This window comes from Lolium rigidum, unplaced genomic scaffold, assembly GCF_022539505.1.
Source record: "Lolium rigidum isolate FL_2022 unplaced genomic scaffold, APGP_CSIRO_Lrig_0.1 contig_19763_1, whole genome shotgun sequence".
Lineage (NCBI taxonomy): Eukaryota > Viridiplantae > Streptophyta > Magnoliopsida > Poales > Poaceae > Lolium > Lolium rigidum.
The window spans coordinates 40851-112939 of NW_025899946.1; positions in this window are offsets into that span (position 1 = coordinate 40851).

Below are 72089 nucleotides of genomic sequence, written 5' to 3' on the forward strand. Positions count from 1 at the left end.
AAGTGGAGTAATGGGTTTGAAACCATACACCACCTCAAAAGGACACAGCTCCGTGGTAGAATGTACCGCCCTGTTGTAAGCAAACTCCACATGCGGCAAACAGTCTTCCCACTCCTTCAGGTTCTTCTTGATCATGGATCTCAACAGTTGTGACAATGTTCTATTCACCACTTCAGTTTGACCATCAGTTTGGGGATGACAAGTAGTACTGAACAGCAGCTTCGTCCCCAGCTTTCTCCAAAGCGTCTTCCGTAAGTAGCTCATAAACTTCACGTCACGATCGTAAACAATAGTCTTCGGGACTCCATGTAAACATACAATCTCCCTGAAAAACAGGTTAGCAATATGCGACGCATCGTCGCTCTTGTGGCAGGCAATAAAGTGGGACATCTTAGAGAATCTATCCACTACCACAAATATAGAATCATGGCCTCTCTTAGTGCGCGGCAAACCCAACACAAAATCCATACTAATATCCTCCCATGGTGTAGTAGGTGCCGGTAAAGGAGTATACAAACCGTGAGGCTTCAGCTTGGACTTGGACTTGTTGCAAGTAATGCATCTTCTCACATATCTATCCACGCCCCGCCTCATCTTTGGCCAATAAAAGTGGTCAGCTAGCATGAGTAGCGTCTTCTCACGCCCAAAGTGACCCATCAAACCTCCAAGCATGTGATTCCTGCAATAAGAGCAAACGCACAGACGATTCTCGGAACACATAGTTTGTTAGCCCTAAACAAGAACCCATCATGTATGTGATATTTTGCCCATGCTTTACCAAGAGCACATAAGCGATATGGTTCAGCAAAATCATGATCGATAGCATACAAATCACATAGTATCTCTAATCCAGGAATTTTAACATCAAGTTGAGTTAATAGCATATTCTTCCTAGATAGAGCATCAGCAACAATATTATCTTTTCCCTTCTTATGCTTAATAATATATGGAAAAGACTCAATGAACTCAACCCACTTAGCTAGACGCTTATGCAAAGTAGATTGGGCTTTCGGTATTTTAAAGCTTCATGATCGAATGTATGATAAATTCTTTTGGCCACATATAATGTTGCCAAACCTCAAGAACTCTAATTAAAGCATACAATTCTTTATCATATATAGGATAGTTCAACTTAGCACCGTAAAGTTTCTCGAAAAATATGCAATTGGGCGACCCTCTTGCATCAACACACCACCAATTCCAATACCACTAGCATCACATTCAATCTCAAATTGCTTATTGAAATCAGGAAGTGCAAGCAACGGTGCAGAAGTTAACAATCTCTTAAGTTCATCAAAAGCATGATCTTGGGCTGCGCCCCACTCAAAAACAACACCTTTTTTAGTCAAATCATTCAAAGGTGCAGCAATAGTACTAAAGTTGGACACAAATCTGCGATAAAACCTAGCTAGACCATGGAAACTTCTTACTTGACTCACATTCATGGGAGTAGGCCAATTTTGAATAGCTTCAATTTTAGACACATCTACTTCTACCCCATGCTTGGAGACAACATAACCCAGAAATATGACCTTATCTTTGCAAAATGTGCACTTCTCAAGATTACCATAGAGTTGATTATCACGCAACACTTGCAAAACATGTCTAATATGTATAGTATGATCAGATTCATTGCGGCTGTAGATTAATATGTCATCAAAGTACACAACCACAAATTTGCCAATAAATTCACGCAAGACATGGTTCATCAGTCTCATGAAAGTGCTAGGTGCATTAGTTAACCCAAAAGGCATTACTAACCACTCATATAAACCAAATTTTGTTTTAAAGGTTGTTTTCCACTCATCCCCTTCTTTCATCTTAATTTGATGATAACCACTACGCAAATCAATTTTAGAGAACACAGCAGCACCACTCAATTCATCTAGCATATCCTCTAAACGGGGAATAGGATGACGATATCGAATAGTAATATTGTTTATAGCTCTACAATCTACGCACATAAGCCAAGTACCATCTTTCTTAGGAACTAGAATAACAGGAACAGCACAAGGACTAAGGCTTATGCGGATATAACCTTTGTCGAGTAGCGCTTGTACTTGCTTCTGTATCTCCTTCGTCTCTTCGGGATTAGTGCGATATGGCGCCCTATTGGGCAGCGATGCTCCGGGAATCAAGTCAATTTGATGCTCAATACCTCGCAATGGTGGTAGTCCTGTGGGTACCTCCTCCAGAAACACGTCGCCAAATTCCTGCAAAAGATTAGAAACACCAAGAGGAAGAGGGGTCATGTCGTTAGAAACCAAAACCGTACCCCTGTACAAAAGCACAAGAGGCATGGCCGTAGGATCCTCACTAAATTCTCTCACGTCTTCTTTGGTGGCTAATGAGACTAAGGAATTCACTCTCTCACTTTTCGATATATCACTCACGACATTACAATTCTCTCGCCTATCTAGAGGTGCATCCTCCAAATTCACTTCAATCTTCTGACGAGACTCATTGACAATTTGTTGTGGTGACATAGGCTGTAAGTTAATTTTCTTGCCTTTGTACTCCAAGTGATATGTATTGGCTCGGCCATTGTGTTGCACAGAACGGTCATAGAGCCAAGGCCGACCCAATAGTAGGTGACAAACCGTCATAGGAACCACATCAAAGTCAATGCAATCCTTATACGGTCCAATCTCAAACTCAACACGCACCATGTGGTTTACCTTCATCTCACCATTGTCACTCAACCACTGAATATAATATGGATGCGGGTGCGGTAGGTACTTCAACTTGGTACATAACTCCTTGCTTGCTAAATTGCGGTAACTCCCGCCATCAATAATGACCTTGCAAGCCTTGTCAGGACCAACTAAAGCTTTGGTTTGGAACAAATTGCAGCGCTGAGTAGATGCACTAGGCAACACATTAAGAGCACGCTGCGACACAACAATGGTGCGAGCATCAGAAGGATATGCATCTTCACCATCAGTGTCATAGTCATCATCATCTGGAGCATTTGGATCAACATCATCTCCAGTCTCATACTCATTGTCCTCATTGATAAACATGACTTTGCGGTTAGGACAATCTCTCTTGAAGTGACCCTTGCCACCACATGTATGGCAAAGCATATCGCGATTGCGCGCTGTAGACATGCTAGAACCACTCGTACTTGCAGCAACTTCGGACTTCTTTGCATTAGATACATTGGAGACCGGTTTGCTAGGCGGAGTAGAGTAAGGTGCAGAGCGCGTTGAGGGCGCCGCGGGTGGGGGCGCGCGAGGCGTGAAGCGCCCAGCTCCCGTAGCACGTCCCTTAACCTTTGCTTCTTCAGCCAACTGTGATTCAGCTTCTCTTGCATGATGTAACAATTGATTCATATTCGTGTATGTGTAATGACGAACAATGCCTTTAACATCATACTTCAATCCATTGAGAAAACGCTGCATTGTCATCTCTAGAGACTCACGGACACGACCACGCTGCATAAGCATCTCCATCTCCATGTAGTACTCATCAACAGTCTTCACACCTTGCCTCAATAGTGTTAGCTTATCAAATATATTCCGCATGTAATTTGTAGGCACAAAACGAGAAGTCATTGCTTCCTTCATAGCACGCCATGTGCGGATAGGTTGTGCACCATCTTCGTCGAGGTTACGAACCAAAGAATCCCACCAACGCAATGCATAACCATCGAATTCAGAAGAAGCAAGCTTGATCTTCCTATCTTCAGAGTAGTGTGGATGTAAGCTCCATAACTTCTCAATCTTGAGCTCCCAAGTGAGGTATTCTTCAACATCAGCTCCTCCTTCAAACTTAGGTATGGAAAACTTAGGCTTACCCAATCCATCTTCTTCATCTTGTCCACGACCATTGCGGCCAAGTGGAACCCAGCCACGAGGACGATGACCACGAGGCGCACCACGAGCATGGTGTGCATCATCTTCAAGCTCAGGATCTTCATCATCGTCTTGTTGTTGTTGTAGTTGTTGTGCCGTCAAATTCTCAATAGCGAGGCGCATATCTGCAATATTGCGCTGTATGTCCGTCATTTGATCAGCCAATCCAGTGATGGTGACATTAGTAGCATCCAGTGTTTGTTTGATTTTGTCAACTGTACCCTTAAGCTCATCATCCTTAGTGCGGAATTCACGTCGCATCTCATTATGAAGAGCTTCATACTCCCTCCATGTGATGATATCTGCCGAATTCTTGTTTTCCTCGTTAACAATCTTATTATCACTAGCAGACATGATTAGTAGGTTAGTGCACTAAATCAAAAATATATGGTGGTACTCTCACAACTCACTCAAGACTGATAAGAAAAGGTAATCTTACCGTTCCAAAGTAAATTAGTGTTGCTTACCACTTGTAGTAACAACTAGTGCACGGATGTAGCGAAGCGAATATCAAGGGTATAAGAACAATCACACGACAAAGCAGGGTATATGTGGGGCTGTAGGTAGGCTACCTATTTGCACCAATAACAAGCTCTAGCGCTGACCGTAGACAACCAAAGATACTCACACAAGGCGATATCATGGGGCAATGCAACTATATGGAGGAAAGGTTGCAATGCACTAGAGAGACGCTAGCAAAGCTCAACGAGAGAGGCACAAGATTGCTAAACTACGGGTGCAGTAAAGAAAACTTAGGCCTTTCACTTGATTCAACTAGCACGACACGTTTCTTTTTGTATTTTTCTTTTTGTAACACACGCAGCTATGTAGCTCTTTTTGCTTCTTTTCTATTTTTTTTTTTTTTGATTTTATGACTCAACTCCTTGATAACACGGCCAACAAGATATGCAAAGCACCAAAACCCTAATGAGCAGCCTGTCGAGCGGTAAAACTAGTCTCTTCTGGGGAAGTTCCTAGTCACGTATATCAAAAGGCTGTGTCTATGGTTGGGAACAAGCACACTGTACGCTATGTGGACTCGGAGAAACAAAAACTGACACTAGACGACAAAGTAACACAAGATGATAGAGTAAACGCAAACCCTAAAATACTAGATGAAAGATAAAGTTGCGCAAAAACAACTACGAAAAGCAACTAAAACTCGAAATTAGTGCAATCTATGGCTATGGCAAACCCTAACCCTAATTTTTTTTTGGCTTTTTCTGTATAGGAAAACACTCACAACTCAACTATGGGGTGGATTGTGGATGGCTTACCGAGGAAAACTGGAAATCTGATACCAAGATGATAAGGGGTGGCCCGATCTTCTCAGTAAGCAACGGTGGTGATGATGATCACGGGGTGATGGCAGCGGAGAAACACGATGATGTAGTGGATGATAACTTGTATGACGCAACGAGATCTCTCGATTGGTCCCTGTCGCTAATGCAACAGCTCTCAACCCTGCAAGATATTAGCAACTCCACACACTTGCGCACGTAGCCGCCGACCACGAAGCGGTAAGTTGCAACCTTCTAATTCCCAATGGAACAGCAGATCACACAAGACTTAAACAGGATCTACACAATATCCAAGCAATATGGTGTAGGGAATTCAATAGTTTTGCAGAGCAAACAACTAAGAACTAGGGTTTATCTTAAACGTGGTCTAAAGCAGCTAGGGGGTCGTCCAAGGCACTTATATAGGCGTTCGGGACGAGTTCTGGTCGAAAGATACAAGTAAAACCGACCCAGAATAGATCTGGTCGAGACAGACTCGGACTGGTCCGGTCTGGAATCCGGTCGACCGGGCTGTGGACCGGCCGGTCCGGTCTGTGGTCCGGTCAACCGGGCGGCAACCGGAAATTTGCGAAGTTTCCGGTTTCTGCCCGGTACGATGCGCTCCCTCCGGTTGGCGGCCGGTTGGCGGCCGGTCGACCGAGCCAGGGACCGGGCGGCCCGGCGTGGGGGCCGGTCTGACCGGGCGCTGGACCGGCCTAGACTTCTTCTTCTCCTCTCGCGCATTCCTCCCGCTCCTCCCTCGCGCGTCCATGAGATATCTTCATGTCCAGCTCCTTGTCCAGCTTCACGTCCATCTTCACGTCCAGCTGCTCCTCTCCTCCTCGTGCGATGCTTGTCTCCTCTTCATACCTGATGATACATAAATAATAGGACTTAGGTAGTATAAAGTTCTCATCAATCAAGGTATCGTTTAGGAACAAGTTCACCTGTTGTTTAAGTAGCTTCGCACGAGCTCGTGTCATTGGTCCAATCCTGACTTCATTGGACTTGAGCTTCACAGCAGGTTCATCTTCAGTTGGTAATGACGGAGGTAGTAGTGAGGTAGGGATGTCCTCATCAAGCAGTTGTCGCTTGGCTGCCCTCCCACACCTTTGAGCAGCTCGTCGTCGTTGCTCCGTCGCCCTCCCGTACCTCCGCGGTCGTAGCCCTGGTTGCTCCGCCGCCCTCCAGCACATGCGCGCTCGTCGACGGCGTTGCTCCGCCGCCCTCCCGTCCTTCGCGTTCGTATCCTAGGTTGCTCCGCTGCCCTCCTGCACCTCCGCGCTCGTCGACGGCGTTACTCTGCCGCCCTCCCGCACCTCGGCGCTCGCGCTGCTACAATCAGTTGCGCGGTGTCAATCTGTCAGTAGTGTGGTTGCCATGGGAGCAGCAGTACAGGGCTTCTAAAGTCCATGCCACCGTCCCACCCCCTGCTCGAGCTCCCGTGTCGCCGCCCCGGTCGTTGGTCGCCGGTCAACACCTACCGGTTTGCTCTACTTTCTGACCAATTGTTGAAATTGTTGCTCCGTATTGTTGTAAATATCCAGCATTCTTGGTGTTGATTATGTTGTAAATATCCAGTATATTTTGTTGGATTTTGTTGTAATCCATTTTTGTAAATACCCATTAGTTCTGGTCTTGATTATTGTTGTAAATATCAGGAATTTTTTGTTGGACTTCGTTGCTGATTGTTGTAAATAGACAATAGTTTGTTGGATTTGTTACTGACTATTTGTTGTAAAAATCCAAAAAAAAAGTTGTTGTTTTTGTTGCTGATTATTGTTGTAAACAGCCATTTTTTGTTGTTTGTGTTTATTGATTATTGTTGTTAATAACTACAACAAAATTTGGTTTTCTTTTGGTCTTTTTTTTTGTTGTGAACGGTTTTTTCTACAAAGAATAGAATGATTTTGCTAAAAAAAAAGCTGAGGAAAAGAGGTGAGAAAGGATGCTTTTGGCTAGGTCCATTCATGCCGACAGTCCCTGGCGTGAAAGCAAAGGCGCGTGCGTAAGATTTGTTGGTCCCAACTGCATGCGAAAGCGACGTTTTGATAGCGACGTTTCATGGTCAGCTCACATCCAACGGAGATGCGTTTCCATCCAACGGTTCGCGTGCGACCGATTTTGCTATCCAGAATCGAGCGACCGACGCCTAGCACTAGAAGGGGCGGGCTGGGCACTAGGTCCATGTAACTACCTCCGATAACATACATGATCCATTAAAAGGCTTGAAGATCTCTTAAACAAAACTTAGAAGAACATTCGATAATAGTTTACATTCCGGATTTATTTCATGTACCAGCAAAATAAACTAACCAAATGCAAACTGTATTTGGCACCCGTTGAAATGGTTGGGATTTCCATAAAATATTGTCAAAGTTCATTGAATGTAGCCTGAATAGTGAGTTTCCTCTCTGCATATTTTTATTTATTTTTGAAATAGAGAAAATTTGAACTGTTTTCACACCACAAAATCACGAAGACTCACAAATGGTGCTTATGAAATGGGGCGCGGTTGATATCATAACGTTGTTATTAGTCGTGTTCCACGAGATTCGGTCCAACATGACCGAACCTGAAAAAGAAATCTACATCTGTCATGTGTGTAAAAGCAATAGTTCTTTTGGCAATACTACATGTACCATAGGAATAAATTGACAAGAACTTTATAAATCCAGCAGTACTTTTTGCAGGACTACATGAACATGGCATATGGGCTACATGCACAAATAATAGAGGACTCTATAGATACAGTTCACGAAATCTATTTTTAAAAGTTAAATATTAGATTCATTTCGAAGAGTTCGTCGCGAGGAAGCCAAATATGCAAACAAAATCTCATTTGCATTTATTATGTGAAACTTATACTCATTTTAAAGTTAGTAGTGTATTTTAAGAAGAAAATCTTTTAAAATGAATGGGCAAGCTGACGGACCCCACAGATAAGTATCCCTATGCATGTGAACAGCAGGGATTTACACCGCGTCCTATTTCATAAGCACTGTTGCATTTTCGGAAGACTCAAATGAGGACAACTCCCTAACCCCGACGCCGAAACAAGCAGCCCAACAACAACCTCGCGTACCCCCCAAATCCAAGCTCCCCCACGACAGGGAAATAGGAGGCTGACTTCAAAGATCTAGCGGCGAGCTCTCCACTGGCCAGACCATGATCAACCAAACCCTCAGAAATGAGAGCGAAAATACTGAGAAAATCAGAGCAAAAAAGGAACAGAGGGAAGAAGAACATAGGAGTACCCAGTTTTATCAAAACACCATTCTCCCACAGTCCCACGAATTCAATGAAAACTGTCCGTAATGATAGAACTTTTTAAGCATCCCCGAAGGCGTCCATGCTCGCGAGCCACCGCTCTCTCCATCACCGGTGTCCGTGCAGACCTCTCCGGGGAAGTCTCTGCCTTTTCCCCCTCCTCTCCTGAGCCGGAGCGAAAATCAGAGCGAAATGAAAATTCAAAAAAGAAATGGAAAGATCTTGATGTTACGTTGGCTTGGCATAGTGCGAGCACAGAGAACGAGAATGACATACTGAAAGTACACAGAGCGTGCGATGAATTTATACGACGGAAAGGACATCATACGGTCAGAAAAGAAAAAAAATGCACCAATTTAAGACAACTAGCTGTTATTAAGAAAAAGTGTTTATGAATATTCACTTTATCTGGTTGTGATTTGTGATCTAAAGTTCTAAACATGAAAAACGGGCAGCCATTTTATTTCTTGCACCTAAGCTCAAGCAACACTCAACGAATCACATCCAAAATGCTTGGGCATCAAAATACCGATTGTATCTGGACACTTTGTAAGTACTCGCGGGCCGGCGAGATGTGACCACGGGCTCGCCATCCTTGCCGCGCTCGACAAGGAAATAGGTCAGCCGGAGCATGCACTTGTCGCCGTCCCCCAGCCACTCCTCCTCGTCAACCCCATCAGGTCGCAGGCGCTCCATAAGGCAGTAGTCGCTACCACCATTGCCAGCTTCCATGGGCACGAGCTTTGCATCGACGTGCCTCCAGCCAGCGGCGATGTCCTCACCAAAATGGAAAAACTTCTCCCTGCCAACCTTCCACTCCGACGGAGCGGATGCAACGTGGCCGGCGCAGAGGTGTCCATCCGTGCAAAGTCCACGACGAGATTCGCGCCAGCGCGTTTCTGTGTCGCCGTTGATAGAGTGGATCCCGAGCCATGCGTCGAGCTTGTTGTCGTAGTGGGTGTGGCCGACGACCGGCAGCAGCCACTCGCCGCGTCGCGTCCACTTACCGCTCGCCGTGCTAAAAGAGAATGTAAAGCCATGGTGCGTGCCGGTGGTGCTTGCAGAAACGTAAATGTCATGGTGCGCCGCCCCCGGCGGCGCGTGCACCGCCAACGCCGAGATGTAACCGGGCCAGGTCTGGCGGAACGGGAGCGTCAGACCACGGTTTATGTTTCTCCAGTACCACCGTGAGCAAGGAGACAATAGCTTCCAATCACGAGACTCGCGGCCGCCGGGATCCATGGTCAGACAGTGCAAATCCCCATCATAGAAGGGGTCGTCGTCCTCTCCGCCGCCCCCAGGACAAGGGCTCGATCCGTACTCGAGCATGTACAGCCTGTTCCCGGCGGCCATGGCTGCTGTGTAGCCATGCCGGAGGCCCTCTGGGAGCTGAGACGAGAAGGAGGTCACCGCCGTCTTGGTATCGTAGATGAGTATGCTCCTGGTGTCGGAGTGGACGCTCGAGCGCAAGTGTTTACCTATGCCGACGATACTGCTCCCCACGGCAGCGAACTGCGCGCCCTCAACAACTGTTGGAAGCGCCACGCGAAGGACCGGAGGCCTTGGGAGGCGCCGCGCGGCGCCGTCCTTGTGGTCATCGTCGTCCTCGCCGACGTCCAGCTTGTGCACGCCGAACCCGTCCTTGTGGTCGTCGAGCACAACGTATAGATGCCGCTTCTCCGCCGCCACCGCCGCAGTCGCCCGATGCTGCCGGTTAATCTCTGTGTGGGGATCGATATTGGAGTCAGAAGCGAATCCACGCGAGCCGATCAGGTTGTTGCTGCTGCCAAGGACGGTCGTAAGCTGGCTGGCATGGAGGCGGCTCGGCCGGAGACGGGAGATGATGGGTTGAGGGCGACCGAGAATCGATCGCCACGCCGACATTGTGTGCGCGGGCCGGCGGCTGGCCTCCGAGGCTACGACTACGATCTACGACGAGGATTGGCAACTGATGGCTCGATTGAGTCCTGTCCTTGTAAATCTTTCGAGCCGTGTCCATCCTTCTAAAGATCCAGACGGATATTAAGTCCTTGATCTGATGACCTCAATTCGCAGATCAATCAGGGATCCAAAATTCCCATATTCGCACATCAATCATGATCCCAAACCGGTGGTTAACTACAATTTACTAACATCTGTTTGCAGATGCAATATGCACTTTCGTCGTGACAACACGAAATGAACATCGATTTGTAAGTCGAGATGGAAGTTAATTAATAATTTGAAGTCTAAGCTAGAATAGAGAATAAACATGTGTTTGTTGGACGGGGCTTGCCTGCGGCGCTTCCGTGCGACCATCTGTGCGACCCGACCATATTTGAAAATCGAACGGTGGTCACCTTCAGTGCCCCTTGGTTGCCGTTTTTCCTGCCAAAAAATATATTGGGAAATACAGCCATACGAATCCGGTGAGTACTCGCAGCCGTACACTTCTCCCTCGATACTGGGCAGAGCTAGGAGGATGGAGTGGATAGCGAAGCGAGTCGCCGGCGTGCCCTCCGGCCGCGGCCTCATATTTAGCAAGGTTTCTAAATCGCGGGCATGTCTCCAGTGCCCTTTCTCTCTCCCCGATGCGCGGACCAGACGACAGTCGACAATAATGCAGAGATGTGGTCTGGCGGAGGGTGGAGAGGTTGCACAGTGCACACGCTACGGCTGAGGGTGGAGGCTGCACAGTGCACAGTACACACGCGACGGCGGCGCGACGGTGGCGCAACTGGATCGGGATCGAGGTCGACGGGCCGTAGGCTGCAGACCCGACCACTTTCTTTGTCGCTGATGTGCATACCTGGTGCCCTGGTGGGCGGCTGGGCGCCGGTTTGCTATAGTGCAGTTCGTCATGATCGACTTCCATGAGACTCAAGACACTACGAATTGCTCGATGGCGCTATCCTTCTGACTTACGAATTGCTTGTTGCCCGCAAGCGTGATCTATGCTTGTCGATTGGTGACTCTGCTCCTGCCTGGTTGAGTGGTGCAAGCCGAACAAGAGCTTCTCCGCCAAGGAAGCGCGGATGATGGCTGGGTAGGCTGGCCCGCCGTGGCGCCGTCATTATGTGGTCGACGACGTCCAAGGTGCCGCACTAGGCGTACGCAGCACGGACGGCAGCGTTGGCCCTGTTAAACACAATACATTGAGTATGTCACGTGTTAGGAGATATGGTGATATGGTAGTTAGTTGTTTCAGTCTTGATGTACACGGCATGATCTGAACTATAAAGGTCATGCCGATCTTATCTATCTATCTCCTCGTAATGTAATTCTTCCTCTGTACGAAACCTGCTTTGGCAGCCTATATAAACACGAAGCCGATGGGAGCTCCAACCATCGTTCCCACAATATACCTTGAGCGATCATATGGTATCAGAGCCGACTTCCTAAAACCCATCTATGTGCCTCGCTCCCATCTCCCTCACCACCATGACCAATCCCCTAGCCGGCATCACCGTGAGCGAGAAATTGACGAGAGCTAACCACCTCCTATGGCAGTCCCAGGTCCTGCCTCCCATCCGTGGCGCCCGCCTGTTGAGTTTCCTCGACAAGGAGACGGTGCTGCCGCCAGAAACCCTGGTAGTGGAAAAAGATGGCAAAACCACCAAAGAGCCGAACCCCGCCTATGACGCGTGGGTGGCTACAGATCAGCAGGTTCTCACCTTCCTGCTTGGATCGCTGACGCCGGACATCCTTGTCGCTGTGATCGGGATGGACACGGCTGCTGAAGTCTGGGGGGCCATCAAGGCAATGTTTGCCTCCCGAGTCAAGGACGCGGGTTTCAAACCTGCGCGTAGCCCTCGCCAAGACGAGGAAGGACAACATGACGACGGCGGCCTTCTTCACCAAGATGAAAGGCTTCGCCGACGAGCTCGCCTCCGCGGGCCGGCCCATTGATGAGGAGGAGCTGGTGGAGTACCTCCTCGCCGGCCTCGACGACACCTACAACCCGCTGTTCGCCGCCATCGGTGTCAACGGCGGCGAAGATCTCACCGTGAGCGATCTGTACGCTCAGGTGACTGCGTACGACAACCGCATGGAGCTGATGACCGACGGCGCTTATGGCAGCTCCTCCTCTGTCAACTCCGCTCAGCGTGGGCGCGGAGGCGGAGGATACCGTGGACGGAACGGACGCCGTGGAGGCCGCGGTGGCAACCGTGGCCATGGACGTGGCCAGCGCGGCGGCGGTGGCCGTCGTGGACGTGGAGGCAGAGCCGGCGGCAAGGACCGCGATCTTGTCACCTGTCAGATCTGCGGAAAAGCAGGTCATGAAGCCTGGAAGTGTTGGCACCGCTACTCCGACGATGATGAAGAAGAGGAGGAAGAAAAGGGTGCCAATGCCGTGTCCAACTCCTATGGCGTGGACACCAATTGGTATGGCGACACCGGCGCCACCGACCACATCACCGGTGAGCTCAACAAGCTCACCATGAAGGAAAAGTACCAGGGACGTGATCAAATCCATGCGGCCAATGGGTAAGGTATGAGCATTAGTCATGTTGGTCATGCAATCGTCAATACCCCCTCTAAAAACTTGCATCTCAACAAAGTTCTTCATGTTCCACATGCCTCCAAAAGCCTTGTTTCCATTCATCGTTTTACTCTTGACAACAATGTTTTTCTTGAGTTTCACCCATGGTTCTTTTATGTGAAAGATCAGGCCACGAAGAGGGTTCTTCTTAAAGGACGATGCATCCAAGGTCTCTACCCCTTCATATCTTCATCACCAATCAAGAATAAGCAAGTGTTTAGTGTCACCAAGCCTTCAGCTTCACGGTGGCACAGTCGTTTAGGTCATGCTTCTTTTCGAATTGTTCAACAAATCCTTAGTAGACATGAGCTTCCATGCTCCAATAAAATTAGTGTTGAGTCTGTTTGTGATTCATGCCAAAGAGCAAAAAGTCATCAATTACCATATGAGAGATCCCATAGTGTTTCCACTGCTCCACTTCAACTTGTGTTCTCAGATGTCTGGGGACCTGCACCTAGTTCAGTAGGGCGTTACACATACTATGTAAGCTTCATTGATGACTTTAGCAAATTTGTATGGATCTATCTCCTTAAGAAAAAGTCTGATGTTTTCCAAATATTCCACAACTTTCAGCACCTTGTTGAACGCCAATTCGATAGAAAAATACTTGCTGTACAATCTGATTGGGGTGGCGAGTATGAAAAACTCAACTCCTTTTTTCAGCAAATTGGTATTGAACACCATGTATCATGTCCTCACGCCCATCAACAGAATGGGTCAGCTGAGCGCAAGCATCGCCACATTGTCGAAGTAGGACTCTCTCTCCTTGCAAATGCTTCCATGCCATTAAAATTTTGGGATGAAGCTTTCATGACTGCCACATATCTCATTAATATGTTACCCTCCAAAGTCATCAATAATCAAACACCCATGGATCGACTTCTTAACAAGACACCTGATTATCTATCCCTTAGAACTTTTGGTTGTGCTTGTTGGCCTAACCTTAGACCATATAATAAACGAAAACTCGCCTTTCGGTCAAAACAATGTGTCTTTCTTGGTTATAGTCCAATGCACAAAGGTGTCAAGTGTCTAGATGTCACATCTGGTAGAGTCTATATCTCCCGAGACGTTGTCTTTGATGAAACAGTGTTCCCTTTTGCAAACTTACACCCTAATGCTGGTTCACTTCTTCGCCGGGAAATCCTTCTTCTACCCGAGTTTCTCCAAAATCTGGTGTCATCTCATGAGGGGGGTAAACGTTGCATTGAGCTAACACCTAATGCCGCTAATATGCCTGGTCTTGTGAGTCCTTGTGTGCAGGAAACTGGAGAAGAAAATTCCATGCAAAACGGTGCAAAAACGAGCTCAAATGAAGCTAGCATGGCTGGCGCTGAGCACGAGGAGAATCAGCATCGGATCACGCGCGAACATTCCCCTGGCAGCGCATCTGCGCCGGGATCTGCGCGTGCGCCAGGTGATCAGGCAGAGAATCAGCCTCGGTCGCCGGCTCACCATTCCAGCCCTGCCACGTCGCGTGGCCCCGCCACTACCAGCCGCTCCCCGACCGTGTCGCCATCCACCAGCACATGTAGTGAATCAACGAGCGACACGCGGCACTCGCCGGTTGGCTCCTCGGGGGAAAGCGCGTCTTCCACTGCTCCGACAGGATCTCTGTCACCTGTGCGCCAGGAGGGATCTGCTGTGCCGCCTCGATCTGCAGCACCACCTGTGGTCGTTCACAGGACAAGGTCAAAAACTGGTAATTTAAAACCAAAGCGTTACACAGATGGTACTTTGCGTTATGGATTATCCTGCATTACTAGTGAACCTGACAATTTGCAAGTAGCTTTAGCTGATAAAAATTGGAAGCAAGCTATGGATGATGAGTACAAAGCTTTGATAGATAACAAAACCTGGCATTTAGTACCGTATAAAAATGGTATAAATTTAATAGATTGCAAATGGGTCTATAGAATTAAAAGAAAATCTGATGGCACTATTGATAGATATAAGGCTAGACTAGTGGCTAAAGGGTTTAAACAAAGGTATGGAATAGATTATGAAGATACTTTTAGCCCTGTTGTAAAAGCTGCTACTATTAGACTTGTGCTAGCCATTTCAGTGTCAAAGGGATGGAGTTTGAGGCAACTAGATGTAAAGAATGCGTTTCTTCATGGCGTTCTGGAAGAAGAGGTCTATATGAAGCAACCACCTGGGTATGAAAAATCAAATGCTCCTCATCATGTGTGTAGACTTGACAAGTCTCTATATGGGCTCAAGCAAGCACCTAGAGCATGGTTTGCTAAGCTGAGCTCCAAACTGCAAGAGCTGGGCTTTCTGGCATCCAAGGCAGATACATCTCTTTTCATATTCAACAAGTCAGGTATTATTATTTTTGTGCTAGTCTATGTAGATGACATCATTGTTACTAGCTCCTCCGACAAAGCAATTGCATCACTTCTTCAAGATCTCAGCTCGTCATTTGCATTGAAAGATCTTGGTGACTTGGACTTCTTCTTGGGCATTGAGGTTAAAAAGTTCAGTCAAGGTATTGAATTAACTCAGGAAAAATATGCTTTAGATTTGATTAACAGGGTTGGCTTAAAGAACTGCAAGTCATTGCCAACACCGCTGTCAACATCAGAAAAGCTTTCGCTCACAGAAGGAGAGCTCCTATGTGGTGACCCGGCATACCACTGCATGGTGTAGTATGCAAGTCTGTTATAACACCAATGAAACACCGTTCCACTAGTATTATATCGCTCAGAGTGGTACAACAGAAACATATGCGGGTCCAAGGCATGTCTATAGAATTACACACATACTCGTTACATAAGATCATCACAGCCTCCTACTTTACAATGAGGTAAAACCGCAAATAAACTCCAGAAGAACGACTCGTAGTCTAATCCTATCACGAACTCTACTTGTAGAGTATTTAACTAGCTATAGAGGCTATGAATAGATTCTAGCTAAATAGGAGCTAAGTTTAGGAAGCTAGTTTCCTTCTATTACTAATCTAGGTTTTCTCCTTGTTGGATGTGGTGTTTGACTCCTCTGACAAGGTCCTGTCCCGTGAAGTAGTTGTTGACTCCTCGGCCTTCGAGTTGTACTGTAGATCCTCCTTCGATGCCTCCATATCTAAGCAGGGGATTTAAGAGTGGGATGAGTACGAGCGTACTCAACAAGTTCATTATAGGAAAGAGGTGTTTAATGCACTAGCTACAGCCATAGACCGAGAAAGTCATAGGCAATGCAAGTTTTTGTAAACATTTCTTCAAAAGGTTGCTTTTATTCTGAAGAGCTATGTCCGTCAGCCTTCACCGGTTGACTAGAACTTCATGGAGTTCCTTTCCGGCCGCGTTCGCAGTTCCATATCCCGGAACAGGGAGTGACTGGTCACAGTTCGTTACACTCGCGAGAGGTGTGTTGCTTTACCCATAAGAGATCTTAACCTTGGTGCCAACCGAGCTATAGTTCTCGTCCACACTTCCTTTGGTGTGAGGCCCGGTATAAGGTCCTAGTCAATCATGTTCCTCCGCTACCTCGAACACCCACCCTTTGTTGCATGCCCCGACCCTGGGTCCACGCCGGTTCACTTACGCCAATTAAGGCTGGGCCCCGACCACGACAACGAGTGCTGGGCTCTACCATACACTCCTACGCCGGTAGCTGCAACCCATCATAGACCGCATTACCGTGGGGAATTAGAATGGGATCCCCACCCTCCGGTTGTTCCGCAAGACACAACTGCTACGGTAAGCATTGCATTACCGTGGGGAATTAGAATGGGATCCCCACCCTCCGGTTGTTCCGCCGGATACAACCGCTACGGTAAGCGCATCCGTTGATGAACGAGAGGTGGAAACACTTTTGACTACTCCGTCCCACTCCGGATCTTATGGTTAACACGGGTATTACGGCACAAGAATCACTCGGACGACATTTGTTGTTTAATCCTAGATGGATATAAACCCTTGCAATGGAACCTCCACCATATCAACACAATCCATGGTTCCATTGCCCACCACATAGTCATATTCATAGTTATGAAAATAGTGGTTTTGCTTTTTATGCAATAGTGATAAACATAGTACTTTGCAAGTAATTTGGTAAAAATACTCAAATGACATGAGCAAGCGATGAACTTGCCTTTATTGACTGCAAGATTATGCAGGCAAGGGTCTTCGATACGCATTAACTCCAAATTCTGAAATAGCATCATCGTCCGGTAAGGACGATGTTTAAAAGATTGGCAAGGATGCAATAATGCATAAGTATGAGATGCAATCGTTCTAAGCGTGGCCTAACTTCGATGATTTAGGATTAGTGAGTGGTAATGATTAGTTTAGGGTGTGTTGCACTTTTAGAGTGATTCACAAACAAGGTTCTTATTCAGGTTTGTGTTGGTTTAGAATCATAAGCAAGTGGTAAAATGCATAGTAACAATCATACCCATCAAGGAATAGTGGTTGTATAATAAGTAAAGAGCAGTTGTCAATTTTAAGTCCTATAGTGCATGGTTGATGTTTATTTATTATATAATTCAAAAGAATAACTTTTGAAGAACATGTTCTTTAATAAAGAACAAGTATGATAATTAGGTTTGTGGGGTTCTATGGTTATCTATGGTTCTAATTGGTTTCGGAGGAAGTAGTAGATGGATCCCAACATAGTTGGATTCATCAAAAGCTAGAACTTGTAATTGTTGAGCTAAGCCTAAGCATTTTGAGCAATTTATTATAAATAGTTGCTATCAAGGTTGGTATACCTTGTTGGTGATAGCTGGCTAGGGTTTATAGGTTCTATTAGGTAGGATTGATGAGCACTCTCTATTTATTTCAAAAGAATAACTTTTGAAGAACATACTTCTTAAGTAAGAAGAAGTATTACAATTAAGGTTGAGGTTGTCTAGGATTAGCTATTAGATCTCTAAGTAGAGAATGGTTGGTTCCTAAATGGGATGGTTCATAAGTATCCAACACTAGTAGGGTTTAGTGGAGTACGGGTATGTAATGCAGATTATTTGATATAGTTGCTATTAGGGTTCATCACAAGGTGTGATGCTAAATAATGATAACTAAAGTTGTTGTTTCTAAGGATAGAAGCTAGGGTTTATACTTGGTTGAATCTACTTGATCATTTAGGTTTGATTAAGATGAACACATGGAATACTAAATTCTTAGTGATAGGGCTCGTACATTTTATGTGGGTATGAACAACCATTGAGTTGCTCAATATAAACCTATAAATGAAAAGAAAGTGTTATGATCATATACTATAACCTAGGGTTTAGGTTAGTGGGAAATTAGTGTTCAAATGGATTAGTGGAGCTAGGGTTCCTAATGAATTAGGGTTTTAGAACTCCACATGAAATGATGAGGTTATCACTTTATTTATAATGGAACTAGAGTTTCCTAATTATCCTATAATTATTGGATTAATAACTTCATTAAGGAAATTGAAGTTATTAATAACTTTGAAATAAAAATAATGTTGGATTTGACATTTTATTATTTTTAATGAATTAATAATTAAGGTAATTATTAATTAGGGTTAAATTTCCACTAATAAAGATTTAGCAAAATAACAATTAAAGAAAATCAGCTCAAATGTTTTCTTTATTTTCTTACTAGTTTTTATTTATTTTAGAAGATTTTCCTAATTATTGAATTGTAATTCAATAAAGAATCAAAGAAAAGGCTTAATTATTAAGTATTAAATAATTAAAATTTTTATTAAAAATAAAAAATCTCATATTATATTTTTATTGGATAGAGCTTTCTTTTCTAAGAATTTTAATATCTTATTTACATTTTTCTGACTTAAATTGAATTTTCTAAATTTATTTGAAGTTGCAGGTATTATTGCATTTTTGAAATAAAACGAAAAGATCCGCTAAACGCACCCGGACTCATCGCTACACGGGGTCACCGGCAGGTGGGCCTAAGCCACGTTGGCTGCCACATGGTGCCGATGTGGCAACCATGGGCTCGCCGGCGGCCAGTGATCGACGGCGCCGGTGATTCCTGGTTCCCGCGGGGGCATGTGCGTGTGCGTTGGAACGAGGACGCCGAGGCGAGCCTCATAGTGGTGGCGCCGCTCCGGTAAGGTCGCCGGAGCGTGCCCGACGGCGAGGAAGAGCGGCAGTGATCACGGCTAACCGACGCGGTGGAGCTACGGCGGTGAATCGTGCAAAGCGAGAGCGCCATGAGCATCAGCGACTCACCAGGAGTACGCAGGGCTTGACGGCGTGACCTATGGTGGTCTGAATCGACGGCGGCGATGATGGCCGGCACCGGGAAGACGAGGTCGTCGACGGCGATTTAGGTCACGGCGGCTCGATTCCTTGCGCACGGTGGGCTTGTCGAGCACGACGGTTTCAACGGTGGTCATGGCGAGGCTAGGGGTGGCCTCCATCGACGGCGGTGGTCGAGGTCCGGGCAGGCTAGGGTTTCCATTTGGGCGGAAATTGGGCAGAGAGGGGAGGAACTCGGTTCAGTGTTCGTCGATGGGCTTTATACGGCGTTGGAGAGCGCCTTGTCACGCCTTCGGACGAGGAGGTGCCGCCAGCGACGAGGAGAATCTGGCCACGGCGTCGTGGTGTCCTCCATGCACGAAGAAGGGATGAGGACGAGCTCCTCCAGATCTTTTTAAGCGAGGGGTAGGTGGGCTGGGCCAGGCTGCTGCTGGGCTGCGTTGTTGGGCTCGACTACTTGGTCTGCTACTGGGCTGCGTCGGCTGGTAAGGTCCAGGTAAGCCTCCTTTCCTTTATCTCTTTTATTTATTTTCTGTTTTATTTCAGTTTTGAATTCAAATTTGAATTCCTTTGTATTTTGCAGGTCTTGCTTAGTTTAATCATACAAGGATTAGTCCAGGGCACTACAAATTCTTGAGTTGTGTATTTGCAAATTTAATATGATATTATAACATCTGTTTATTAATTAGTATTGGTATGTGGTTTAAATTTCCATATAGACATGAATTTGAATAATAACTTTGAAAATATTCAAATTGTTTTCTACATGATATTTTAATGTCACCTTGAAATACTTAGAGTTAATAATACTCTTATCATGGTTTAGTTTGGATATATGGAAATAAGTGGTTGATAGCCACCCATATAGTTTCAATTATAAGATTTAGCTCTAGGTTCATCTTATGTTCCATAGTTAAACATAGGATTTAATTAGAGTGCACTTATAGGTTTATATTGCTATTTATCTAATGATTCATGGATTGGAACTTTATTGTAACTTAGGTTTTAGTTGTGATCACCCAAAGGATGCACCAACTAAGATTTAGATATAACTCTAGGTAGTATAAATGAGATGGCACCTTAGAGTATTTGCTAGGGTTTAATCTCCCCTTAACCCCGATAAGATGGTTACTTGCTTCATAACTTATGTGCTTTTCTAATTACTAAGGATTTGAGAATTTGTTTTATCTTCTACCAATTAACTTCTATTGTTATCCTCAGTTAATCATTAAAGTAACTATAGTGGTTATAGTTCTTTTTTATAGTTAACTTTGGTCATATGGATGGATGGTTTCTCACCATACAAAGTATAGAGTTTGACTCTAAGGTTTTTCTTAGGTTCTTTAATTGAGGAATAAATGGAATATAGATGTGGTAGGATTCTACTTATGATCATCAAGTGATTCACAAGTTGGAATTGAGAAATAAGTCTAGGGTTACTTACTAGTGATCTCCCTATGATTTCATGTGGTGAATGATATCTACTTATACTATTAGGTTTAAATTATCCTCACATACCTTAAGAGCATGATCATGGATTAGGCATGATCAACTGGTTCTTAATAACTCTACCTCAAATTCTTAGGGTTTATGATTACTACACAATTTATAATGATCAAGGTTTGGCTTCCTAAGTTATCTCTCAAGAATTAGGTTTCTCACTACTAAAGTATTGTCTTGATCAGCTAGGGTATAATACCTCTCTTATAGTTTCTTGGGTGGACATGGCTATGGTTGTCTCAATAATTTATATCTCAGGAGAATGCCTGAGATATTACTTAGGGTTCTTTCCAGGGAATGATGATATAATTTTCTGGTATATGGATAGTTCTCTCCCTCACATTCAAGTGTTGCCTCAACTACTTGAGTGTAACACCATATATTGGGCTCTCTTATAAAGGAATGGTTATTCTAAGGTTTATGGTGTACTCACAATATCTCAATAGGTATTAAGTCTAAAACTCCACTTGGCTATCTTGATTGAGTTAATCTCCTCTTTACTTTATCATTTCATGGATAGGGTATTATTCCATGTGATATTAAGTTATCTCAACACTCCAAGGAAAATGGTTCACATCCTAATACTTTAGTTCAAAGGTTGTCCTTTGTTCATTAATAGGTAAAGCTAGGTTTGGAATAAATGGTCTCTCTGATTTGGGAAGGCTTGAATAATACTCTAGGGTTCCTCTTGAAGATAATGTTGTGATCATATGGATATTTATATCCAAGGTTTTCCTCATGGGTTGTTATGCTTCTCTAACAATTATAATAGAACTCTCACTTCTCTATGTTTGATACATATTAGGTTTGGAATAGAGAGTAATCTATATTTCTAGAGTTGATATCCTTGTCATGAATCCAAGAGTGAAGTGGAATGGTTACCATGATATTCATGGTAGGGTCATGGATTGGTTTAAGACATGGAAAAGATAAGTCAAGGATGGTTTCTTAATTTGTAGTTGAGTAGATGTTCATATGTTATGGTAAGGATTATCATGTTGTGATCTTTAATAAGATCAAGTAGTTGATCTTTGATTAATAAGTTCTTGTGTTGATTTTAATTCCATTTGATCTAACCTCTTAGATCAAATTATCTCTACCCAAAACAAGGTTTTAGCAAAGTCACATTGAGGTTTATAGCGCTTGACTTGATGAGCTACTTCAATTCCACCAAGGTTAAGTGAAACTTCGCTATCTATGTAACTGTTTTACTTTAAAGCGCGAAAATTCCCCAGATTTTCTATGCATGAATGCAATGCACACAACTGTTTCCTCTATATTTGTAACCCCAATACCTGGGATATTATAGTCTCTACCCCTTAAACTAAACTTCGTCCTCGAAGTTTGAACTTTCTCACGTTTCCGGAGTGTGGATCTGTCTTGTGCAGACTACGACTTTTCTCGAACTCCGTATGGATCTCGTTGGATATATTTGAATATATCCCTTATCCAGATTCTTCCTGGAATCCATTAGTGTCTGTCTCTGAACCATGGTTCTTACTTTGATTCTTTGATTTCTTCCAACTCTATAAGCTTGTTTCATTTCTCATTGAAGATTCAATGGTTGAGACTTCTTCTGGTGCTGCTGGTCTTATTTGAAGGATAATTTGATAATAAACTCCTAATTGCTAAATAGGTCTTTGTTTTCCCTTACTACCAAAAGTGCAATAATGGTACTTAGTAAGGTACTTACCATGGAATGGTCGTGATGGTTTGTTTTCCTAAGAATGTATTAGACTCATTTAGTCCATCCAATCATGGTTTATAGTTGATACCTATAACTATTTTGGGTTCTTTAGGTTCCATGAAAGGAATCATTCTATTAGTCTTTGATATTGGTATGTTCAATCTTCTTCATTCATTGACCATCTTGGGATTTATTGGTCTACGATATTTCTTTCGTCCAACTTCATTAAACTTAGCTGACTTGAGCTATCGTACTTCTGAGTAAATATTACTCACTTTCTCAAGTTATTGCCCATTTCTTACTTCCTCAAGGTATAAACCTCGGCTTCTGGTCTGACATCCTTCTGAAAGTAGTGTTCAACAACCTTATGAAAATAAGATTGAACTTCCTCTCAGTTCAGACCTTCTTCTTTTATTTTGCTCAAAGTATTGAGTTATTGTGCATCCAACTCAATCTTTACTCTACCCCTTAGAGTTTTCTTATAGTCTTGAACTCCTTTTTCTTCCAATTACTGAAGTTATGGTTAGAATATTGGTCTAGGTCTAGCTTATGGGTTGTAGTCTTCTAAGGTCTTGCGAAGAATATCTGTGGTGTATCCACTCAACTGTGGACATCCAATATGAATCCTTCGACTAAGTGATGATAGGTCATCGTTATTTGGCTGACAAAACTTTATTTGTTCCTAACTTCTTGGTACGAATAATCCAATTATGGACTATTTGGTACCAATTATGGCTATTTGTTATCTGAAAATGGATTCTATTATAGGTTTTGACCAATTGGTCGGGACATCTTCTACTCTATTCTCCAGTATTGATCATGTACCAACTAGGATCTTCTGATATCAACTATGGTCTTCTGATATCTGCTATGATTTCATCTATCATCTTCCTTTCTTCAGGGTTTATTTTGCAAGAGAACCACTAGCTGACACTATGAATATAGTATCTTAAGTGATTTCCCATGCATTTTCTCCTCTATAATGATTATGGTTCTACTTCTACTTCTCCATAATCACCATATTTCTCACCTTCATGCTTCTTATGTACTAAAGTACTCCTCTGTTGAGGTAAAGCATGAGTTTTGGATTGGTACTTCCTTCATAGTATTGTGGTTACTTCCCACAACTTTTCTTCCTTTTCCCAATGAACCTTCATCTTGTCTTCAGAATCTTCAGAATTCGTCACTTCCTCACACGAATACCATTACCCTCTAGATATATAACATCAAGTAAGAACTTGATATAGCAACATGCATTTGCATATCAAAGTCAAACTTCATGCATGGATCTAGTCAAACAATGAAAATCCAATAAAATCCAAGAAGATTCAGCTTTGTGCATATAATACACATCATCATAAGCCTGAATATAATAGTTGAGTTAGACATCTCTAAACATCAGGCTCTGATGTGTAGTACATAACACCACATAATATAGGTTTATATCGTGATACTTAGCACAAATAGGTGGATTCCTACTATTTGTCTCAACATTTATCTTAATTGCACAATTGCAATGAGATAAACTTGAAACAAATTGGTCTAGGATAGTTGAGGTTAACCTAGTTTTATTTGGAAGTACTAACTAAATAGTATATATCATATATACGTGCTATTGGGGACTACTTCCTATGATACATTTAGTTCTAACATGGCTACTCTGAATACATATTTATTAGGATATATCTCCTATACTTCCAAGTGCTTCTATCATAAGACTATGGTCATGATGTGCTTGGCACACTTCCCATGGTTTGAAGGTATGAATTCATATACTAATGTTTAACACCTAACTTCTTGTTGTACTACTACGTACTAAATATTTATGATGTTCAACTTAATCACATAATGATTCTCAAGTGAATCGTATGTCATTACTATCTCTACCATGTAAGTAAGCATATTTTATTCCTATCTCTCTTTCTTACCTCCCATGATTGGCTCATCATGGTCTATACTACCTCATATCACTTGTTTGTATCACTTACTATCAGTTGTTTCACAAGTTTAGATAAATTTTACTTACCCTATTACTCGTCTTGGTATACACATTCTAGTAGGATATCTTCCTAATATATTTATTTTTATCACATGATATCACTCCTATTACAGGTCTGGATAACTCTTACTTAACTATAACAAGTGTTGGTACACATCTTCCAATAGGATATCTTCCTTATGGTTGTATCCTCTCTTTGGACTACCATGTATTGTATACCAATTGTGGTCTACTCATCTATTGTTTAAAGAACTTAATGGTGTTCTATATACTTGGGATTAGCTAACTTCACTTGAGAAAGATGGGTAAGAAAGGTTGACTCAAGTGGGTCAGGATTATTCTCAAGTGAATATCCATCTCAAGTCATAAGAAGTATTTGGTTCACCTAGGACAACTTCCTATAGACACTACCAATCCTATAGGTCTCCTTCAAAGGGTTTTAATCCTAGGGTCAAAGCATTTGCTCTGATACCAACTGTGGTGACCCGGCATACCACTGCATGGTGTAGTATGCAAGTCTGATATAACACCAATGAAACACCGTTCCACTAGTATTATATCGCTCGCAGTGGTACAACGAAACATATGCGGGTCCAAGGCATGTCTATAGAATTACACACATACTCTGTTACATAAGATCATCACAGACCTCCTACTTTACAATGAGGTAAAACTGCAAATAAACTCCAGAAGAACGACTCGTAGTCTAATCCTATCACGAACTCTACTTGTAGAGTATTTAACTAGCTATAGAGGCTATGAATAGATTCTAGCTAAATAGGAGCTAAGTTTAGGAAGCTAGTTTCCTTCTATTACTAATCTAGGTTTTCTCCTTGTTGGATGTGGTGTTTGACTCCTCTGACAAGGTCCTGTCCCGTGAAGTAGTTGTTGACTCCTCGGCCTTCGAGTTGTACTGTAGATCCTCCTTCGATGCCTCCATATCTAAGCAGGGGATTTAAGAGTGGGATGAGTACGAGCGTACTCAACAAGTTCATTATAGGAAAGAGGTGTTTAATGCACTAGCTACAGCCATAGACCAGAAAGTCATAGGCAATGCAGGTTTTTGTAAACATTTCTTCAAAAGGTTGCTTTTATTCTGAAGAGCTATGTCCGTCAGCCTTCACCGGTTGACTAGAACTTCATGGAGTTCCTTTCCGGCCGCGTTCGCAGTTCCATATCCCGGAACAGGGAGTGACTGGTCACAATTCGTTACACTCTGCAGAGGTGTGTTGCTTTACCCATAAGAGATCTTAACCTTGGTGCCAACCGAGCTATAGTTCTCGTCCACACTTCCTTTGGTGTGAGGCCCGGTATAAGGTCCTAGTCAATCATGTTCCTCCGCTACCTCGAACACCCACCCTTTGTTGCATGCCCCGACCCTGGGTCCACGCCGGTTCACTTACGCCAATTAAGGCTGGGCCCCGACCACGACAACAGTGCTTGGGCTCTACCATACACTCCTACGCCGGTAGCTGCAACCCATCATAGACCGCATTACCGTGGGGAATTAGAATGGGATCCCCACCCTCCGGTTGTTCCGCAAGACACAACTGCTACGGTAAGCATTGCATTACCGTGGGGAATTAGAATGGGATCCCCACCCTCCGGTTGTTCCGCCAGATACAACTGCTACGGTAAGCGCATCCGTTGATGAACGAGAGGTGGAAACACTTTTGACTACTCCGTCCCACTCCGGATCTTATGGTTAACACGGGTATTACGGCACAAGAATCACTGGACGACATTTGTTGTTTAATCCTAGATGGATATAAACCCTTGCAATGGAACCTCCACCATATCAACACAATCCATGGTTCCATTGCCCACCACATAGTCATATTCATAGTTATGAAAATAGTGGTTTTGCTTTTTATGCAATAGTGATAAACATAGTACTTTGCAAGTAATTTGGTAAAAATACTCAAATGACATGAGCAAGCGATGAACTTGCCTTTCTTGACTGCAAGATTATGCAGGCAAGGGTCTTCGATACGCATTAACTCCAAATTCTGAAATAGCATCATCGTCCGGTAAGGACGATGTTTAAAAGATTGGCAAGGATGCAATAATGCATAAGTATGAGATGCAATCGTTCTAAGCGTGGCCTAACTTCGATGATTTAGGATTAGTGAGTGGTAATGATTAGTTTAGGGTGTGTTGCACTTTTAGAGTGATTCACAAACAAGGTTCTTATTCAGGTTTGTGTTGGTTTAGAATCATAAGCAAGTGGTAAAATGCATAGTAACAATCATACCCATCAAGGAATAGTGGTTGTATAATAAGTAAAGAGCAGTTGTCAATTTTAAGTCCTATAGTGCATGGTTGATGTTTATTTATTATATAATTCAAAAGAATAACTTTTGAAGAACATGTTCTTTAATAAAGAACAAGTATGATAATTAGGTTTGTGGGGTTCTATGGTTATCTATGGTTCTAATTGGTTTCTGGAGGAAGTAGTAGATGGATCCCAACATAGTTGGATTCATCAAAAGCTAGAACTTGTAATTGTTGAGCTAAGCCTAAGCATTTTGAGCAATTTATTATAAATAGTTGCTATCAAGGTTGGTATACCTTGTTGGTGATAGCTGGCTAGGGTTTATAGGTTCTATTAGGTAGGATTGATGAGCACTCTCTATTTATTTCAAAAGAATAACTTTTGAAGAACATACTTCTTAAGTAAGAAGAAGTATTACAATTAAGGTTGAGGTTGTCTAGGATTAGCTATTAGATCTCTAAGTAGAGAATGGTTGGTTCCTAAATGGGATGGTTCATAAGTATCCAACACTAGTAGGGTTTAGTGGAGTACGGGTATGTAATGCAGATTATTTGATATAGTTGCTATTAGGGTTCATCACAAGGTGTGATGCTAAATAATGATAACTAAAGTTGTTGTTTCTAAGGATAGAAGCTAGGGTTTATACTTGGTTGAATCTACTTGATCATTTAGGTTTGATTAAGATGAACACATGGAATACTAAATTCTTAGTGATAGGGCTCGTACATTTTATGTGGGTATGAACAACCATTGAGTTGCTCAATATAAACCTATAAATGAAAAGAAAGTGTTATGATCATATACTATAACCTAGGGTTTAGGTTAGTGGGAAATTAGTGTTCAAATGGATTAGTGGAGCTAGGGTTCCTAATGAATTAGGGTTTTAGAACTCCACATGAAATGATGAGGTTATCACTTTATTTATAATGGAACTAGAGTTTCCTAATTATCCTATAATTATTGGATTAATAACTTCATTAAGGAAATTGAAGTTATTAATAACTTTGAAATAAAAATAATGTTGGATTTGACATTTTATTATTTTTAATGAATTAATAATTAAGGTAATTATTAATTAGGGTTAAATTTCCACTAATAAAGATTTAGCAAAATAACAATTAAAGAAAATCAGCTCAAATGTTTTCTTTATTTTCTTACTGGTTTTTATTTATTTTAGAAGATTTTCCTAATTATTGAATTGTAATTCAATAAAGAATCAAAGAAAAGGCTTAATTATTAAGTATTAAATAATTAAAATTTTTATTAAAAATAAAAAATCTCATATTATATTTTTATTGGATAGAGCTTTCTTTTCTAAGAATTTTAATATCTTATTTACATTTTTCTGACTTAAATTGAATTTTCTAAATTTATTTGAAGTTGCAGGTATTATTGCATTTTTGAAATAAAACGAAAAGATCCGCTAAACGCACCCAGACTACTGCTACACAGGGTCACTGGCAGGTGGGCCTAAGCCACGTTGGCTGCCACATGGTGCCGATGTGGCAACCATGGGCTCTGCCGGCGGCCAGTGATCGACGGCGCCGGTGATTCCTGGTTCCCGCGGGGGCATGTGCGTGTGCGTTGGAACGAGGACGCCGAGGCGAGCCTCATAGTGGTGGCGCCGCTCCGGTAAGGTCGCCGGAGCGTGCCCGACGGCGAGGAAGAGCGGCAGTGATCACGGCTAACCGACGCGGTGGAGCTACGGCGGTGAATCGTGCAAAGCGAGAGCGCCATGAGCATCGGGCGACTCACCAGGAGTACGCAGGGCTTGACGGCGTGACCTATGGTGGTCTGAATCGACGGCGGCGATGATGGCCGGCACCGGGGAAGACGAGGTCGTCGACGGCGATTTAGGTCACGGCGGCTCGATTCCTTGCGCACGGTGGGCTTGTCGAGCACGACGGTTTCAACGGTGGTCATGGCGAGGCTAGGGGTGGCCTCCATCGACGGCGGTGGTCGAGGTCCGGGCAGGCTAGGGTTTCCATTTGGGCGGAAATTGGGCAGAGAGGGGAGGAACTCGGTTCAGTGTTCGTCGATGGGCTTTATACGGCGTTGGAGAGCGCCTTGTCACGCCTTCGGACGAGGAGGTGCCGCCAGCGACGAGGAGAAGCTGGCCACGGCGTCGTGGTGTCCTCCATGCACGAAGAAGGGATGAGGACGAGCTCCTCCAGATCTTTTTAAGCGAGGGGTAGGTGGGCTGGGCCAGGCTGCTGCTGGGCTGCGTTGTTGGGCTCGACTACTTGGCTGCTACTGGGCTGCGTCGGCTGGTAAGGTCCAGGTAAGCCTCCTTTCCTTTATCTCTTTTATTTATTTTCTGTTTTATTTCAGTTTTGAATTCAAATTTGAATTCCTTTGTATTTTGCAGGTCTTGCTTAGTTTAATCATACAAGGATTAGTCCAGGGCACTACAAATTCTTGAGTTGTGTATTTGCAAATTTAATATGATATTATAACATCTGTTTATTAATTAGTATTGGTATGTGGTTTAAATTTCCATATAGACATGAATTTGAATAATAACTTTGAAAATATTCAAATTGTTTTCTACATGATATTTTAATGTCACCTTGAAATACTTAGAGTTAATAATACTCTTATCATGGTTTAGTTTGGATATATGGAAATAAGTGGTTGATAGCCACCCATATAGTTTCAATTATAAGATTTAGCTCTAGGTTCATCTTATGTTCCATAGTTAAACATAGGATTTAATTAGAGTGCACTTATAGGTTTATATTGCTATTTATCTAATGATTCATGGATTGGAACTTTATTGTAACTTAGGTTTTAGTTGTGATCACCCAAAGGATGCACCAACTAAGATTTAGATATAACTCTAGGTAGTATAAATGAGATGGCACCTTAGAGTATTTGCTAGGGTTTAATCTCCCCTTAACCCCGATAAGATGGTTACTTGCTTCATAACTTATGTGCTTTTCTAATTACTAAGGATTTGAGAATTTGTTTTATCTTCTACCAATTAACTTCTATTGTTATCCTCAGTTAATCATTAAAGTAACTATAGTGGTTATAGTTCTTTTTTATAGTTAACTTTGGTCATATGGATGGATGGTTTCTCACCATACAAAGTATAGAGTTTGACTCTAAGGTTTTTCTTAGGTTCTTTAATTGAGGAATAAATGGAATATAGATGTGGTAGGATTCTACTTATGATCATCAAGTGATTCACAAGTTGGAATTGAGAAATAAGTCTAGGGTTACTTACTAGTGATCTCCCTATGATTTCATGTGGTGAATGATATCTACTTATACTATTAGGTTTAAATTATCCTCACATACCTTAAGAGCATGATCATGGATTAGGCATGATCAACTGGTTCTTAATAACTCTACCTCAAATTCTTAGGGTTTATGATTACTACACAATTTATAATGATCAAGGTTTGGCTTCCTAAGTTATCTCTCAAGAATTAGGTTTCTCACTACTAAAGTATTGTCTTGATCAGCTAGGGTATAATACCTCTCTTATAGTTTCTTGGGTGGACATGGCTATGGTTGTCTCAATAATTTATATCTCAGGAGAATGCCTGAGATATTACTTAGGGTTCTTTCCAGGGAATGATGATATAATTTTCTGGTATATGGATAGTTCTCTCCCTCACATTCAAGTGTTGCCTCAACTACTTGAGTGTAACACCATATATTGGGCTCTCTTATAAAGGAATGGTTATTTTAAGGTTTATGGTGTACTCACAATATCTCAATAGGTATTAAGTCTAAAACTCCACTTGGCTATCTTGATTGAGTTAATCTCCTCTTTACTTTATCATTTCATGGATAGGGTATTATTCCATGTGATATTAAGTTATCTCAACACTCCAAGGAAAATGGTTCACATCCTAATACTTTAGTTCAAAGGTTGTCCTTTGTTCATTAATAGGTAAAGCTAGGTTTGGAATAAATGGTCTCTCTCATTTGGGAAGGCTTGAATAATACTCTAGGGTTCCTCTTGAAGATAATGTTGTGATCATATGGATATTTATATCCAAGGTTTTCCTCATGGGTTGTTATGCTTCTCTAACAATTATAATAGAACTCTCACTTCTCTATGTTTGATACATATTAGGTTTGGAATAGAGAGTAATCTATATTTCTAGAGTTGATATCCTTGTCATGAATCCAAGAGTGAAGTGGAATGGTTACCATGATATTCATGGTAGGGTCATGGATTGGTTTAAGACATGGAAAAGATAAGTCAAGGATGGTTTCTTAATTTGTAGTTGAGTAGATGTTCATATGTTATGGTAAGGATTATCATGTTGTGATCTTTAATAAGATCAAGTAGTTGATCTTTGATTAATAAGTTCTTGTGTTGATTTTAATTCCATTTGATCTAACCTCTTAGATCAAATTATCTCTACCCAAAACAAGGTTTTAGCAAAGTCACATTGAGGTTTATAGCGCTTGACTTGATGAGATACTTCAATTCCACCAAGGTTAAGTGAAACTTCAGTTACTGTGACTGTTTTACTTTAAAGCGCGAAAATTCCCCAGATTTTCTATGCATGAATGCAATGCACACAACTGTTTCCTCTATATTTGTAACCCCAATACCTGGGATATTACATCCTAGGACCAGAAGATGGTACAAGGTACAGGAGCATTGTTGGAGCATTACAATACTTGACACTTACCAGGCCAGACATTGCCTTCTCTGTCAACAAGGTATGCCAGTTTCTGCATGCACCAACTACTGTACATTGGTCAGCTGTGAAAAGAATTCTGAGATATATCAGTGGTACAGTGAGTCTTGGTCTTTAGAAGATCATCATCAACATTAGTAAGTGCCTTCTCAGATGCTGATTGGGCGGGTTGTGTTGATGATAGAAGATCTACAGGAGGTTTTGCTGTATTTTTTGGACCTAACTTGATTTCTTGGAGTGCTAGAAAGCAGGCAACTGTGTCTAGATCAAGTACAGAAGCTGAATATAAGTCTCTTGCTAATGCTACTGCTGAAGTTATATGGATTGAATCTCTTCTGAAAGAACTTGGAATTCAGAGGAAACAGACATCATGTCTATGGTGTGATAATATGGGAGCAACCTATCTTTCTGCTAATCCTATATTTCATGCTAGAATGAAACATATTGAAATTGATTTCCATTTTGTACGAGAAAGAGTAGCAAGAAAACAGCTAGAGATCAGATTTATTTCAACCAAGGATCAAGTGGCAGATGGATTCACTAAGGCATTACCAGCTCGACAGTTTGAAGAGTTTAAGCACAATCTCAACCTCAAGGAAGGTTGAAATTGAGGAGGGGTGTTAAACACAATACATTGAGTATGTCACGTGTTAGGAGATATGGTGATATGGTAGTTAGTTGTTTCAGTCTTGATGTACACGGCATGATCTGAACTATAAAGGTCATGCCGATCTTATCTATCTATCTCCTCGTGATGTAATTCTTCCTCTGTACGAAACCTGCTTTGGCAGCCTATATAAACACGAAGCCGATGGGAGCTCCAACCATCGTTCCCACAATATACCTTGAGCGATCATAGGCCCTGCTGCCCGCAAACAAAATGACGAGGATGGAGATGGGCTGTGCTAGGAGTCACGGCGGAGGTCAGCGGCTGGAGCTGTGCGTCTGCCGGAAGGAGATTAGTTTGAACGACGTGCGTGTATGACGGGATGGATGAGTATTAGACTATTAGTGCTCGGTATTTCTGATATTTTCCTTGGGACAAAAAATGACAAGCTAGACGGCCTTGAGGCGGCAGCCGTTCGATGCGTCCGGGCGCATAGATGGTCGCACGGACGCGCCGCAGGCAAGCCCCGTCTGTGTTTGGGTGGTTAAAGTGTCTCTAGCAGATACCCCATCCAGCATAGCAATATCGTAAAATGGAATAAATTTTTTACGGTTTAGGGATGATGTATTTGTTATGCTGAATCGTCCCTGAGCTGCAAAAAAGAGTTTTGTTGTCTTATATATCAGGCACTCTTGGTAGTTAGCGAAGATACCCATTAGCTCAGTTATGCAGAGCCTGCAGTGTGCTGCTTCCTGGCCTGGGTGCTCCGGACATGGCATGCCGCCAAGCAACTCCTAGATCATTGGCATGGGGTCAATATGCCTTCAGGCAGATAGGCCATCTCATCTCCCATGAGCATCAGATCGTTGTCGCTGGAGAAGGTCCCCAATGGCACATCGACAAGGCTGTCGTCCATTATACTGGTGAAGAACTCGGCCGGATCCCCAATGGGATCGTTGACCGGTATGACCGGCTCAGTCACCGGCATGACCGGATTGTCAACGAGCATGACCGGATGGTCGACCGGCATGAGGGGATGATGGTCATTGACGAGCATGGTCAGATCGTTGACAGGGAAAGCATGTTTTTTCTGTATGAGATGGTTGTAAACAACATCATTAACTCCTCTCTTGACGATGATGAATGAACCACTTTTCTTCCCCTCAAAGAGAAAAGAAGAAAATTCAAAAAAATCCCATAAAGAAAAAAGGAAGTACCAGCTGCTTGAATGTTGCACAAGTCCTTAACTGTGGCAGCTGGGTTGGCACCTTCCTTGGCTATTTGCAGTGACTGTCAAGCTAATGATTACATGTGTTAATCAGCAAGGAAGTAACTCCAACAAGACAAATAAGAACACAAGCCTAGCCAGCACAAAACAATTAGAAAATTAGATCCCAACGAGAACATACATGTGCACTCAAAGTCTCAAGTTCAGCTGCCTCATCAAAATTCAGGTTGGGCTGAGGCATCGCATTCTTGCAAACAGTAGCATCACACGTCAGAACATTATCTACATCCTTAAAAATATGTTGCATATTTAGCAGAGTTTACCTGCGACTTGGGCAGAACCTGGTGCATCCTATAGATCACCAGCTTCTGATCGGTGCCGTCGGGATCCTGCTGCAGCGGGAGTCCAATCTCCTTCAGAGCCCACCCTTGTCGTTTCATGGTTGTCGATGTCAGACCGCCGTGGTAGTACAGCTCCCTCGTATACCCGACGACGGTGCGGCGGTCCGCGTCCCACACCTTCTCCTTCTTGCCGCTGCCACCCGGTTTCCAGAAGAAGCGCCCGTCTCCCCCAGCCCCAACCTGGCGGCTGCGCCTCTTGTTCCGCTCGACGCTCTCCATATTGGCATAAGGAGGGCTGCAAAAATACCACGCATAAGCTGGAGACCTTACTCTTCCATCTTTCCTCTTGCCGCAGAAGACGGCGTCGCGGCCGCGAACGAGGTCCGCGGGACCTGCAGAGAATAGACGTCGGCCTCGTGGATGAAGCCGTGGGGGAACGGTTCTCCGGCGATCCGGCGCCGGAGAAGCCCGGTCAACTCCAGGTCCTTCGGCCTAAAGCTCTGCCGCTACCTCATGTCGATCTACCGGCCGCCGGGGACTTTCTAGATCTGAAGTGGACTGATTTGGGACTCGACCGATTCACAAGAAACATTGTTTGAAGTGATGCGAGAGCAGGCTAGGAATGGCAACGGTTCTGCACCCGCGCGGGACTGCCTTTTCTTCCCCGTCCCCGCATTTATGAAATTTCCCCGTCCCATCCCCATTTCCCACCTTGGGGACTATTTTTCCCCGTTCCCATCACCCACCGGGTATAGCAGACCCACGGGTTCCCCAGCCCCATCACGAACAGTAGACAAATCATGAAAATAATGCATAAATTCAAGCTCAAAACTAACTTAATGCGTGCAGAGTCACATCACCACGCACTGACACACATAAGACATAACGAGTACTTATGCTTGACTCACATAGTTCACACGTGCGTAAATGCGTGTTTAGCTGAAATTAAGCAGGACAAGCTAAATTTATGGGATATTACCGATACATGCGGGGTTCCACGGGGTTCGGGTATGGGGACTGCTGGAACGCCCCCCGCCCCGCTCTCCCCATCGGGGAGCATGTCTTGCCGTTAGTACCCCATGGGGATAAATTAGATACCACACCCAGCCTCTAATAGAGGAAAACCCCATTGGGTTTCGGGTAAACGGTCCCTGTTACCATCCCTAGAGCAGGCCACTGCTACGGTAACATTACTAGCTAAAACCCTGTCTTCCTCCCCGTCTCTGAATTTTTAGTTAGGCGCCAATTGTTTTGGACACATTCAGTTTCGTTGGTTAGGCTCGTTTATTTTAGTGGTTAGTGGTAGCTCGTCTAGCATGAAGCTCGGTTCGTTGGGATGGCACGGTATGTAGTGGAGCACGTTGCTCGAACACGTTTCCCTTTTTTGCTGGATCATGCGGGGGCGGTGCCACGGTGTCGTTATCTTCTTGAAGACGTTGTCTTGGCCATCTAGGGTGAGGTCGATGCGACAATTAGAGGCTGGAGCGAGGTGTTGCGATGTTGGTGTTGGACGCTGCCCAAGGCTTAGGCTTCGAGGGCGCAATGTACGACATGGTGGATGCATCTGGATCGACGTCTTCCCCGATTCTGTTGGGACCATGCCTTGTTCTCGATGTCTCCTCTAAGCGCATGAGAGGAGGTACATTGGTCTGGATAGCCTGGGAGTCGAGATCGAGCTTCGGTTGTGTCTAGCTTGGTTCGTCACGCGGTCTTGAAACCATGTGCTCCTTCATCTCGCCATTTGTGGTTGGATGTTGGACAAGGCGGGCTCATTGAGTTTGTGGAGGGTTCTGTTGTTTCCCGCTCGGTATTGTATTGTGGTGTGTAGTATGTATGTGGAGTTGTACCTTTCTTGGCGTGCTATCGTGGTATGTTTGTGGAGTTGTAGTCTTATTACGTTTTATTTGTCGTCTTGGCCTTTTTCTATATGGTTAATACACCTTCTAGGCTCGAAAAAATGAATAAAAGGAAGAACAAGAAAAGTTGCACAACTTGAACGTAGCACAAAAAACCCTTGTGTTTATCTCTCTCGATCAAGCTTGATTTTTAGGGTAACAATTGGCACCAGAGCTTAGACCCTCTAGCGGCACGACGTGTAGGATAGATCGTCATGCAGAAGGTGGTACATAAGGCCGAGGGAGGCAGCGACACCTCTCTCTCCTTCCCGATGCTGACACGATCGAAATACACAAACTGGACGATGGTCATGGAGGTGAACCTCTAGGTGGCGGTGCTCTGTGAGGCGATCGAGAATGACATCACCCCTCGAAAGGACGACAAGGAGGCACTGGCGGCGCAGCTTCGATCCACCCCGCCTGAGATGCAATGCATGGTTGTGGACAACGGAAACGCCAAGGCGCCGTAGAAAGCGATCAAGCTTTAGCACTAGGGCAACAGTCGTGTGTGCGACTCGCGCGTGGGCGGGGGTTGCGAACAGAGTTTTAAACCGTCATCTTCAAGGATGGGGAGCGCATCGACGAGTTTGGCATGCGCATCACCAACATCGCCTCCGCTCTTTGTTCCTTCAGTGACACTCCGGCGAAGGAAAGGTCGTGAGAAAATTTATTTTTGTTGTTTCAACAACGGCATCATGCATATATCTTCTTGTTAGATATAAATTTGGTTTACATGTATTTGGTAGTTTAGTATTTTTAATCCATCTCCTACCTCACCTCTAGGCGAGGCTTCTTTCCTCCCAAATCTTGTAGAGTACTCCTATATAAACTTGCCCATGAGACTCAATAGTACATACTCATTCCGTTTCTACAAAAGCTTCCCAACTTTGTCAAGATACAGAGGTATATAGACATGTTTTAGCTATAGATTCATCTGTATCCGCAAAAAGTTGCAAATCTTTTTTTTTGAAACGGAGGGATTACATCATATTCCGTCAATCTCGTTCCCTCTCTATCGTTCTACTTTGTATCAGAGCGGCACCGATACTTGACCTAGCCGCCACCGGACAAGCTTCCGCACGCGCCTCCCCCGGGAGGTCAATCTCCATGATTTCCATTGGGGGCCGCGCGACCCATAGCAAGTTCATGCACCGATTCGTGATCGGCTGCCCTAGTGATTCTTTTCTGATCTGCAGATCAGTTATTCTCTCTGGCGGTCCTTTGGCGGGATATTTTTTTATTTACCGATCATAGATCGGATTGAATCGTCCACCGACGTCGTAACCACGTGCATATACCCCGATCTCGGCGTGGACTTCACACCGGCAACTACTTTACGTCAGCTATTGTGACCGACTCGCTGGCGCCGACTCTGCATCAGTCGGCTATCCGTGCAACAAGGCCGGCACTAACGTCCAAGAGACTCCTTGTTGCGTCGCTGCCGGCTCCTCTCGTCTATGGGGTCTTCACCATCGGTTCGTCTTCGCCGTCTTCGTCCGGGACTTCCACGACAACTGCACATCGAGTCTGGTATGCACCACCATCCACGCCATGGAAGCTACACACATGTGTCGGTCTGATTAACCGACCTAGCGCTCGTCTACGCCAAGCATGTCCTAGAGCATGCGCCTAGCACCGATCGAGCATTGGGCTACCGCATGGCCGCCACCTCACCTTCCCGGCGTGTACGCACCGGTGGTCTCCAGCCGTTGCACCGACTCGCGCCCTGTAGCTATGCTACCCCGTTTGGGCGGTAGCGTCGTCGTCCCCACGCAACAACGTCCCCGACAACGCACATCTTGTCATGTCCGCGCATAGTATTCGTCATGCTATGAGGTTATTCCTCGCCTATTTCGATTACTTCTGCCGCGCTTCCACATGTAAAGTGCATTACCACTTATTGTCTTCACAGGGCCCACCGATTACGACAGTCTAGGTGTCTAACATGGCCACACTAGTCCACCGCCGGTTTTTGCCGCCTTCTACATCTTCATCCACCACGACCTTGTAGCCAATGTAATCTTCTCTTCCTAGACCACTTTGTGTGCTCCGACAGTGTCAGACTTCACCGACACTTCACTCTCTCCTCATCTCTCTACGACTCGCATGCATTCTGGAGGCCTCCTCGCTGGTTCCTCTGACACTAGCGCATGGTCCATGATGGTATCTGCCCTCGCATGCCCAATATTAGCAACACCGGTATGTGTCTTCGTTCTCGACGCGTCCCTGGGCATAACAAGCTCGGACCGGCGCCTCGTCTTCATCAGCTTCGACATCGTCTTCCTCGGCATCGACTTCATCTACTACTACCTATATCACTTCACCGACTTCTTCTATGCATACTTGGTTCTGGTAAAACCGTAGTATGCCTTGTTCCCCGACGTTAACTTGGTTCTGGCAAAACAAGTACTGCACCTCGCCCTCGATGACTCAGACTGGAGCGTGTCGGCACCGATACCTCTCTTTGACAACTGCCTCGACGTGTCTCCAGCCAGCAGCGATGTCCTCATCAAAATAGAACTTCTCCCTGCCATCCTTCCACTCTAGGGGACCAGACGTGACGTGGTCGGCGCATATTTTCCCATCCGTGAAAAGTCCACGATGAGATTTGCGCTAGCGCGTTTCTATGTCGTCGTTGATAGCGTGGATTCCGAGCCACGCGTCTAGCTCGATGTTGTAGTGGGCGTGGCCGATGACCGGCAGCAGCCACTCGCCGCGTCCACTTATCGCTCGCCATGCTGAAAGAGAATGTAAAGCCAGGGTGCGTGCCCGTGGTGTTTGCGGACACGTAAATGTCATGGTGCGCCACCCCCGGCGGCACGTTGATACGTCTCCAACGTATCGATAATTTCTTATGTTCCATGCTACTTTATTGATGATACCTACATGTTTTATGCACACTTTATGTCATATTCGTGCATTTTCTGGAACTAACCTATTAACGAGATGCCGAAGTGCCAGTTCCTGTTTTCTGCTGTTTTTGGTTTCAGAAATCCTAGTAACGAAATATTCTCGGAATCGGACGAAATCAACGCCCAGGTTCCTATTTTGCCCGGAAGCATCCAGAACACCCGAGAGCCGCCAGAGATGGGCCAGGGGGGCCCCACACCACACCTGGGCGCGGGCCCAGGCCTGGCCGCGCCACCTGGTGGTGAGGGCACCCTGGTGCCCCTCCGAGGCTGCCCTTTCGCCTATATAAGGCCCCTGCATCGAAAACCCTTACGGAAAAAGCCACGGTACGCGAAACCTTCCAGAGCCGCCGCCATCGCGAAGCCAAGATCTGGGGGACAGGAATCTCTGTTCCGGCACCCTGCCGGACGGGGAAGTGCCCCCGGAAGGCTTCTCCATCGACACCGCTGCCATCTCCACCGCCATCTTCATCACCGCTGCTGCTCCCATGAAGAGGGAGTAGTTCTCCATCGAGGCTCGGGGCTGTACCGGTAGCTATGTGGTTCATCTCTCTCCTATGTACTTCAATACAATAATCTCATGAGCTGCCTTACATGATTGAGATTCATATGAGTTTTGTATCACTATTCATCTATGTGCTACTCTAGTGATGTTATTAAAGTACTCTATTCCTCCTCCACGTGTGTAAAGGTGACGAGTGTGTGCACCGTGTGAGTACTTGGCGTAGGCTATGATCATGATCTCTTGTAGATTGCGAAGTTAACTATTGCTATGATATATTGATGTGATCTATTCCTCCTACATATGCATGAAGGTGACAGTGTGCATGCTATGCTAGTACTTGGTTTAGTCGTATCGATCTTTCTTACACTCTAAGGTTATTTAAATATGAACACTAATTGTGGAGCTTGTTAACTCCGGCATTGAGGGTTCGTGTAATCCTACGCAATGTGTTCATCATCCAACAAAAGTGTAGAGTATGCATTTATCTATTCTGTCATGTGATCAAAGTTGAGAGTGTCCACTAGTGAAAGTCTATTCCCTAGGCCTTGTTCCTAAATACTGCTATCGCTACTTGTTTACTGTTTTACTGAATTACTACTGCTGCGTTACTACTGCATGTTTACTTCCTACAATATTACTACCATCAACTGCACGCCAGCGAGCTATTTTCTGGCGCCGTACTACTGCTCATACTTATTCATACCACCTGTATTTCACTATCTCTTCGCCGAACTAGTACACCTATTAGGTGTGTTGGGGACACAAGAGACTTCTTGCTTTGTGGTTGCGGGGTTGCATGAGAGGGATATCTTTGACCTCTTCCTCCCCGAGTTCGATAAACCTTGGGTAATCCACTTAAGGGAAACTTGCTGCTGTTCTACAAACCTCTGCTCTTGGAGGCCCAACACTGTCTACAAGAATAGAAGCACCCGTAGACATCAAGCACTTTTCTGGCGCCGTTGCCGGGGAGGAAAGGTAAAAGGCACTAATACTCCGGTTCCAGGTAACAGTACTTTTCTGGCGCCATTGTGTGTGTGCTCGAAGCTATTTCCTTTAGACTCTGCAATTGCATCTTTTTGTTTCTTATTTACACTAGTTAGGCATAATGGACAACAATGACCTTTTTATTCTATTTCCTGATTTAAGACATGGATGGTTTGATGCAAAAATTAAAAAACCATGGAACATATTAATATGAATGCTTTGAACACCATTGTTGTTAATGATATGGAAAATTCTAAGCTTGGGGAAGCTGGCTTTGATGAGCATGATATTTTTAGTCCCCCAAGCATTGAGGAGAAAATTTACTTTGATGATACTTTGCCTCCCATTTATGATGATTATAATGATAGTAGTCTTTTGTTACCACCTGTTATGGAGGATAAATTTGATTATGATTATAATATACCTCCTATATTTGATAGCTACTTTGTTGAATTTGCTCCCACTACAATTAATAAGAATGACTATGCTTATGTTGGGAGTAGTAATTATTTTATGCATGAGACTCATGATAAGAATGCTTTATGTGATAGTTATATTGTTGAGTTTGCTCATGTTGCTACTGAAAGTTATTATGAGAGAGGAAAATATGGTTGTAAAAATTTTCATGTTACTAAAACACCTCTCTATGTGCTGAAATTTTTGAAGCTACACTTGTTTTATCTTCCTATGCTTGTTACTTTGCTCTTCATGAACTTGTTTATTTACAAGATTCCTATGCATAGGAAGCATGTTAGACTTAAATGTGTTTTGAATTTGCCTCTTGATGCTCTCTTTTGTTTCAACTTCTATTTCTTGCGAGTGCATCATTAAAACTGCTGAGCCCATCTTAATGGCCATAAAGAAAGAACTTCTTGGGAGATAACCCATGTGTTTATTTTACTACAGCAATTTTTGTTTTGTTGAGTCTTGGAAGTTGTTTACTACTGTAGCAACCTCTCCTTATCATGTTTTTGTGCCAAGTAAAGTTTCTATGTTAAAGTTGATGTTATATTTGGGATCGCTGCGCAGAAACAGCATTGCTGTCTGTTACGAATTCTGGCACAAGTCTCTGTAGAAAATTCGAAAAAATCTGCCAATTTACGAGCGTGATCCTCAGATATGTACGCAACTTTCATTAGTTTTGAGTTTTTCCATTTGAGCAAGTCTGGTGCCATTTTAAAATTCGTCTTTACGGACTGTTCTGTTTTTGACAGATTCTGCCTTTTATTTCGCATTGCCGCTTTTGTTAAGTTGAATGAGTTTCTTTGTTCCATTAACTTTCCGAAGTTTTGTGCAATGTCCAGAAGTGTTAAGAATGATTGTGTCACCTCTGAACATGTGAATTTTTGATTATGCACTAACCCTCTAATGAGTTTGCTTGAAGTTTGGTGTGAAAGAAGTTTTCAAGGGTCAAGAGAGGAGTATGATATACTATGATCAAGAGGAGTGAAAGCTCTAAGCTTGGGGATGCCCCCATGGTTCATCCCTGCATATTTCAAGAAGACTCAAGCATCTAAGCTTGGGGATTCCCAAGGCATCCCCTTCTTCATCGACAAAGTATCAGGTTCCTTCTCTTGAAACTATATTTTTATTCGGTTGCATCTTATGTACTTTACTTGGAGCGTCTGTGTGTGCTTTTATTTTTGTTTTGTTATCTTAGTTCTCTGAATAAGTTCATCCTTGTGTGGGAGAGAGACACGCTCCGCTGGTTCGTATGAACACATGTGTTCTTAGCTCATAATATTCATGGCGAAGTTTCCTCTTCGTTAAATTGTTATATGGTTGGAATTGAAAAATGCTACATGTAGTAATTGGTGAAATGTCTTGGATAATGTGATACTTGGCAATTGTTGTGCTCATGTTTAAGCTCTTGCATCATATACTTTGCACCTATTAATGAAGAAATACATAGAGCTTGCTAAAATTTGGTTTGCATAATTGGTATCTCTAAGGTCTAGATAATATCTAGTATTGAGTTTTGAACAACAAGGAAGACGGTGTAGAGTCTTATAATGTTTACAATATGTCTTTTATGTGAGTTTTGCTGCACCGGTTCATCCTTGAGTTTGCTTCAAATAACCTTGCTAGCCTAAACCTTGTATCGAGAGGGAATACTTCTCATGCATCCAAAATCCTTGAGCCAACTACTATGCCATTTGTGTCCACCATACCTACCTACTACATGGTATTTCTCCGCCATTCCAAAGTAAATTGCTTGAGTGCTACCTTTAAAATTCCATCATTCGCCTTTGCAATATATAGCTCATGGGACAAAATAGCCTTAAAAACTATCGTAATATTGAATATGTACTTATGCACTTTATCTTTTATTAAGTTGCTTGTTGTGCGATAACCATGCTTCTGGGGAACTGTTACCCTCCAAAACCCCCCGGCGGGCGTTGGTTAAGCAACACGAAGAGCCGGGAAGCTCCCAGGGCCGCTTAGTGGATCCCTGGCACCTCGCGTCGTCCCGCAAATCTTCTGGCCAACGTCCTGGCGGTTGCTAGGGCGTGCCACCTGACCTAGACCCGATCAGGAGGGTGTTAGTGCTTCGATTGTTCCTGCATGGTAGACACGTAAACATTAAATACGAGCCCTATCGGCTCTCAGGTTTCCCTGTGGATCGGCTCAAGGAGCCGATCGCCCCATGTTTCACGTTGGATTTACAATGGCATGGGGATCCTGCTTGATCAGGACAAAGCTAAAACGATCCACGATAGTTTAGGGTTTTCACCGCATATTCGGAACGTCCTAAGTGCGATCGGGCCTAGCAGCTACGAGAGGCGATGCAAACTACCCCTACGAGAGGCCTAAAAACCAACATAACGTTGATCCCCGGAACATCCCTCGCAGGGACGGTAAACAACACCTAACGCACCACCGGATCCTCCGACCCCAGCATAAGTGTTACCCTCCAAAACCCCCCGACGGGCTTTGGTTAAGCAACACGAAGAGCCGGGAGGCTCCTAGGGCCGCTTAGTGGATCCCTGGCACCTCGCGTCGTCCCGCAAATCTTCTGGCGCGCGTCCTGGCGGTTGCCTGGGCGTGCCACCTGACCTAGACCTGGTCAGGAAGGTGTTAGTGCTTCGATTGTTCCTGCATGGTAGACACGTGCACATTAAATACGAGCCTTATCGGCTCTCAGGTTTCCATGTGGATCGGCTCAAAGAGCCGATCGCCCCATGGTCCTTGATGGATTAGCAATGGCATGGGGATCCTGCTTGATCAGGACAAAGCTGAAGCGATCCACGACAGTTTAGGGTTTTCACCGCATAATCGGAACGTCCTACGTGCGATCGGGCCTAGCAGCTACGAGAGACAATGCAAACTACCCCTACGAGAGGCCTAAAAACCAACATAACGTTGATCCCCGGAACATCCCTCGCAGGGACGGTAAACGAGCATCTAACGCACCACCGGATCGTCCGACCCCGAGCATAAGGCCTAACTATGCGGATATTAAACTAATCCCTGCAGATGCAGGGAGCAACTATAACGGATCGGATCTACTAAGCATGATCAAGCAAGATGCTGCCCTTACGTCTAGATCGACGTAAGGGCAGCAAGGTGTCTAGGGACGGCATTGCCACGCAGATATGCACGTGAAAGCACCAATGCGAGCCCCTAAACACCTAAGGATAAATAGTACCGCTCGCCATCAACAAGGCTTCAGCACGAGCAGTACAAGGATGACGAATAAACTTACGCTGCCTAGATCGCTAGATGCGATCTAGGCAGCATGGTGCTTACCCGGGAGAAACCCTCGAAGAGAAGGGGTGGCGATGCGCCGTATTTTGTGTTTGTTTGAACGATGATTGTCCTCCTTTTCTGATAACCCTAGATACATATTTATAGTCAAAGGGACTTTCTAATTGAGGTGTGCACCTAACCGTGCATGGGCCAGACTCTATCTCTTTAATCTAAATTACAAAGCGATCTAATATATTACAGATACATGGGCCACTTAGCCCAAACTATCAGCGCAAGGCCGCTTCGAAGATGCTCCACGTGTACGTCCTTCAAGCCCATCTTCACTTACGGCCCACCTCCTGATTTGGCCAAAATCGGGTGGTAACACATGCCCCCCTGGTTTTGATAATGGTAATTGCAAAACCATCTGTCTCCTTCGAAGGGTCATGTCGTGGCAGAACCGTCGCAGTTTTCTTCATGATGACGTCTTGCCTCCTCGCCTTCTCTGCACGATTTGACGGTTCTGGCACTACGCCCTCGGGAACTGCTTAGGCATTAAATTGCTATATTCCCCTTTTCATTTGGCCACTCCTTGTAGTTCCCTTCTTCATCTCCCTCGCACTAGCACTTCCAAAAGTCCTCCTCTGCCGCCATGTCTTCCTCTTCTTCTTCTTCCACCTCATCGGGTCTTTCCTACGTGTCTTCTCCCATCCGGGAATCAACACCAGAGTGGGGTACGCAGGCGGCGTACGATATCCTTGCCCCAAGAGCGTGGGACAAGGATGACCATGACTTCTCCGTCTGGTCCGAGGATGACAGGTCCTCAACTGACGGGGAGAGTGACCTCCGCTTCCTCGCCAATGAGGAAGCGGTGGAGGCAAGCGACGACGACCGTTTTTCCTGGGACGGGGCCACTTCTTCCGAGGAGGTGAAGGAGGAGGAGGAGGACGACAGCTCCTCCGACAAGCCGCCGGCTAAACGCCATTGCCCCTGGCCTGGGCACCTCAGCGACTTTGACAGCGAGGACGACGATGCTGACGAGGAGGACGAGGACAACGAAGGCCCTGCCGGTGGCCGCTACAGCAGCGACGACGAGCCGGTCGGGAGCAGCGCCGACAGCGGCGATGGCGATGATGAGGGCAGCAGCGGCCCCTAGATAGGATAGAGCTAGGAGTAGTAGATGGGGCAATGTTCCCCCTAGCAATTCCTTTTGAGAGCAATCAGCTCCTTATGTAAGAAATCCTGGTTTATCAATGAAGAATTCCCCAACTCGATTTTGCCGATTTCTCCCTTATAGGGGTTTTGCCGATTGTTGGCCTGATCAATGCTCGATGAACCGATGGCAACGCATCGGTCTCTCATGATAAATTCCGAGATAGATCAGTTCAGATCCTCAAACTCCAGTCGAACAGGACCAAGCCGGAATCGTGCACACCTTGAATCTCTGAAATCCGAATCCCCTGCGCTTAATGTCAGCCTTAACCGACAAGACTCCAGAACTGATGCCTTCAGGAGAACTCTAGGACCATCGCTGAAAATCTCGATCGCCTGCAACTTTCGCAGCAATGCTTTGTCCCTTCGCAGCAACAAACTGGCCTAAAGCCTATCAATTATGATGGCTCCTTCTTCAAACTCCTCCTGCCAACCTGGTGGCCTTCCTCTGCAAGAGCTCGTCACCTTTCACCCTGGTTACGATGCAGAGACAGCTAATTTCCACAGCATCGGCTCTTCAGAGCGAAGAATCTTCAGGGTCGGCTGCCCCCCGAGCCTTAGTCAAGGCGAGCACAGAAGTGGACCAGCCACATGGGCCATCATCGGCTTCCCAACGGTGGCACAGCGTCAACCGATTCTGACCAAATCGGCTGTCAATAGCAGAGAACCTCCCAGGTGAGCTGCCCCCCGAGTCATTCCAGCTCTTCGTCAAAACTTGGCAGGAAAGCTTACGCCCAAGGAGACAGTGCACTAGGACGGCTCTAGAAGGATCAGCAGCTCCCTTGAACTAAGAAGCCTCACACGCAGTGGCCCTTGAACTCTTCCCAGCTCCATTCTTGTGTCCTGCTGCTAAGATCGACTCATCGCCTCAAGCAGACTAATGCAGTTTCTGGTGACGATGTCTGATGAAGTTGTCACCTTGGTCAAGCCCTAGGAGGGATGCCACAGCCAATTGAATGTTAATTGGCTGAATCTGACCCGCATGCTTACGCAGGCGCTGCTGACCTCGAGGATTTGCCAATGGAGCCACCAACCATTCCACTGAGGGACCTCTTCAGTAGAACCTCACTACGTACCTCGGTGACTGCTCCATTAGGCTTCTGATTGTAACAGTCCCTTGAGTCGATGGCCATGCGTCGGCTTTGAATCCTTAAGTCGATGTATACGCATCGGCTGTGCTCAAATTTTTTGGAGTTTTCAGTTTTTTGCGGCCGATTTGCTTACATATTGGCCCCCATACTTGAGCTGCTCTGCTGGACATTTGACATCCGTTCCCAGCTCCGTATCCTCCATCTTATCCGTCTATGTGCCCCCCGAGCCGATTCTGTCAAGTAATTGATGGCATCGGCTCTTCAGGCATCTGTTGGATCAATGCTGAACACAGACAAAAGAATGTTGAGGATAGTCTCGGCCGATTGCCAGAATCGGCCTCCTTTTCCGTTGCAATGCTTGACGATGGTTTGCAACTTCTTGGATTTCCGCTGTAGCTACGTGGCATGCTGGAGATAAGATCCTTTACTTTTCATTTTTTGAGGGCCGATCGCAGGGATCGGCCTTGCCACGTATGTCCAATGTCTTGGACGTGCTACTCTGTCAAGACCACGGACACCATGTTTTTGTCAGCCGATGTCTCTGCATCGGCATCAGCCGATGCCTGTGCATCGGCTTTCGCCTGTTTTGGGCGCCATACTTTCTTTGGCAGGCGCGCCTTCGTCTCCAATGTCTGCTGAATCTTCACGGCCAGATCGGGCCGCGCTCTTCTCAACGTGTACGAGTGCGTGCCTCGGCTTCTTCCGAGGTTTCGCAGCCGCTGCACTCTACGCTTCGAGAATGGCTGAGTCCATCGGGGCACCACCTTGGTCGGTGATACCTATCTTCTTCTCCATCCGACTCCTCGAAGTCTTCTTCTTGAGATGACTCAGCTCGTTTACTCTGATGTGGGAGAGGTCCTAGACGCTCGAACACTGAAACTTCGTTCGTCCTTCTCCTTTGCTGTGTGCATGCTGGGCAGTTCTCGATTGTTGGCAATCGGCTCATTCCTGAGTCCCAGCAATGTTTGAAGAAGGGACAGTCCCAGTGCTTGTCCATGTTGCCCTGCTCCTTTGACCTCTCGCTGGCGCGACGTTCGTACCCGTCGTTGTTGCCGCTGTTCTGACGATACCTCCTGTTCTCCGCATCAGACCGACGATATCTTTCATCGTTTTCGTCGTAGCGCCGACGTCGGTCGTACTGCTGCTCATATTTGTTGAGGAGATGCACGGATAATGGGCGCTGATACCGTATGCTTCTCACCTCCTCCTCGGTAAGGTACCGTCTATCGTCGTCTTGGGGCCGGTCGCGTGGAACGGCCTCCTCTTTATCCTTGCCACGAGAGTGGCTGCTCTCTGCTTTGTCCGCGCCATGGCGAATTACGAACCCTGCCATATTGACATCGAAAGAGAACCCTGGTTCTCTTATGGAGTGGCTGAGATCTACCGTATTGACGCCATGCGACAGACACGTGTTTCCTCTGAGCTTGATGTCGCGAGAACGGGTTGTCTCAGAGGAGCCGATGAGTTCGGCTTCACAGATGGCCTTCAGCTCATCGTATTTCTTCTTGTGCTCCGCAGGGAGATCCTTGTATGTGATCTGCTCCTCTGCCATCTCGGATGTCGGTGTTGACGTGGATGTTGCAGAAGAGGTCCCACCGGGCGTGCCAGAATGTGTTACCCTCCAAAACCCCCCGACGGGCTTTGGTTAAGCAACACGAAGAGCCGGGAGGCTCCTAGGGCCGCTTAGTGGATCCCTGGCACCTCGCGTCGTCCCGCAAATCTTCTGGCGCGCGTCCTGGCGGTTGCCTGGGCGTGCCACTTGACCTAGACCTGGTCAGGAAGGTGTTAGTGCTTCGATTGTTCCTGCATGGTAGACACGTGCACAATACGAGCCTTATCGGCTCTCAGGTTTCCCTGTGGATCGGCTCAAAGAGCCGATCGCCCCATGGTCCTTGATGGATTAGCAATGGCATGGGGATCCTGCTTGATCAGGACAAAGCTGAAGCGATCCACGACAGTTTAGGGTTTTCACCGCATAATCGGAACGTCCTACGTGCGATCGGGCCTAGCAGCTACGAGAGACAATGCAAACTACCCCTACGAGAGGCCTAAAAACCAACATAACGTTGATCCCCGGAACATCCCTCGCGAGGACGGTAAACGGCATCTAACGCACCACCGGATCGTCCGACCCCGAGCATAAGGCCTAACTATGCAGATATTAAACTAATCCCTGCAGATGCAGGGAGCAACTATAACGGATCGGATCTACTAAGCATGATCAAGCAAGATGCTGCCCTTACGTCTAGATCGACGTAAGGGCAGCAAGGTGTCTAGGGACGGCATTGCCACGCAGATATGCACGTGAAAGAACCAATGCGAGCCCCTAAACACCTAAGGATAAATAGTACCGCTCGCCATCAACAAGGCTTCAGCACGAGCAGTACAAGGATGACGAATAAACTTACGCTGATCTAGGCAGCATGGTGCTTACCCGGGAGAAACCCTCGAAGAGAAGGGGTGGCGATGCGCCGTATTTTGTGTTTGTTTGAACGATGATTGTCCTCCTTTTCTGATAACCCTAGATACATATTTATAGTCCAAGGGACTTTCTAATTGAGGCGTGCACCTAACCGTGCACGGGCCAGACTCTATCTCTTTAATCTAAATTACAAAGCGATCTAATATATTACAGATACATGGGCCACTTAGCCCAAACTATCAGCGCAAGGCCGCTTCGAAGATGCTCCACGTGTACGTCCTTCAAGCCCATCTTCACTTACGGCCCACCTCCTGATTTGGCCAAAATCGGGTGGTAACAATAAGGCCTAACTATGCAGATATTAAACTAATCCTTGCGGGGCAAGGAGCAACTATAACGGATCGGATCTACTAAGTTACGAACGAGCAAGATGCTGCCCTTACGTCTGGATAGACGTAAGGGCAGCTAGGTGCCTAGGGACGGCATTGCCACGCAGATATGCACGTGAAAGCATCAATGCAAGCCCCTAAACACCTAAGGATAAATAGTACTGCTCGCCATCAACAAGGCTTCAGCACGAGCAGTACAAGGTTGACGAATAAACGTGTGCTGCCTAGATCGCTAGATGCGATCTAGGCAGCATGGTGCTTACCCGGGAGAAACCCTCGAAGAGAAGGGGTGGCGATGCGCCTGATTTGTGTTGGTTGAACGATGATTGTCCTCCTTTTCCGATAACCCTAGATACATATTTATAGTCCAGGGGACTTTCTAATTGAGGCGTGCACCTAACCGTGCACGGGCCAGACTCTATCTCTCTAATCTAAATTACAATACGATCTACTACTTTACAGATACATGGGCAACTTAGCCCAAACTCTCAGCGCAAGGCCGCTTCGAAGATGCTCCACGTGTACGTCCTTCAGGCCCATCTTCACTTACGGCCCAACTCCTGATTTGGCCAAAATCGGGTGGTAACACATGCCCCCCTGGTTTTGATAATGGTAATTGCAAAACCATCTGTTTCCTTCGAAGGGTCATGTCGTGGCAGAACCGTCGCAGTTTTCTTCATGATGACGTCTTGCCTCCCCGCCTTCTCTGCACGACTTGATGGTTCTGGCACCACGTCCTCGGGAACTGCTTAGGCATTAAACCATATATTCCCCCTTTTATTCGGCCACTTCCTGTAGTTCTCTTCCTCATCCTCCTTGCACTAGCATTTCCAAAAACCCTCCTGCGCCACCATGTCTTCCTCTTCATCGGATCTTTCTGCGCAGTCCTCCCCCTTCCGCGAGCCGACGCCGGAGTGGAACCCGGAGGAAGCCCATGCGGCCAACATCCGCCGCGCCATCGAGGCCGGGGACGAACCAAGCCATGACTTCTCTATCTGGTCAGAGGACGACCAGTCCCTGACCGACGGGGAGAGCGACCTCCGCTTCCTCGCCAATGAGGAAGCGGTGGAGGAAAGCGACGACGACCACCTTCCCTGGGACGGGGCCCCCTCCTCCGAGGAGGAGGAGAAGGAGGAGGAGGAAGAAGATGACAGCTCCTCCGACGAGCCGCCGGCCAAGCGCCACTGCCCTTGGCCCGGGAACCTCAGCGACTTCGACAGTGATGACGACGACACTGACGAAGAGGACGAAGACAACGAGGGTCCTGCCGGTGGTCGCTACAGCAGCGGCGACGAGCCGGCTGGGAGCAGTGCCGACGACGGCGATGATAATGACGACGACGAGGGCAGCAATGGCCCCTAGATAGGACCTTAGCCAGCAGTAGTAGACGGGGCAATGTATCCCCTAGGATCTCCTTTTGAGAGCAATCAGCTCTTTATGTAAGAAATCTAGTTCATGAAGAATTTCCCCAACTCGATTTTGTCGACCTTCTTCATAGTAATTTAGCCGATTGCCCTTCATACTGAGCCTGCCGACTGTCAATTTGGTCGGTGCTTAATGAGCCGATGGCAATGCATCGGACTCTCATGACTAATTCGAGGTAGATCCATCCGGACCTCCACCTCCCGGACGAGCCACAATCGTGCAAATCCCAGATCCTGGAAATGCATATCCAACTGAACGGAATGTTGGACTTTAGCGGCATCCTCGTCTTCCAGACCCTCTTTGCCTTCAGGAGGTCTTAGGACCGTCGTTAGAACAACTCCGCTATTGAAGCTAATACTTTTGCGGAACATGCATTATTCGCCCACAACTGTCCTTGTAATGCTTCATTTCTTTGCAGCCGCAACTGGTCCAGAGCCCATCAACGATCGCTGCTTCCTCCCATCAACTCCAGCAATTCCCTTCTGCAATAATTCACCCTCTCTCGACGAGTTGTGATGCAGAGCAAGCCGATTTCAACCAAATCGGCTCCATAGAACAAGGAACCTTAAGGGCGAGCTGCCCCCCCGAGCTTCAGTCAAGGCGAGGATAAAAGTGGACCAGCCGATTGGGCCACCATTGGCTTCCCAACTGTAGTGCTGTGTTAGCTGAATTCCACAGAATCGGCTCTCCAGATCATCGATGTTTCAGAGCGAGCTGCCCCCCGAGCTACTCCAGCTTTTCATTAAAACAAGGCAAGAACGCTTACGCTCAAGGAGCCAGCACCGGAAAGGTTTTGGAAAGATCAGCAGCTCCCTTGAATCAAGAAACCTCAATGTAGTGGCCTTTCAACCCCTCCCAGGTCCATTCCTGCGCCTTGCTGCTTTGATTGGTTCATCATCTTGGGCAAACTGATGCAGCTTCTGGTGAGAATGGTCCAGCTCCAGGAGATCATCGGATGATCATCGGCTGTTCTCATGATCCTAACCTGATCCGTAGGCTTGCGCAGGCACTGCTGATCTGGTGATGACTGCTCCATAAGGCTTCCGCTTGTAACCACTGTATCCCTTGAGTCGATGGCCATGCGTCGGCTTTGCCCCATGAGACACCTCAAACAGGATCATGACTCTTACCAGCCAACCCAGCGGGCTGGCAATCTGGTTTTGGGCATGTGTCTACAATAGAGCCCTGGGCTTGTCACTCAATTGACTTGTATGCGGAAACTGATATTTCGGCGACATCAGCACCATTCCTCAGACAAGCTGTGATGCAGGGCCAGCCGATTCCGAAAAAATCGGCTTCCTATAGCGAAGGATCCTTCAGGGCAAACTCCCCCCGAGCTTCTTCCGTTCAAGTCCTGCGCCTTGCCGATCATATTGGCTCATCATCTTTGGCAGGCTGATGCAGCTCCCGGTGAGGACGATTTCCTGATGCTCTCCCCCATTTTGGTCGTAACATGCCGTAGCCGATCGCTTCATCATCGACTATCCTCCTGGTCTCAGAAGAGACATGCTCCTTCGTCGGGCTCACCCTTAACCTGAACTGCATGTTTGTGCTGCTCCTGTTATTGATCAGGGCCGCGATCCCTTAAACTTACCCCACCCGATCTTGCCAACACATGATCCGCTTGGGGGTTTGCTAACGGAGCCACCAACAATTCTACTGAGGAGAGCCGCCGGCATGTTTGCCCTTCAGTAGGCTCCTGCGTGTAACAGTCGCATCCCTTAAGTCGATGGCCGTGCATCGGCTTTTAATTCTTAAGTCGATGTCTACGCATCGGTTGTGCTCAAAAATTTTGGATTTGGATTTTCCATTTTTTACACCTTGAGCTGCTGGGCATTTGGTATGCATCCTCAGCTTCGTATCCTCCTGTCTCATCCATCTATGTGCCCCCCCGAGCCGATTCTGTCAAGTAATTGATGGTATCGGCTCTTCAGGCATCTGTTGGATCACTGCTGAACACAGACAAGGTATTTTGAGGATAATTTTGGCCGATTGCGGGAATCGGCCTCCTTTTTCGTTGCAAGGCTTTGGCGATGATTTGCAACTTCTCGGGTTTCCACTATAGCCACGTGGCATGTTGGAGATGAGATCTTCTACTTTTCATTTTTTGAGGGCCGATCTCGGGGATCGGCCCTGCCACGTATGTCCAATGTCTTAGACCTGCTACTCCGTTAGGCCGGTGGATAAAACCAGCCTTACCCCATTTTTCGAGGCTTCGATACGCTCACAACCCTCTAAACTGATTCCAGAGAGCGGCTCTTGGTCATCTGCTTCCCACACGCTCATGGCAGCTAATGATATTTCGATTGAGTCATCCGCCTGAACGACTTCCACCTCATCTCCATCCCACTGTATGATGCATTGGTGCATTGTAGACGGGATGCAACGGTTAGCATGAATCCGGTCCCTTCCCAATAGGACGGCGTAGTTGCTTTTGCTGTCAACGATGAAGAACGCGATGAGGTATGGTCTTCCGGCCTACAGTAAGTTCTACATTCAGAACACCTTTCGCTTCTGACGCCTGGCCGTTGAAGTCGCTTAATGTGATGTTGGTCTTGATCAGATCGTCGCTGGAATGTCCCAAACGACGTAGCATGGAATACGGCATTATGTTGGCTCGCCGCTCCGGTATCAACCAACATCTTGCTGACAGGCTGCCCGTTGATGTAACCCCTCAAGTATAGGGCTTTCAGATGCCTGTAGCTTCTATCTCGTGGCTTTTCAAAGATAACCGGTCGTGGACCGCAGTCGAATTGAGCCACTGAAACTTCCTCGTCGCTTGGAGCATGAAACTCCGACGGGAGTATGAATACCATGTTCGCATCAGCCGATGTCTCTGCATCGGCATCAGCCGATGCCTGTGTATCGGCTTTCGCCTGTTTTGGGCGCCATACTTTCTTTGGCGGGCGCGCCTTCGTCTCCACTATTTGCTGAATTTTCGCGGCCAGATCGGGCCGTGCTCTTCTCAAAGTGTACAGGTACTGTGCCTCGGCTTCTTCCAGGTTTCGCAGCCGTCGCACCCTACGCTTCTGAGAATGGCTGAGTCCATCAGGGCACCACCTTGGTCGGTGACACCTATCTTCTTCTCCATCCGACTCCTCGAAGTCTTCTTCTTGAGATGACTCAGCTCGTTTACTCTGATGTGGGAGAGGTCCTAGACGCTCGAACACTGAAACTTCGTTTGTCCTTCTCCTTCGCTGTTCGCACTCTGGGCAGTTCTCGATTGTTGGCAATCGGCTCATTCCTGAGTCCCAGCAATGTTTGAAGAAGGGACAGTTCCAGTGCTTATCCACGTTGTCTTGCTCCCTTGACCTCCCACTGGCGCGACGTTCGTACCCGTCGTTGTTTCCATCATACTGACGATACCTTCTTCTTTCCGCATCGGACTGACGATATCTCTCATCGTCTTCGTCGTAGCGCCGACGTCGGTCGTTCCGCTGCTCATATTTGTTGAGGAGATGCACGGATAGTGGGCGCTGATGCCGTGTGCTTCTCACCTCCTCCTCGGTTAGGTACCGTCTGTCATCATCTTGGGGCCGGTCGCATGGAACGGCCTCTTCTTTATCTTTGCCACGAGAGTGGCTACTCTCTGCTTTGTCCGCGCTGTGGCAGTTCACCAGCCTGGCCATGTTGACATTAAAGGAGAACCCTGGCTCCCTTATGGAGTGGCTGAGATCTAACGTGTTGACGCCATGCGACGGACACGTGTTTCCTTTGAGCTTGATGTTGTGAGAACGGGTCGTCTCAAAGGAGCCGATGAGTTCGGCTTCACGGATGGCCTTCAGCTCATCGTATTTCTTCTTGTGCTCCGCAGGGAGATCCTTGTAGGTGATACGTTCCTCTGCCATCTCGGATGTCGGTGATGACGTGGATGTTGCAGAAGAGGGTCCCACCGGGCGTGCCAGAATGTGTTACCCTCCAAAACCCCCCGACGGGCGTTGGTTAAGCAACACGAAGAGCCGGGAAGCTCCCAGGGCCGCTTAGTGGATCCCTGGCACCTCGCGTCGTCCCGCAAATCTTCTGGCCAACGTCCTGGCGGTTGCTAGGGCGTGCCACCTGACCTAGACCCGATCAGGAGGGTGTTAGTGCTTCGATTGTTCCTGCATGGTAGACACGTAAACATTAAATACGAGCCCTATCGGCTCTCAGGTTTCCCTGTGGATCGGCTCAAGGAGCCGATCGCCCCATGTTTCACGTTGGATTTACAATGGCATGGGGATCCTGCTTGATCAGGACAAAGCTAAAACGATCCACGACAGTTTAGGGTTTTCACCGCATAATCGGAACGTCCTAAGTGCGATCGGGCCTAGCAGCTACGAGAGGCGATGCAAACTACCCCTACGAGAGGCCTAAAAACCAACATAACGTTGATCCCCGGAACATCCCTCGCAGGGACGGTAAACAACACCTAACGCACCACCGGATCCTCCGACCCCAGCATAAGGCCTAACTATGCAGATATTAAACTAATCCTTGCGGGGCAAGGAGCAACTATAACGGATCGGATCTACTAAGTTACGAACGAGCAAGATGCTGCCCTTACGTCTGGATAGACGTAAGGGCAGCTAGGTGCCTAGGGACGGCATTGCCACGCAGATATGCACGTGAAAGCATCAATGCAAGCCCCTAAACACCTAAGGATAAATAGTACTGCTCGCCATCAACAAGGCTTCAGCACGAGCAGTACAAGGTTGACGAATAAACGTGTGCTTGCTGATACGTCTCCAACGTATCGATAATTTCTTATGTTCCATGCTACTTTATTGATGATACCTACATGTTTTATGCACATTATATGTCATATTTATGCATTTTCTGGAACTAACCTATTAACAAGATGCCGAAGAGCCGATTCTTTGTTTTACTGCTGTTTTTGGTTTCAGAAATCCTAGTAAAGAAATATTCTCGGAATTGGACGAAACTTTCGCCCAGGGTCCTATTTTTGCACGAAGCTTCCAGAAGACCGAAGAGATAACGAAATGGGGCCACGAGGCAGCCAGGAGCTAGGGCGGCGCGGCCCAAGCCCTGGCCGCGCCGACCTACCCCCTGGGCCCCTCGTGTGGCCCCCCGCGTTGACCCTCCGCCTACTTAAAGCCTCCGTCGCGAAACCCCCAGTACCGAGAGCCACGATACGGAAAACCTTACTGAGACGCCGCCGCCGCGGATCCCATCTCGGGGGATTCGGGAGATCGCCTCCGGCACCCTGCCGGAGAGGGGATTCATCTCCCGGAGGACTCTACACCGCCATGGTCGCCTCCGGAGTGATGAGTGAGTAGTTCACCCCTGGACCATGGGTCCATAGCAGTAGCTAGATGGTCGTCTTCTCCTTATTGTGATTCATTGTTGGATCTTGTGAGCTGCCTAACATGATCAAGATCATCTATCTGTAATACTATATGTTGTGTTTGTCGGGATCCGATGGATAGAGAGTACTATGATTATGGTGATTATCAATCTATTGTTTATGTGTTGTTTATGATCTTGCATGCTCTCCGTTATTAGTAGAGGCTCTGGCCAAGTTTTTGCTCTTAACTCCAAGAGGGGGTATTTATGCTCGATAGTGGGTTCATGCCTTCATTGACACCTGGGATCATGACAGTAGGTTCTAAGGTTGTGATGTGCTGTTGCCACTAGGGATAAAACATTGATGCTATGTCTAAGGATGTAGTTGTTGATTACATTACGCACCATACTTAATGCAATTGTCTGTTGCTTAGCAACTTAATGCTGAATGGGGTTCGGATGATAACCTGAAGGTGGACTTTTTAGGCATAGATGCAGTTGGATGGCGGTCTATGTACTTTGTCGTAATGCCCGGATTAAATCTCACTATATTTATCATATCATGTATATGCATTGTTATGCCTTTCTCTATTTGTCAATTGCCCGACTGTAATTTGTTCACCCAACATGCTTTTATCTTATGGGAGAGACACCTCTAGTGAACTGTGGACCCCGGTCCTATTCTTTACATAGCATACAATCTACTGCAATTGTGTTTACTGTTTTCTTTGCAAACATCTTCCACTCGATACATTTAATCCTTTGTTACAGCAAGCCGGTGAGATTGACAACCTCACTGTTTCGTTGGGACAAAGTACTTGGGTTGTGTTGTGCAGGTTCCGCGTTGGCGCCGGAATCCCTGGTGTTGCGCCGCATCACATTTCGCGACCATCAACCTTCAACGTGCTTCTTGGCTCCTACTGGTTCGATTAAACCTTGGTTTCATACTGAGGGAAACTTGCTTCTATACGCATCATACCTTCCACTTGGGGTTCCCAACGGACGTGTGCATCTACGTGTATCAAGCTAAATTTCTGGCGCCGTTGCCGGGGAGATCAAGACACGCTGCAAGGGGAGTCTCCACTTCTCAATCTCTTTACTTTGTTTTTGTCTTGCTTTATTTTATTTACTACTTTGTTTGCTGCACTAAATCAAAAACACAAAAAATTTAGTTGCTAGTTTTACTTTATTTATTGTCCTGCTCTCTATATCAAAAACACAAAAAAATTAGTTACTTGCATTTACTTTATCTAGTTTGTTTTATTTACCGTTGCTAAAATGAATACCCCTGAAAATACTAAGTGGTGTGACTTCACAAATGCAAATAATAATGATTTCCTATGCACACCTATTGCTCCACCTGCTACTACAGCAGAATTCTTTGAAATTAAACCTGCTTTACTAAATCTTGTCATGAGAGATCAATTTTCTGGTGTTAGTTCCGATGATGCTGCTGCCCATCTCAATAATTTTGTTGAACTTTGTGAAATGCAAAAGTATAAAGATGTAGATGGTGATATTATTAAATTGAAAGTGTTTCCTTTCTCATTAAGAGGAAGAGCTAAAGATTGGTTGCTATCTTTGCCTAAGAATAGTATTGATTCATGGACTAAATGCAAGGATGCTTTTATTGGTAGATATTATCCTCCCGCTAAAATTATATCTTTGAGAAGTAGCATAATGAATTTTAAACAATTAGATACTGAACATGTTGCTCAAGCATGGGAGAGAATGAAAACTTTGGTAAAGAATTGCCCAACCCATGGACTGACTACTTGGATGATCATCCAAACCTTCTATGCAGGACTAAATTTTTCTTCGCGGAATTTATTGGATTCAGCTGCTGGAGGTACCTTTATGTCCATCACATTGGGGGCGGCTACAAAACTTCTTGATGATATGATGGTGAATTACTCCGAATGGCACACGGAAAGAGCTCCACAAGGTAAGAAGGTAAATTCTGTTGAAGAAACCTCTTCCTTGAGTGATAAGATTGATGTGATTATGTCTATGCTTGTGAATGGTAGATCTAATGTTGATCCAAATAATGTTCCTTTAGCTTCATTGGTTGCTCAAGAAGAAAAATGTTGATGTGAATTTCATTAAAAACAATAATTTCAACAACAATGCTTATAGGAACAACTCTGGTAATAATTATAGGCCATATCCTTCTGCTAATGGTAATGGTTATGGTAATTCTTATGGGAATTCTTACAATAATAATAGGAGTGTACCCTCTGGTCTTGAAGCTATGCTTAAAGAATTTATTAGTACGCAAACTGCTTTTAACAAATCTGTTGAGGAAAAGCTTGATAAAATTGATACTATTGCTTCTAGAGTTGATAGACTTGCCTCCGATGTTAATCTTTTAAAATTGAAAGTTATGCCTAATAATGATATTGATAATAAGATTACTACTACAGCAAATTCCATCCAAGTTAGAATTAATGAGAATATAAGATTAATGGCTGAGTTGCGTGCTAGGTGGGATAGAGAAGAAAATGAAAAACTAGCTAAAGAGAATAATGTAGCTAAAGTTTGGACTATTACCACCACTAGTAATGCTAATTCTTCACATGTTGCTGCACCTCCTACTATCAATGGTAATATAATTGGTGTTGGCAATGTTTCCACTCCTAGTGCAAAGCGAACAAAACTGCCTGAAATTGCTAAAACTGCTGAAACTACTTGTGATAAAACTGCTGAAATTTTTTCCAACCTTGGGAACAATGATCCCATTGCTGTAGCTCATAATGATTTAGATTTTGATGATTGCCACATCTCTGAAGTTATAAAGTTCTTACAAAAACTTGCTAAAAGTCCTAATGCTAGTGCTATAAATTTAGCCTTTACAAAACATATTACAAATGCTCTCATAAAAGCTAGAGAAGAGAAACTAAAACTTGAAACTTCTATTCCTAGAAAGTTAGAAGATGGTTGGGAGCCCATCATTAAAATGAAATTCAATGACTTTGAATGTAATGCTTTATGTGATCTTGGTGCAAGTATTTCTGTTATGCCTAAAAAGATTTATGATATGCTTGACTTGCCACCATTGAAGAATTGTTATTTGGATGTTAATCTTGCCGATAATGTTAAAAAGAAACCTTTGGGGAGGATTGATAATGTGCATATTACGGTTAACAATAACCTTGTCCCCGTTGATTTTGTTGTCTTGGATATCGAATGCAATGCATCTTGTCCTATTGTGTTGGGAAGACCTTTTCTTCGAACTGTTGGTCTTGTTATTGATATGAGGGAAGGTAATATTAAATATCAATTTCCTCTCAAGAAAGGTATGGAACACTTCCCTAGAAAGAGAATGAAGTTGCCTTTTGATTCTATTATTAGAACAAGTTATGATGTTGATGCTTCTACTCTCGATGTTACTTGATTTGCACTTTACGCGCCTAGCTGAAAGGCGTTAAAAAAAGCGCTTATGGGAGACAACCCATGTTTTTACCTACAGCAATTTTTTGTTTTGTTGAGTCTTGGAAGTTGTTTACTACTGTAGCAACCTCTCCTTATCATGTTTTTGTGCCAAGTAAAGTTTCTATGTCAAAGTTGATGTTATATTTGGGATTGCTGCGCAGAAACAGCATTGCTGTCTGTCACGAATCTGGGCACAGTTCTCTGTAGAAAATTCGAAAAAATCTGCCAGTTTACGAGCATGATCCTCAGATATGTACGCAACTTTCATTAGTTTTGAGTTTTTCCATTTGAGCAAGTCTGGTGCCAGATTTAAATTCGCCTTTACGGACTGTTCTATTTTTGACAGATTCTGCCTTTTATATCGCATTGCCTCTTTTGCTATGTTGGATTTATTTCTTTGATCCATTAATGTCCAGTAGCATTATGCAATGTCCAGAAGTGAAAATAATGATTGTGTCACCTCTGAATGTGTGAATTATTAATTGTGCACTAACCCTCTAATGAGTTTGCTTGAAGTTTGGTGTGAAGGAAGTTTTCAAGGGTCAAGAGAGGAGTATGATATACTATGATCAAGAGGAGTGAAAGCTCTAAGCTTGGGGATGCCCCCGTGGTTCACCCCTGCATATTTTAAGAAGACTCAAGCGTCTAAGCTTGGGGATGCCCAAGGCATCCCCTTCTTCATCGACAACATCATCGGGTTCCTCCCCTGAAACTATATTTTTATTCAATCACATCTTGTGTTCTTTGCTTGGAGCGTCGGTTTGTTTTTGTTTTTGTTTTTGTTTGAATAAAATGGATCCTAGCATTCACTTTGTGGGAGAGAGACACGCTCCGCTGTTGCATATGGACACATGTGTCCTTAGGCTTTACTCATAATGTTCAAGGCGAAGTTTCTTCTTCGTTAAATTGTTATATGGTTGGAATTGGAAAATGCTACATGTAGTAATTCTAAAATGTCTTGGATAATGTGATACTTGGCAATTGTTGTGCTCGTGTTTAAGCTCTTGCATCATATGCTTTGCACCCATTAATGAAGAAATACATAGAGCTTGCAAAAATTTGATTTGCATATTTGGTCTCTCTAAGGTCTAGATAATATCTAGTATTGAGTTTTGAACAACAAGGAAGACGGTGTAGAGTCTTATAATGTTTACAATATGTCTTTTATGTGAGTTTTGCTGCACTTGTTCATCCTTGAGTTTGCTTCAAATAACCTTGCTAGCCTAAACCTTGTATCGAGAGGGAATACTTCTCATGCATCCAAAATCCTTGAGCCAACTACTATGCCATTTGTGTCCACCATACCTACCTACTACATGGTATTTCTCCGCCATTCCAAAGTAAATTGCTTGAGTGCTACCTTTAAAATTCCATCATCCACCTTTGCAATATATAGCTCATGGGACAAAATAGCCTTAAAAACTATCGTAGTATTGAATATGTACTTATGCACTTTATATTTTATTAAGTTGCTTGTTGTGCGATAACCATGTTTACAGGGAACGCCATCAACTATTGTTGAATATCATGTGAGTTGCTATGCATGTCCGTCTTGTACTGAAGGATCTATCATTTTAGTGGTTGGAGCATGCAAAATTGTTAGAGAAGAACATTGGGCCGCTAACTAAAGCCATGAACCATGGTTGAAGTTTCAGTTTTGGACATATATCCTCAATCTCATATGAGAATAATAATTGTTGCTACATGCTTATGCATTTAAGAGGAGTCCATTATCTGTTGTCCATGTTGTCCCGGTATGGATGTCTAAGTTGAGAATAATCAAAAGCGAGAAATCCAAAATGCGAGCTTTCTCCTTAGACCTTTGTACAGGCGGCATGGAGGTACCCCTTTGTGACACTTGGTTGAAACATGGCATGCAAAGATCCGGTAGTCCAAGCTAAGTAGGACGAGGTGCGGGCACTATTAGTACACTATGCATGAGGCTTGCAACTTGTAAGATATAATTTACATAACTCATATGCTTTATTACTACCGTTGACAAAATTGTTTCATGTTTTCAAAATAAAAGCTCTAGCACAAATACAGCAATCGATGCTTTCCTCTTTGAAGGACCTTTCTTTTACTTTTATTGTTGAGTCGGTTTACCTATCTCCTTCCACCTTAAGAAGCAAACACTTGTGCGAACTGTGCATTGATTCCTACATACTTGCATATTGCACTTGTTATATTACTTTATGTTGACAATATCCATGAGATATACATGTTATAAGTTGAAAGCAACCGCTGAAACTTAATCTTCCTTTGTGTTGCTTCAACACCTTTACTTTGATTTATTGCTTTATGAGTTAACTTTTATGCAAGACTTATTGATGCTTGTCTTGAAGTACTATTCATGAAAAGTCTTTGCTTTATGATTCACTTGTTTACTCATGTCATTACCTTTGCTTTGATCGCTGCATTCATTACATATGTTTACAAATAGTATGATCAAGATTATGATGGCATGTCACTTCAGAAATTATCTTTGTTATCGTTTTACCTGCTCGGGACGAGCGAGAACTAAGCTTGGGGATGCTGATACGTCTCCAACGTATCGATAATTTCTTATGTTCCATGCTACTTTATTGATGATACCTACATGTTTTATGCACATTATATGTCATATTTATGCATTTTACGGAACTAACCTATTAACAAGATGCCGAAGAGCCGATTCTTTGTTTTCTGCTGTTTTTGGTTTCAGAAATCCTAGTAAAGAAATATTCTCGGAATTGGACGAAACTTTCGCCCGGGGTCCTATTTTTGCACGAAGCTTCCGGAAGACCGAAGAGATAACGAAGTGGGGCCACGAGGCAGCCGAGGAGCTAGGGCGGCGCGGCCCAAGCCCCGGCCGCGCCGACCTACCCCTGGGCCCCTCGTGTGGCCCCCGCGTTGACCCTCCGCCTACTTAAAGCCTCCGTCGCGAAACCCCCGGTACCGAGAGCCACGATACGGAAAACCTTGCGAGACGCCGCCGCCGCGAGTCCCATCTCGGGGGATTCGGGAGATCGCCTCCGGCACCCTGCCGGAGAGGGGATTCATCTCCCGGAGGACTCTACACCGCCATGGTCGCCTCCGGAGTGATGAGTGAGTAGTTCACCCCTGGACCATGGGTCCATAGCGATAGCTAGATGGTCGTCTTCTCCTTATTGTGCTTCATTGTTGGATCTTGTGAGTTGCCTAACATGATCAAGATCATCTATCTGTAATACTATATGTTGTGTTTGTCGGGATCCGATGGATAGAGAGTACTATGATTATGGTGATTATCAATCTATTGTTTATGTGTTGTTTATGATCTTGCATGCTCTCCGTTATTAGTAGAGGCTCGGCCAAGTTTTTGCTCTTAACTCCAAGAGGGGTATTTATGCTCGATAGTGGGTTCATGCCTTCATTGACACCTGGGATCGTGACGGTAGGTTCTAAGGTTGTGATGTGCTTGTTGCCACTAGGGATAAAACATTGATGCTATGTCTAAGGATGTAGTTGTTGATTACATTACGCACCATACTTAATGCAATTGTCCGTTGCTTAGCAACTTAATACTGAATGGGGTTCGGATGATAACTCTGAAGGTGGACTTTTTAGGCATAGATGCGGTTGGATGGCGGTCTATGTACTTTGTCGTAATGCCCGGATTAAATCTCACTATATTTATCATATCATGTATATGCATTGTTATGCCTTTCTCTATTTGTCAATTGCCCGACTGTAATTTGTTCACCCAACATGCTTTTATCTTATGGGAGAGACACCTCTAGTGAGCTGTGGACCCCGGTCCTATTCTTTACATAGCATACAATCTATCGCAATTGTGTTTACTGTTTTCTTTGCAAACATCTTCCACTCGATACATTTAATCCTTTGTTACGGCAAGCCGGCGAGATTGACAACCTCATCTGTTTCGTTGGGACAAAGTACTTGGGTTGTGTTGTGCGGGTTCCGCGTTGGCGCCGGAATCCCTGGTGTTGCGCCGCATCACATTTCGCGACCATCAACCTTCAACGTGCTTCTTGGCTCCTACTGGTTCGATTAAACCTTGGTTTCATACTGAGGGAAACTTGCTTCTATACGCATCATACCTTCCACTTGGGGTTCCCAACGGACGTGTGCATCTACGCGTATCAGCTGGTGCTTACCCGGGAGAAACCCTCGAAGAGAAGGGGTGGCGATGCGCCTGATTTGTGTTGGTTGAACGATGATTGTCCTCCTTTTCCGATAACCCTAGATACATATTTATAGTCCAGGGGACTTTCTAATTGAGGCGTGCACCTAACCGTGCACGGGCCAGACTCTATCTCTCTAATCTAAATTACAATACGATCTACTACTTTACAGATACATGGGCAACTTAGCCCAAACTCTCAGCGCAAGGCCGCTTCGAAGATGCTCCACGTGTACGTCCTTCAGGCCCATCTTCACTTACGGCCCAACTCCTGATTTGGCCAAAATCGGGTGGTAACAGGAACGCCATCAACTATTGTTGAATATCATGTGAGTTGCTATGCATGTCCGTCTTGTCTGAAGGATCTATCACCTTAATGATTGGAGCATGCAAATTGTTAGAGAAGAACATTGGGCCGCTAACTAAAGCCATGAATCATGGTTGAAGTTTCAGTTTTGGACATATATCCTCAATCTCATATGAGAATAATAATTGTTGCTACATGCTTATGCATTTAAGAGGAGTCCATTATCTGTTGTCCATGTTGTCCCGGTATGGATGTCTAAGTTGAGAATAATCAAAAGCGAGAAATCCAAAATGCGAGCTTTCTCCTTAGACCTTTGTACAGGCGGCATGGAGGTACCCCTTTGTGACACTTGGTTGAAACATGGCATTGCAAAGATCCGGTAGTCCAAGTTAAGTAGGACAAGGTGCGGGCACTATTAGTATACTATGCATGAGGCTTGCAACTTGTAAGATATAATTTACATAACTCATATGCTTTATTACTACCGTTGACAAAATTGTTTCATGTTTTCAAAATAAAAGCTCTAGCACAAATACAGCAATCGATGCTTTCCTCTTTGAAGGACCTTTCTTTTACTTTTATGTTGAGTCAGTTCACCTATCTCTCTCCACCTCAAGAAGCAAACACTTGTGTGAACTGTGCATTGATTCCTACATACTTGCATATTGCACTTATTATATTACTTTATGTTGACAATATCCATGAGATATACATGTTATAAGTTGAAAGCAACCGCTGAAACTTAATCTTCCTTTGTGTTGCTTCAACACCTTTACTTTGAATTTATTGCTTTATGAGTTAACTCTTATGCAAGACTTATTGATGCTTGTCTTGAAGTACTATTCATGAAAAGTCTTTGCTATATGATTCACTTGTTTACTCATGTCGTTACCTTTGCTTTGATCGCTGCATTCATTACATATGTTTACAAATAGTATGATCAAGATTATGATGGCATGTCACTTCAGAAATTATCTTTGTTATCGTTTTACCTGCTCGGGACGAGCAGAACTAAGCTTGGGGATGCTGATACGTCTCCAACGTATCGATAATTTCTTATGTTCCATGCTACTTTATTGATGATACCTACATGTTTTATGCACATTATATGTCATATTTATGCATTTTACGGAACTAACCTATTAACAAGATGCCGAAGAGCCGATTCTTGTTTTCTGCTGTTTTTGGTTTCAGAAATCCTAGTAAAGAAATATTCTCGGAATTGGACGAAACTTTCGCCCAGGGTCCTATTTTTGCACGAAGCTTCCAGAAGACCGAAGAGATAACGAAGTGGGGCCACGAGGCGGCCAGGAGGTAGGGCGGCGCGGCCCAGGCCTTGGCCGCGCCGACCTAGCCCCTGGGCCCCTCGTGTGGCCCCTCGCGTTGACCCTCCGCCTACTTAAAGCCTCCGTCGCGAAACCCCCAGTACCGAGAGCCACGATACGGAAAACCTTACTGAGACGCTGCCGCCGCGAATCCCATCTCGGGGGATTCTGGAGATCACCTCCGGCACCCTGCCGGAGAGGGGATTCATCTCCCGGAGGACTCTACACCGCCATGGTCGCCTCCGGAGTGATGAGTGAGTAGTTCACCCCTGGACCATGGGTCCATAGCAGTAGCTAGATGGTCGTCTTCTCCTTGTTGTGCTTCATTGTTGGATCTTGTGAGCTGCCTAACATGATCAAGATCATCTATTTGTAATTCTATATGTTGTGTTTGTCGGGATCCGATGGATAGAGAGTACTATGATTATGGTGATTATCAATCTATTGTTTATGTGTTGTTTATGATCTTGCATGCTCTCCGTTATTAGTAGAGGCTCTGGCCAAGTTTTTGCTCTTAACTCCAAGAGGGGGTATTTATGCTCGATAGTGGGTTCATGCCTTCATTTACACCGGGATCGTGACGGTAGGTTCTAAGGTTGTGATGTGCTTGTTGCCACTAGGGATAAAACATTGATGCTATGTCTAAGGATGTAGTTGTTGATTACATTACGCACCATACTTAATGCAATTGTACTGTTGCTTAGCAACTTAATACTGAATGGGGTTCGGATGATAACTCTGAAGGTGGACTTTTTAGGCATAGATGCGGTTGGATGGCGGTCTATGTACTTTGTCGTAATGCCCGGATTAAATCTCACTATATTTATCATATCATGTATATGCATTGTTATGCCTTTCTCTATTTGTCAATTGCCCGACTGTAATTTGTTCACCCAACATGCTTTATCTTATGGGAGAGACACCTCTAGTGAAATGTGGACCCCGGTCCTATTCTTTACATAGCATACAATCTACTTGTTTTACTTGTTTTCTTTGCAAACATCTTCCACTCGATACGTTTAATCCTTTGTTACAGCAAGCCGGTGAGATTGACAACCTCACTGTTTCGTTGGGACAAAGTACTTGGGTTGTGTTGTGCAGGTTCCGCGTTGGCGCCGGAATCCCTGGTGTTGCGCCGCATCATATTTCGCGACCATCAACCTTCAACGTGCTTCTTGGCTCCTACTGGTTCGATTAAACCTTGGTTTCTTTCTGAGGGAAAACTTGCTACTGTGCGCATCATACCTTCCTCTTGGGGTTCCCAACGAACGTGTGAGTTACACGCCATCAACTTCCACCGAAGAAAACTCCAGCGAGGAGGCACATTCTAGCCAGAGGGACTCGAGCCCAGGTAATTCTGAGAGATCCACCACGCAGAGCCATACGGACTCACCTGCGTCAGTTTCTGGGAAGAAATCGACTCCCGAGCCTGTTGCCCCTCAAGCTCCAATCCAAGCAAGGTCCCGTGTGAAGCGCCGGTGCGTCAAAAGGGTTCGCAGAGACTCGCAAGCTCCCTCCTCAAGTCAAGAGGTTTCGAATGTAACCACTTCATCCATTCATATCCCCTGTTGTCTCGATGTTACTTGGATCGGCTCACCATTCCTCTTGCAGATTAATGAGATATCTAGCGGGGACGACGAGGAGGTCCCGATGCCCTCGGCCACACTAGGTCTGGCCGCCTCGACAAGTGCGGTTGGTCCAGTTGCTAATCTGGCCCAACCCACGGCTCAGCCGATCGTTCCTACATCGGCCGCTCCCCCTTCTCTGGGAGAGGTATACTCCATTCCCTTGGCTCTACGCTTTCATGTGTTGCATGTTCACGTCGCTCTTGTCTGCCTGTCAGGGATGTGATCCTTCGAGCTTACTGACGTTCGATCCGGAATCCATCGAGCCAGCTGCACCCAAAGCAAATGAAGGGCCAAGCCTTGAGATGGTCCACGGTCCCCTTCAGCGCCTCAAGGCTTTGCTCTCCTCCTCAATTGAGATCTTGGTCGAAAATCCCGAGGCAATCAAAGGTATCCTTGACGAGATCCAGCCTCATCTCCCCATGACACTGCGGGTAAAGCTTTGGCCAGCTGCGACTCTGTCGGCTTTCAAGTCAGGAGTGCAATCGGCTCGCCAAAGAATTACCCTTCGTCGCGCTCAGCTCCCGTTGAGAGCCGATATTGCAGAGAAATGTCAACGGCTTAACGAGAAAAAGACTGCCCTGGACGCCAAGACTGATACTTCTGCCAATAACGCGGAACTCGAAACCCTGCGCAAGGAACTGGAGAGCCTTGAAGAGAAGGTGAGGATGACCAAGCAGCTTATCCAAGAGAAGGAGGCCTTCATGGCCCGCTCTCGAGAGGAAGCGCAAGGCCTCACAGTCGATCTGAAAACTGATTTGGCGGAGATTCGCGAACTGAGCGGCCAATTGGTGACAGGCAAAGACGAAGACGACGAGGCTGAGATTGCCGAAGTGGATCGTATCCGCGCTGACGCCCTTCGCGCTCTTGATGAATTTCTTCAGAGGCACCTTCCTGTGTAAGCTACTGAATGTTGTACTGAACTCGCGCCTTTGATTGCGGATAACAGCTTGTGCCTCTTGGGTCGAAATTCGAATATTTTATTATTATTATTATTAGCCGATCGATCTCATGAATCGGCTCCTTTGGGTACAAACTCTGTGGCCTTAAACCTTCTCTGTGTATATGCCCCCCCCCCCCCCCAAGCCGAATCCTTCAAATGATTGAGGATGTCGGCTTTTCAGCCAGTTCAAGACTATCTCACGACTCACCATGATAAACAGCACCACAGTGGATCCGCATAATAGGAATAATCTTTTAGCCGATCGCTGGAATCGGCTCCCCTTGCAGTTGTCGATCCGACTATTCATCCGGTAGAGTAGGGCCGTTGAGGTTCCGGACATCTATAGTGACGCGCCATCGGCCATCCTTTTTCTTCGTAAGTACAACATTAGAAGTCCATTCAGTGTACCTGTACGGCCTGAGGCACCCGGCGTCCAACATCTGCTTGATATCCTTCTTGACTTCCTCAATCTCTTCTAGCTTGTCTGCTGACGTAAACCCATAACCCAGCTTTCCATCGCCTGCCAAGTCAATGTTGAACACAGGCAAAGCGTATGTTGAGGATAATGCTGGCCGATCGCTGAAATCGGCCTCCTTTTCCATTGTAATGCTTGATGAGGGTTTACAACTTCTTGGTCTCTTATTATGGGGACGTGGCTCGACGGAGGCATGTTCACCATGTCTTGGGTCATAAATCTCTGACGAGATCTTGAACACTGTGTTTGTGCCAGTCGACGTCTCTACATCGGCATCAGCCGATGCCTGTTGATACGTCCAATTTGCATCACTATTCTGTATCATAATTTGCTGTTATTCATTGATATATTTCATATTGGGACGCAATACTTATGTTATTTCATCTATTTTGCATGTTTCATCATCATTGGAGGATCAAGCACCGGAGCCCGGATTCTGCTGGAAAAAGCACCGTCAGAACGCAATATTTCGGAAGATCAACTGTGGAAGGGAATTTCACGTAAATTCCTATTTTTCCAGATGACGGAGGGAGCCGAAGGGGAAGAAGAGAGGGGCCATCGTGGGCCCGGACCATAGGGCGGCGCGGCCCAAGGCCCGGCCGCGCCACCCTATGCTGCAGGGGGCCCACGACCCTTTTCGCCTCATTTTCTTCGCGTACTCCTTCGTCCCGAAAACCTAAGCCACAGAGGGATCCTCACGGAGGGTTACAGCCGCCTCTGCGGGGCGGAGAACACCAGAGAGAAAAGAGCTCTCCGGCGGGCAGGAATCCGCCGGGGAAATTCCCTCCCGGAGGGGGAAATCGACGCCATCGCCATCGTCATCGAGCGGGACATCATCTCCATCATCATCATCATCATCTCCACCATCTACACCGCCATCACCACCGCTGCACCTCGTCATCGCTGTAGCAATTCGGGTTAAATCTTGATTGTTTGATAGGGGAAACTCTCCCGGTGTTATTCTATACTTGTTGTAGATGCTATTGAGTGAAACCATTGAACCAAGGTTTATGTTCAGATTGTTATTCATCATCATATCACCTCTGATTGTATTCCATATGATGTCTCGTGAGTAGTTCGTTTAGTTCTTGAGGACATGGGTGAAGTCTAAATGCTAGTAGTGAATTATGGTTGAGTAATATTCAATGTTATGATATTTAAGTTGTGGTGTCATTCTTCTAGTGGTGTCGTGTGAACGTCGACTACACGACACTTCACCATTTATGGGCCTAGGGGAGTGCATCTTGTATTCGGTTGCTAATTGCGGGGTTGCCGGAGTGACAGAAACCTAAGCCCTCGTTAGTATATCGATGCGGGGAGGGATCGCAGGATCTCGAGTTTAAGGCTGTGGTTAGATTTATCTTAATTACTTTCTTGTAGTTGCGGATGCTTGCAAGGGGTATAATCACAAGTATGTATTAGTCCTAGGAAGGGCGGTGCATTAGCATAGGTTCACCCACACAACACTTATCAAAACAATGAAGATTAATCAACTATATGAAGCGAAAGCACTAGACTAAAATTCCCATGTGTCCTCAGGAACGTTTGGTCATTATAAGTAAACAAACCGGCTTGTCCTTTGTGCTAAAAAGGATTGGGCCACTCGCTGCAATTATTTCTCTTGCATTTTATTTACTTGTACTTTATTTATCTGAAATATCAAAACCCCCTGAATACTTGTCTGTGAGCATTTACAGTGAATCCTTCATCGAAACTGCTGCCAACACCTTCTGCTCCTCGTTGGGATCGACATTCTTACTTATCGAAGATACTACGATACACCCCTATACTTGTGGGTCATCAAGACTATTTTCACGGCGCCGTTGCCGGGGAGTGAAGCGCTATTGGTAAGTGGAATTGGTAAGGAAAACCTTTACTTGTTTGTGCTGATTTTATTTCTGCCTGCTGCTATAAATCATTATGGAGAGATCTTCTCTTCAATTTCTATTTGGGAAATCTACTACTACTGCAACGGTAGTGGATGAAGCGCCAGGTGAGGAAGTAGTACCATATAAAATACCTATGAAAATAATTGAACGTGTTATGGATAACCGCTATGAAGGGGATGGAACTGTCCATCCTGGTGATCATTTACTGTTTTTGCATGAATTATGCAGTTTATTCAAATGTGCAGGTATTTCTATGAATGAAGTTAGGAAGAAACTATTCACTATATCGCTGTACGGTAAAGCGGCGCACCTGGTATAAATTGTCTGAAGAATGGTGATTCTATTGATTGGGAGGACATTGTGCCTTTATTTTATTCCAAATTTTATCCTCCAAGTGAAATTCACAAAGATCGGAACCGCATATATAATTTCTGGCCTCATGATGGAGAGAGTATTGCCCAAGCTTGGGGAGATTGAAGTCTTTAATGCTCAAATGCCCCATTCATGAGCTTCCTGGTAATGTTATTATTGATAATTTCTATGCAAGACTTTCTTTTCAAGACAAGACCTTGCTGGATACTTCTTGTTCTGGATCATTTACACGCAAGAATGAAGAGTTTAAAAGAGACCTTCTTGATCGGATCCAAGAAAATACTGAAGGATGGGAGAACGACAAAGATAGAGAATCAGGTATAATTTATGATTATAAATGCATTGAAGCTTTTATGGATACTGATAAATTTCGTAATATGAGTGCTACATATGGTCTTGATTCCCAAGTTGTTGCAAATCTTTATAGAGCATTTGCCTCTCATTATGAACTGCCTAAGAAGAATTTTGATAAGTATCATGAACCGTATAAAGATAAAATTGATTCATCTGTAAACAAATGTGTAGTGGTTGAAACTGTTGATAATGTTATTCCTGAAGCTTACATTGAAAAAACTCCTTTCCACTGCTAAAATGAAGGAGTACTCTGTCATATCTAGTGCGAGTCAATAAAAGTGAAAAGAAACCTAGAGAACCTGAAGAACAAATTAAAATTGAACTTCTCTGTTGCAATAGTTAAAGATCTTGTGACTGAAAATGTGGAGGATGGTCATATTATTTTACGTGAAGATGCTTCTAATATTGTTTCACATCCTAATAAATCCAAACAAGTTAGTGTTCCTATGCTATCCGTTAGAATTGGTGATCATTGCTATTATGGTTTATGTGATATTGGTGCAAGTGTTAGTGCTATTCCTTATGAACTTTACACGGAGATTATGCACGAAATTGGTTCTTGTGAACTTGAAGATATTGATGTGGTTATTCATTTGGCTAATAGAGAAACTATTTCCCCAATTGGTATTGTTCGAGATGTGGAAGTTCTATGTGGTAAGATTAAATATCCTGCTGACTTTTTGGTACTTGGTTCTGCTGCTAGTGATCATTGTCCTATCATTTTTGGTAGACCTTTTCTAAATACTTGTGGAGCTATTATAGATTGTAAGAAAGAGAAAATTTTGACTAGATTTGCTGGTGAACCTTATGAATTTAACTTTTCTAAATTTACCAAAACTCCTTATAAAGCTGACTTGCCTAGTAATGATTTTAAAATGGAGCGAGTGTGCATCTATTGTTCTTGTTCCTAATAATCCTTTGCGGCAACATTTGGAGAATAGTGAAAGTGAAGCTTTTAGGAAAGAAAGAGATGAGCTTGAGGAAATTTTTCTTCGTCAACCTATTCTCAAGCATGATTTACCGGTGGAAGATTTGGGTACAACACCGCCACCAAAGGAAGATCCTGTTTTTGATTTAAAGCCTTTACCTGATAATCTTAAATATGCTCATATTGATGATAAGAAAATATATCCTATTATTATTAGTTCTAAGCTTTCGAAATTGAGGAAGAAAGGTTATTGGAAATATTGAAGAAACATCGAGGAGCTATTGGCTATACTCTTGATGATTTGAAAGGGATTTCTCCTTCTATTTGCCAACATGCTATTAATATGGAAGAAGACGCAAAGCTCGTTGTTGAACATCAACGTCGTCTAATTCCGAAGATGAAGGAAGTGGTAAGAAACGAGGTATTAAAACTCCTTGAAGCTGGTATTATATATCCTATTGCTGATAGTAGATGGGTTAGTCCTGTTCATTGTGTTCCTAAGAAGGGAGGAATGACTGTTGTGCCTAATGATAATGATGAGCTTATTCCTCAAAGAATAGTTGTAGGTTATAGAATGTGCATTGATTTTCGAAAAGTTAATAAAGTTACTAAGAAAGATCATTACCCTTTACCCTTTATTGATCAAATGCTAGAGAGGTTATCTAAAAATACTCATTTTTGCTTTCTTGATGGTTATTCTGGGTTTTCACAAATTGCTGTTAAAGCTAAAGATCAAGAGAAAACCACTTTTACTTGTCCTTATGGAACTTATGCTTATAGGCGTATGCCTTTTGGTTTATGTAATGCTCCTGCTACTTTTCAAAGATGCATGTCTGCTATTTTTCATGGTTTTTGCGAAAGTATTGTAGAGGTGTTCATGGATGATTTTTTCTGTCTATGGGAATTCTTTTGATAATTGCCTGCGAAACCTTGATAAAGTTTTGCGAGAGATGTGAAGAAACTAACCTTGTTCTTAATTGGGAGAAATGCCACTTTATGGTTAATGAAGGAATTGTATTGGGACATAAAATTTA